Source organism: Ostrinia nubilalis, chromosome Z, assembly GCF_963855985.1.
Source record: "Ostrinia nubilalis chromosome Z, ilOstNubi1.1, whole genome shotgun sequence".
NCBI classification, from domain to species: Eukaryota; Metazoa; Arthropoda; class Insecta; order Lepidoptera; family Crambidae; genus Ostrinia; species Ostrinia nubilalis.
In genome coordinates, this window is record NC_087119.1 from 20679039 (window position 1) to 20739986 (window position 60948).

The window sequence follows — 60948 nt, forward strand, 5'->3', positions numbered from 1 at the left end:
ACCAGAGGGTATGTAATTAAAATCCGGGCTAGAGAACATATTTACTGTAGTAAATGGAAAGTACGTTTATAAACGATTAGAAAGTACTGTAGTATAATTAAACGATGGCCTAACCCCATAATGACTATCGCTAGTTTAATGGAAATTCTGATTTTCGACTCCATCGATAGTATGAAATGAAAACGGTGGAAATGAATTGATCAATATAATCGATAAATTACACATCAAAAACTAAAGACATTGATTGTATCGTCTACACAATCGATAGTATCGACAGTTATTTTTCAGGACTTCGATAATAGCTTTACTATCGAAACAAATACACTATACCTAGTCAGTGCCCTGTAGTTAGATAGTATTATTATAGTCATACTATCGATCGGCAGCACTAGTACATGGAGGCTGTATTTCATGAGTCCGCAAACTTAATCGGATCGTCTGGCTATCGGGCAGGTGGCCCGCCCCACGCTTCGCTTGTCTGTGCGTCTCTACTTCGATAATGGATACAACATTCACTGTTCTGCTAAATCTCAACGAAAGAGCAAAAATATAAGTTCTTAGTTTACACTCTAGTGGTATTAAAGTGCCAGTCGTCTGTTAATTTTTTATCATAAAGTCTAAAACTAATTTTATAGTCCCAAAAAATAAGATTTATCCTTAAAAACATCCCTGAAACACGCAGTAACACTGCCAATGAACTTCACAGAAACAAAATGGGATTTATCAATGTCAGCGTTCAATACCCTTGAATATAGCCTTTCAAAAAAAAGTGGGAGTATCAGCTCCAATACTTTAAATAGTCTGACGGGACGTACCTATCAGAGAGACTTTACTGCCATTCGAAAACAAAATTAACGCCCAAACGCGATGTCCAATTATTTATTTTTTTAAGACATTTTGGACACGGATTTTTTATGATATTAACAATTTAATCGAATAATGTTTAAAAATATTCTAGATATCGCTTCAATTGAAATATGAATAAATAGTTTATCTGAGCACTTGCCAATAATTGGTCTCGCAGCGCGAGTAGGACAAAAAGATTATGAGACATCTAAAGAGCAAAGCTTTAGTTCTTTTTATTCGTTTTTTATTTTTCTATTTTAATGTTTGACGATTTGTAAGCAAATAGTCCATGCAAATAAAGGAATTTTGACTCTGACTTTAATCTTGTTATTTAGACTGTTAAATAAATAAAAAGCTTATACAGGGTGTCCCAAAAAGTAGTCTCCGAAGCCCAGAGGTAGAGCATCACTAGGGGTCCCCAAATCACCACGACTTTTGATAGTTTTCGAGTTATGATTTTTTTACAGCATACAGGATTTTAGTTTACATTCGTGTTATAGATGTAAATACTTCTGAATCAGCTAGGCCTAGTATTCATTTAAAAAAAATCAGGCATTTAACTTGACTATTCGCGCCACAGTGACCAAAAAAGTACTTAAGCACAGTTTAAAACATAACTCTAAAACTATCAAAAATCGCGAAACATACATGGGGCTGATTTGGATAGCCCTAGTGATGCTCTACCTCTGGGCTTCGGCTTGACACTACTTTTTGGGACACCCTGCATAATATGGATCGTGCTACAAGTACTATTAAAGGGTCTCTTAAAAATGCAGAATATTAATGGAGTAAATTACAAGGTACACACAACACATTATATCTACAACTTAAAACGCAACACCTTTTTAACTTTCAATGCGGTGATATTATAAAGCGATTTAAAAAGTATTTAATTCCACATTCTTCCATTTTTTTCAAAATCTAAATCACATTTAGAAAGAAAGAAAGAAAGAAAGAAAGAAAGAAAGAAACATTTATTGCCATGGACATCACAAAAGACAAAAGAGGTAAAATAAAATAAAAAAGCAAATGAGACAGAGGTGACATAAAACATACAATGAATGAGCAAGTAAACTAAGCAGTGCCACCCTGTCGCACAGCGATGCCCATCGCAATGGGACCCCACTCAGCATATGCCGTGGCCCCCGGTGAGGGAAGCCACGACGCTGGTTTTCAGTATGCCCCATGCCGAGTGAGAGTCACGGACACTAACCTATACTGCATAAAATATACGTACATAAATAATAATAATAATAATTTTAAGTGTAAATACAGACGTAGTAGAAAATAATAATATACGATATAGACGAAGTAGAAAAGATGTGATAAAATATTTATAAATAAAAAGATAATATTTAAAAAACAAAACTGTGTGTGTGTACATAATAATAATAATAAATTGTAATGTATTAAAGTTTTTGTTCATTTACGATTGTGAAGTCAAAGTCGAGACAACGTCTAAGTTTAATATCAATTGATTATAAATTTTATAATACTTGAGTAAAATAACAAGAGTCAAGCACGTTAATATTGCTTTGTAGAATTCGCAGCTTAATTACAACTGTAATACCTCAACCTTATTATTATGAAAATCAAGTTTGATTTTAGGTTGAGGTATTTTCGTAATAAGGTGACAATGACAACCTCGAGACAACCTTAGAGAGTTATGCACGACGCAAAAGATTATACAACAGTATGTCGGTTAGGTTTCTAGTTATAATAGCTAACTGAACTATATTTACTTAATTATCAGTTCATAATCTTTGCGAATTGTCCTTCGGAATAAAATATACTCGGAATACTGATATTTTGTATTGTTGAGACCTTGAATTAGACACGTCATAACTACATAATTAAACAAGTGCGTGTCGTGCCACGCGCAGTTTAGGGTTCAGTAGTTGTCTGTCGTTACCACAATATATTTCAGAAGCAAGTCACTTTTCATATTTTATTCTAATATTTTTTATGAGGTATGAAATTTTATAATAAGTACATGAGTTAAACGACTATTACTCTTAAACTAACTAATATATCTTAACCATTATAGTTTTCCTTAAAAGTTCATAAAAAGCACTATTATCGTGAATTTTTCCAGATTTTTCAAGCCAGTAGTTTGGTTTTTAGAGGGGGGGACGCCCTACTCGAACAAAAATTGGCACTTTAAACTTAAATGTTTTGCAAACGGATCCCTAAATCTAAATATAGTCTTAGAAACCCCTAAGTCATTTTAAAAGACCTATCCAACGATACCCCACACGATGGGGTAGAAGATGAAAAAAAATCACTTTACATGTAGGGTCCGTAGTCCTGACAAGGAACCCTTAGGCTGGGTTGCACCATCTTACTTTGACTGTAACAAACGTCAGAAATCTGTCAAACTCCATACAAAAATCACCGGTTATCGTTATAGGTACGGTCAAAGTTTGATGGTGCAACTGAGCCTTATAGATTCGTCATGTCTGTCTGTCCGTCTGTCCATCCGAGGTTTTGCGTAGAAACTGTTGGCACTAGAGAGCTGTAATTTTGCGGAGGTATGTGTATATTAATCACGCCGACAAAACGGTAGAATAAAATTTTGAAAAAATATGTTTTCAGGGTAGCTCTCCTACATGTAAAGTGGGGATATTTTTTTTTCATCTTTTACCCCATTGTGTGGGGTATCGTTGGATAGTTCTTTTTAAATGGCTTAGGGGTTTTTAAGACTATTTTTAGATTTAGGGATCGGTTTGCAAAATATTTAAGTTTAAAGTGCCAATTTTTGTTCGAGGAGGGCGTCGTCGTCCTCCTCTAAAAACTAAACTGTTTGCTTAAAAAATCTGGAAAAATTCACAATAATAGTGTTTTTACTTTCCAGGAAAACTATAACGGTTAAGATAGAACAGTTAGTTTGATACCCGTTTTCACCATCAATCCCTCATTTTTAAGTGACCCCTATGGTAACAAAATTCCTGTTATTTGTTACTGTGGGAGTCACTTAAAAATTGAGGATTGATGGTGAAAACGGGCATAAGAGTAATAGTAGTTTAAGTCATGTATTATAAATTTTCATACCTAATAAAAAATCCTTAGAACAAAATATTAAAAGTGACTTTAGATTAAGTAATTGCTTGCTTCTGAAACATATTGTGTTAACACGGACTACTACGGAACCCTACACTGCGCGTGGCACGACACGCACTTGGCCAATTTTTTATGCATAAAAAGGCAGGTATTTGACCGCAGTCGCACCTGGTGTTAAAAGAGATGCAGTCTAGGATGGTACATAAGTGTAGAGTTAGAATTTAGAAGATTGGCTCTACATGAGAACTAACTTTTTCACGGTGCGAACCTTACCTATGCCTGATTTCAACATTAATCCCTAATTTTTAAGTTACCCCTTTGAAAACAAAATTCCTGTTATGTTTTACTATAGGGCCACTTAAAAATTAGGGATTGATGGTGAAAACGGGCATTAAAGTCTCGTTATTTAAGAGTTGTTCCTTATTCATTAAAAAAATCTTCTATTGTAAACACAACGAAAGTCACGAACGATATAACTTACCAAATTCTTATTTAAAACCCCTTTTTTACTAACGTCTTTCTTTATGGAGGAAAACTTAACTCTATTTTTAGATGATTTCAAAAAGTTTATTTCGGGAAGTCCCCTTTGTAGTAACTTACTACAAAAAATACGTCTTGTAAAAGCATTATTACTACTAGTGACTACTTATGAACCTATGTGCCTGATAAGACGGAAATGTTATGAACGGGTTCCGAGTGTGCTGTTTCCTTATAAACTTATCAGAATATTGAATCAGTTAATGAATATTCAATATTCATTATTTCTGTTTCACTCTTTAGAGTGATATTTATATCCAGAGTCTATTTTGAAATGTTGTCATGTAAACACTAGTTTATTTCCGTGGATGCCAAGTTAAAGGATTTTGAAATAATATGAAAACGTCGAGATACCTCTACGTATGTAATTTCGCTTAAACGAACCTTTACGTCAATAACAATGTTATAATAACCCACTATGTATTTAAAATTAAGAAGTTCCCATGAACATTAGTTATTTAAATACCAAAAAATAACATATTCAATACACTTGAAAATCAGTACACAATTTTACAAGATTCACGTCCTCAGAAAGTAACTTTAAGGTTGAAGTTTGCGTGGAAATTCCGATATATTGAAGCCGGAAACATGACGTGTCAAAGTTACGAGTACATTCCTGTGAGAGTAAATAGGTGCAATATATGGAGAGCTTTCAAATTCAAATTGAGGTGCAATGTGATTCTAAACTTCATAAGTTCGAAAGTGAAATATCGCTTCCTCAGAGTCGATCTTCGATATTTTATCTTTCTGCAAGCGATGGTCCAATGTAAAGAATATTCGTATCAATCCTTTTACTTATTCTTGAAATATGCATGCTTGTTTTTAGCCCTAGGGGACACAATTGAGTATGAACTCTGAAACACTTTAGTACACTCGTAGATTCAATCCTGTTATTTTTTATTGTTACTCAAGTATAGAATAGTGAAACGTACGTACGACACATTAACACAAATAGCCACCCACACACGGTATTTAAAAATTAAAACGATAATAGCAATAATAGTCTCCATGGAATTGCTAGTATTTTTAAAATGTATTTCTTCATACAGTCTGGCTGGATCGATTCGATTATTGTGCTCAGTTGCGGTGTTGCTCAAGTCAATCAAAAACGTCTTCGTTGGTATTGAATTTTTTATCTTTTTATAGTAGCAGAATGACTAGCAAGTCAGAAATGTGAGTGCTACGGTACCCATTCGTATTCCAGACAAATAATGAACTATATAAAGCCACACAAAATAATCAACCTAGATTCTCTACTCCGAATAGACTTTATTTAAGCTGGAGTATATTTTCGTCAGCAGTCGTCGACGCCTTTTGGAAAACTTAAACTAAAAGTTAGTTGGAAGAGAGACGTAAATAGATGCCGAGGTTCAATGCCTGAATTGTTTGTGCTTTTCATTCTTTTCGATAATACTGAGTGTTAGGAAACTTTTAAAGTCAGTCTGTGTAGCTGCTTTTATTAATAGCACTCAGTTAACAAGTTACTTTTTTGTGTAAAGGGTAGATTTTAGAGCACCAACATTTTATGTATTTCTGAGAATTTTTTTCTCAGTTTTCACCTATCATTAACAATACCACTGTATCTTATTAACTAATTTTGGGTCACAAGTGGGTCCTGCTGAGTTTGATACTAAGAAGAAAAAATATTTCACTCAATCGCATGTCTGATTAAAGAGCAGTTGATTGTGTTATGCAGATAGCGCCGTACCATCAGAGATTACAGTAGTTAATTGAATGTAGACAGAAATAAAGTCTACCATCAGGTCTGTTACTATACACGATAAAGCGGGGAAGAGCAAATACACTCCAGCCAGGCAGAAAACGATCTTTTCTAAATTGACTCGGGTGAAGCCCGGGGCAACGCGCTTGTATGGTCCCTTGTAATACGACTTTGGACTGCCTTGCCATGAGAACGCTTAAATTATTTAGCATAGAGCAGTGTCTGCTGGTGTATTACTAAATAATCTATACTAATATTATAAAGCTGAAGAGTTTGTTTGTTTGTTTACTTGAACGCGCTAATCTCAGGAACCACTGGTTCGATTTGAAAAATTCTTTCAGTATTAGAAAGCCCATTTATCGAGGAAGGCTTTAGGCTATATACTCGTACCATCACGCTACGATCAATAGGAGCAGAGCAACAATGAAAAATGTTATGAAAATGGGTTTTCATGCGTACGAAGTCGCGGGCACAGCTAGTGTTTTAAATAACACTATTTTTCCTTCGTCATAAGTTAAAGAAAAACATATATGATGCAGAACCTGTCAATTCAAATCATATCGCTTTTACATAAATATCTATGATAGATACCTACTCGTAAGTAGGAAGGCGCTGGTAGCGTATGATCAGCAGTGGACGTCGCGTCGTATAGCTGAAATGATGATGATGATGATTACACAGGGTGGAAACGATAAGTGGTCTCACTCGATTATTTCTAAACTACGAGTATAACAAGATATCGAAAAATTGGTAACTCATCTAGAAAGTGCTTTATGGGATCTATCAAACGGTATCAATAATGGATTACACAATAAACTGGATTTATCCGAAAATTTAATGTTTTCAGCTTCCATATATTTGGTACAGCCACATAATATTAAAAACTACACAAGGTATCGTAAAACTGGTTACTAATCCTAAAAGTGCTTCACGAGCTCTATCCAATGGTATCAATTTACAGTTACAGAATAAAGGTTACAGAATAAACCGGATCTATCAAGAAATTCAATGTTTCCAATTTCCATCTTCCCTAAATTTAGTACTATCACAGTCATGACACTCATTTCTTGATTCACTTTCAGGGTCAGTTACGAGTTTTTCGATATCTTAGTTTAGAAATAATCGAGTGAGAGCACTTATCGTTTCCACCTTGTAAACATACATACCTAAAGTACATTTTAAAAGGTTACAACCGTTATCTTTAGTCTTAAGAATAGCCGAAGCTTTTAAATTATTTGTCCAAAAGCTATCGCTAAAGTTAATACCTGAAAAAATGTAAGGTCAATTCTAAGGTGTTAAAGAATTCCACAAGTGCCAAATATAGGGATTGCAAATAAAGGAAGGCGTAGAGAATAGTATAATTTTATAGCTTTACCCGTCGCTTGTAAAGATTTGGCGAATGAAAGGCTTTCGTACTATTATCCTCCTGCAACTTGCCCGCAATGGGGGCTTGAAACAAATAAAATCCATAGTAATAATATTTTTGTCCGCGTAATTAGAACGACCAAACTGTGCCTTTGTTTACGGCCACGGTAAATGGGTTGGTAACAAATTGATACGTCCCTTGGGTGGCGATTTTCGTGGGACAAAGAGGCAATAACACCAGTTATTTTGGACGCAGAATTAAACGCCCCCGCAAATGTGTTGCCGTGACCGAAAACTGGAAACTGAAAACCGTTCAAATTTAATCCCTCGGTTAGTGATGGGAAATAATCCCACTAGCTATGAAGTAGGTAGGCATAACAGACCTGTAATTAAGTGTTGTTGACTGTTTTTATACCTATTACATAATCTATAATATTATTATAATAGAAGATGTTATAATTGCCCACCACTCTTGAATACCTACCTATTGTTGAGAGTCAACTCAAGGTTTAAGATTGCCTTGGACAATTCTGGCAATATCTTAGTATGCACACGAGCTTAAATCGAGCATGTACAATTAAAAATAACCATAAAACAATAAATTATATAAAAATCCACTTAGTATGTAGGTAATTCTCGAATCCATATAAGTAATAAATTGACAAATATTATGTGTGTAATCTGTATTTGGAATGTTCATTCATTAGTTATTAATTACTGTCCACTTTATGAGCCAGCGAACCTCTATAATAGCGAGTTAATTCAAATAAATGGATTAACAACATACGTTGCCCGCCATTAGGTACCACTCCGCAAAACGTGCAAGTTTTCTCTCTCATCAACTCTACTCAGGCGTGAATTCACATACAATTTAACACATATAGTGCACCGTCCGTAGAGTAGCCGAGCTAGTCACAGGGTGCCCTGAATCGGAATGCATACTACTAGAGCTACCTTTAGCGCATACATCTCATGGCTACCTAACGTTTGGCACACATATCTGCAATGTACTCGAGTCTGACATGCCACCTAGCCAACAGATTGTGCAGTCACTCGCACGTTTTACGAGCTGTTAACTTGAAAATTACACAAACAGGCCTATCGTTTTTATACTTAACTAGCGGTCGCCCGCGATTTCGTACGCGTGGATCCCGTTTTACCCCCTTAGGGGTGGAGTTTCGTAAAATCCTTTCTTAGGATTCAAACATCTACCTGCATGCCAAATTTCAGCCCGATCCGTCCATTGGTTTGGGCTGTGCATTGATAGATCACTATGTCAGTCAGTCAGTCAGTCAGTCACCTTTGAGTTATATATATTTAGAAGTTGTCACTACTGGCAATTGACATGACCCCACTCCACAGTGGCGCCATCCTCACAGCTTCAGCGCTCACTAGTTTGCGCCTCTGTCTTCGCCACTAGTAAGTGACAGTGACCGTACACATACTTAGCTCGAGACATTTCAAAAACAATATGTTTTTAATTCGCCATACACGTTTCATGATTCCGAACCAAAATCAACCGTCATTCAGAAAATACCATTGTTAACAATCGAATAAAAGCATATCTCGCAATCCCAATTTTCAGTTTGTAACACGCAATCAAAATAAAGTAAGCATGCCACAAAAGTGTTTAAATATACGTGGAGCAATTGCCCAAATAGCTTTATTTCAGAGAGAGCGAGTTTGTGAAATAGTTCGCAGATGTAAGGAAATTAAAAACACATTTTTTTAAATGACAACACGAAAATTAATATTGTATTTGAAAACCTCAGAATACAGAACAAACCAGAAGGAGTGTTCGATAACATTTCTACGCGGCAACTTGTGTCCAAAATACTTCCCCTCCCGCGCCCCTCTACCCCCTTTAGTGTTACTAGCGCCGTGTGACACCCCCATTTTTGGGGTAAAATTATGTAATTTTTTAAAGAGATGTTAAACAAGTAAAAAATAAGTAAGTGAAATAAGTACACACGGCCAGTGTTAACTATCCATTTCCGTTTTTGCTCTCGCTCTTATCAAATGGTGATTCTTTGCGATAGAACGAGACGACATGACTGGCCATAGGCATAGATAGTACCTACCTACCTATGAATTTAATTTTTACTCCGAAGTAACTAAGTGTAAGATGATTATTTATTTCTATTAAATAGTGTAATATATGTACTATATTTTATGTAGGTATAATATGTTATTTAAAAGTCAATTACAAAAGTCGAATATAAATTTTAGAATGCCAAGTAAAACAAAAAAGAAACTTAAGGTTCTTTATTATGTAAACATATCGACAACAAAACATTTGTTTACGGCGCAGTAGTGCTTTTAGTTTAACTTTTCTTGGAGTGAAAAACAGAATCCAAATCAAAAACATCACCAATACTTAAATTTGATTGCGAGGCAACTCTGGCTGTGTATCCTGAAAAAAAATCAGAGTAAGTATGTAAGCAATAATTAATTACTTAAAATTATTATTAAATATACAAATATTGCTGCTGCTGATCTGTTGATACCAATGCCTTACTTTTGAATAAATGGGAAAGTATGAAATTCACGATAGTAATTTATTATCTCCTCATTATTAGGGAGTAATATTATAAATTAATTCAATATATTGAAATCAAATCAAAATCAAAAATATTTATTCAGTTTAGACCACAAGTGGCACTTATAATTTAATTAATCAGGTTGTCATGTCATGGATGAAATTACACTAAAAACTAATTAAAACAAAAAGGATGGGGAAAATATTCCATTATTCTGTGGTAACGCTAACAAAATTAACGCGTGAATTTTTTATAAGTAGACAAATGTAATTCAATATAAAAAAGTAGGGTAAAATATTCCGTTGACCTGTGGCAACACTTACAAAATACAACCGTGATTTTTTTTGAAAATTATTATTTAATTAAAATGAATTGGAAATGTGCTACTTACGGATAAAACATGATCCCATGCACTTTCTTCGTAATTCCAGTAGCATTCTTACATGTTGGAACGGCACAAGACGGCATAATTTAATTATAAAGTGTCAATCTGACGGATATGTAAACAATGCGCGCGCCGGCCATTGACTGATTGCTTTAAAGTCAAAGTAGTGCGATTTGGAGTACTTTATATGAATACACATTTACGCCCGTTGACGGTTTCTGGTTTGTTCCGTATTCTGAGTTGAAAACATGGAAACGAAGACTTTTGTACAGAGAGTTGTGTAAATGGTTGCATTTTTGAACTTTTTAGAGGCTTTTAAGAAATAAACAAACGTAAAGTACATATCTACCACATAGCAAAGTACCTCAGATCACATTTTCTATGATCTGAGCAAAGTATTATAAAAAAGAATAAATATGTTACTTCGTTCAGTTTGTAGCTACGAGGTTTTTTAGAAACGGTTCATCCAAATCCTAAAATTATATGTAATAACATTTACAATAAGGATATTAGTTACTATGCACGTACAAATTGAAAACCTTTTTTTAAACCGTTCATTTGTTTATGGCTATGATGTTTATTTTTTAAAGCTTCAAAAGCACTAAAATGTTTTAGTTGGCGCTATGTTATTGAAACTGATGCGGATTGGGTAAAGTTCTGATGAATACCTGTCATAAGTTGCCGCTCGATCAATCTACAATTTTTATAGTTGTTTACAGGCATATGATGGGCATATGTTTCACACACAGCGTGTCACAAGCAAATATGTGTCACGCTATAGGTACTGCTATATTATTCCTTAAAAGAGTTGTGCGTAAAAAAATTTGCTACCTGTTAAAATTAATTTTAAATTTTAATTAACAATACAAGCACTACGTAAGTTTAGGGCTCTACATATTTATTCTGTGTCTATAAACAAAACAGTTTTAAAAAGCGTTTCAAGTAAGGACCTCAATTATTGCCACCTCTCGTTGCCACTGCAACTCGCGTGTTGCCATGATTTTCAGCTTGACGGTAAATAAAAACATAACTAGTGAAGTTTAAGTTGGTTCCACAGGAATTTTAAACTGCCATTGGATCAGCAACGAAATCGGAAGAAAATAGGAAGAACTTCGAATTGAAACTAAGGATTAACTAACTTCTTTCTAATGCATTGCGTATCACCGTACTGTTAAGTACATTCGTCATAAGTCGCCAGTCTTGAACCTACTATGCTTTTCATGAAGTAGGTAAGTAAAATTAATACTTTATTGACTTTGTCAAGAGAACCAGTGACGAGTATCAACGCTACATTGTCGAGGTTGATTGACACCAACTGACCCCATTATAAGATTGACCAAATCCAAACCAAATCTCAACCCTCGACCTCCATGTCCATTCAGCACAGAACACATTGATGTTATAATAGTACACATAATATAATGCGGCTACTTTTGTATTGAAATAACTCAATTGCTTTATAGTTTATGACGATTAAAATTCTAAGAGGTATAGACCCGAGAACCCTCGGGCTCACAATGACTTTGCTTTCAATTATTTAGTAGTTGTTTAGTAAATGTTCTCGCTATGCCTGGTATAGTTAATATTAGTGGGCAAAAGTGTAAAAGGAAGAATGAAGAAGGTACCGTTACACTCAAATACTTAGTTAATTAATAGTGAGAATCCTTAAAGCGGGAGTTAACGCGATAATGCTAAGACAAAGGCTGGATGTGTGACTGGAGCTAAGTATTTGCCTTTTTTTTACCTGAACTGAACGTTTATTAAAATACAGCAGTGCGAAAACAATACCAATAAGTAAGAAAAAGAAATAAGTCTCTTATTTCAATTGCTTCGATAGCGCGATAGCGGAGGAATGAATTCCAATATTTCCAATGACTCCAGATTCCAGACGCGAATTTATCAAACCTTGAAAGTATAAATAAAGAACTATTAATAATTCTATGAAGCTTTTTATTTAATGCAGTCTTCACCAAACCTGCCTGCCGACATGAGTCGTCGAATTTCGACATCATGTTGTCAAGTCATAGAATGTACAAGACGTCGACATGTTGTTTCTTTTGAAATAAAGCCGCTGACATCAAGTCGCCGGGCTGTCGGCGGGCTTCGAGAAGAATAAGGATTTCATTCCCTAGTAGCGATACCTGTGAGAACCTTAACATAAACTCACCGCATTGCATCGGTGACAACGTGGATACCGAGCCTTCCATATTTTGCGGGGGGATCGGCCAGGCACTGAATAATAAAAGCGCCGAGTATACATCAAATCACTCCCGATTTCTTGCAGTTCCTGGAAGAGAAAATCATAAATTACTGGACGCCATGTATTTAATTACGTCACTGTTTCATGATAGGATGACCGGATTATGAAAGGGCCTAGCTAGTGACGGGACAATTTTATAGACATCTACGAGCAATTTGGGGTCCATTGATCCACGGATTACCAGCGTCGTGGCATTATCTACTGAGATGCTATGACACCATGCTGAGTGGATAACTTTTCAGTGTCATTGTAATTACCTACTCGTTAAATATTTTTAAGTATTGTTATAAGTGTTTTGTCGATGATACTGAATAAACATGTTTTCTTTCTTCCTTCTTTCTTTCTCATTTGCGAGACTGTGTTACTCTCTCTAAGTACAATTTTGATAAACACATATTAAAATACTTTTCAGTTCATTTGTTAAGTAAAAGTAAACTTGAAATGTTAAAGTTTACGCTGTCAGGTTGTTTTTTTATCAATATTAATTATTTATACTATAAAAAGAGCGAATGAAGCTCTTCAACTACTTAGCAAAAGATTGCTGATCTTGTTCGCCAAGTCTACAGCTGAACTTCCGACGCGGTTTTTAATCAAGGCCGTGCATAAAGCCGTGAAATTGGAGCAAACTGATGCCCTAGCTGGACTGGATGAGTTTCAGGATTATAAATATTTGGGATCCATCTTCGAACGTATCAAAATCATTTTAATTGTTAGTTTCGTAAGTGTAGTTTTAGTTCTAGCCCATTAATTTGACCCTTGCATAAATAAAAAACTTACATGTTATGGAACTTTAAAAATCTTTATTTCTTGTTATGGTTTTTTAAAGATCGTTGTACTACACAACAATCAGACTGCTTCTCTTCTCGGAGACGTCTAACAGCATTTGTTAGGCAACATCAAAGCTATATGGGATACAAAGCGTATTGGAGGACAATGCAATAGCGTCTTGACTGGGGCAACTCGCATTCGTGAGTGGTGTAATGAATCCACTTAACTATGGCAACCAACATGCTAGTAACTGTTAACATCACGAGGATTTTCGAGCGATTGGACTAGCTCCTGCAGGAATTGCATCGTGGTTCAAGGCGTTTAGAGCCAATATAACATGTAGTGTCAACACCGGTTAGCACCTCCAGTTTAGCTTCAATATAACTGACTGTCAGTTACATCAAAGCGACTGATGTTTACGTTAGTTAGTAGAATGTTTTTGCAGCAACTAAATAAACTTTGTTTCTGTTTGTAATTGACAAAATATATTATAAATACGTGTAAAACAGCCCATATTTTTTTAATGTTTGTCGTGTCCATTTACTTATTCCGGATATATCTCTCAACGTGAAATCGTGAACTCCGTCAGTTTATAATATAACTCATCCGAAAAATATAAACTGATTTTCACGGTTTCATAATATGTAATTGATGTCGTTTATTCGGTAAAAGTATTTACTAAATAGTATTTAAGTAATATTCGTACATACTTTACCTACTTTCCTACTGTTCAAAAATATATTTTCTTAACTTGTCATACCAAAGCTCCGTGAATAGAACACAGTTATCGCCGAGAACAATCTTACACCCGTATTCACAAACATTACTTTGAGGCCTCATAGTGCGCGTGGATGCACAGGGTCCCAAAAACCTATTCATAGACGATACTTCAGTGGTGACAAGCACTATGCGTCCCTTAGAATGAACGCAAAGCTAAGGTAGCCAGGGAGCTGTATTACGCAACGCATAGTGTCATTTACGTCAAAATTTTTAGGTTATTCTCGTTTTTGAGGTTTGTTTGCTTTATTTATGGTTGTATTCGATTAATATTATCTTACAATGGATTACAGTAGTGAAGAAGTATTTGATAATTATATCAATGAGCAAAGTAGAATAAGTACCAGAAAAGTGATACGGGATTCCCAAAATCCCTTTGATTATTACAATTCAGACGAATTTAGTTTAGGTTTTCCAATGATGGGGTACTTTTCATACTTTTACCACTGATAAAAGAAGACCTGAGGAAATTAACTGCGAGGAGGCCTTCCAGTGCCACCTACATAATGTATCAGTTGCTAGTGGCAAATAAAACATAAAATTTTTAATAAAGTTTTATTTTCATCAATCTTCAATGTCTAATTTAATTTTATGTATTTGTAAATCATAAAGCTTTTTTACATGTTCTAACAAATTGTTTTCTCTTTCTATCAATATTTTTTCTCTTTGTAGCCCCAACTCGTGCAAAGCCTGGTCTTGTTGTATATTATTCAATGTGGTGCGTTTGATTCTTGTTTCTGTCTTAATCTTCATTATTGCTACTACTAATCTTAATTTCTTGATACCTACCTGAAAAGCAAATTATGAATTTAATTCCTTTGAGTATATTCTGCTTAGTTATTCCTCATAAATCTACGTACTATATATTTTAAAAACATTACTTACTAGTGGGTGTTGAGAACGTTTGATTGATTCCTGAGAAAGTTCTTTCATTCTTTGGGTCTTTAAATTATTCCAGCAGCTTTTCAGTTGATGTGTGAGCCTTTGTGAAACATAAAATATGGTTGAGAATTGTAAGCCACTGTTAGAGTTTCCCAGGCCTGCTTCGTCAACTCGATATTTTAGAGAGGATAGTAATATGCTTGTCTTCAATAATAGGCCTTTCTCTTATTAAGCTACAATCAGCAGCTCTCTTTCGGAAGAAGAAAACGGCAGCTTTTTTATCTGAAAAATAATGATTGAAACATGATTTTCACTATTATTATTAATCGAAATATTCATACTAACCTGATAGTTGTAGTTTTAACCATATTTATTTATATTATTTAAATCACAAATCCACAAAATAACGACACCTATAAACCGTTGCACCGTTTGAAGGACAGGAATGTCATGTCAGTTAGCGGAGTGAAGTGCGTAACATAAGCGAACCAATCACAGAGCACTATTCGTCACTCTGATTTTGCATAGTCAAGGGTCGTTTAAGTATTGTTTATGAATAGAAAGGCTTGTCACATGGAACGCATTGAGAAATGTCTCATTTCGCATAGCGTTGCTGCTTCACATAGGTAAGTATCGTTTGTGAATACGGGTGTTATTCACACAACCTGCAGGTAAAATTCTATTTTAAACAAGGTTTGATAATAATCATCGTCCTCGTTTTACTAGATAATATTATTCCTTACGTAGGTAGCTAGCTACCTATATCTAATCCCATGATTATAAGACCCTGAATTTTGAGCGAATTATTAATTTCAACTTTTCAGCGTCATCTCTAATATTTTAACCATCAGAAGAAGGTGAATGAATGATTCAGTTACGTTCTCCCCTCATTTTTATTTCATCAAGGCCCTGGCCTCATTTTGAGTCTCATTCTCGTTTACATTTTTGTGAAATAGTATTGGATACCTCAATTACCTTGTCTTGTGCGTTTGGTACCCAGTTTAGCACTCTATCAAAATTCTTATCCAACTTATGGCCCCTTATTTGCAGAATTATAGCAGGTTATTTCCATCGCAGATCTTGAGGTTTAATGAACCTGAAAGTTCCAATATTTGAATGAAGAAATAATTATTTAACAAGAACGAACCTTTAATACCTACTGCTTTTCATAATAACTGTGCAGACGACTATAATCTACCGACTATCGATGGAATTTTTGATCAGTACCACGGTTCTGCGTTCATGATTTATTCGCTTATTATCAATACCATGGTAGGTTCTGCTCCGTTAATATTCTGGCTATGGATAACATTGTTGAGAGCATTCACGTTAAGATGATAGTGATTTCTAAGTTAAGCAACGTTTGACCAATTACACTGCACAACAAAATCGAACTTTTTTTTTGTTGCATGAGATTTTTCTCTTGTTGTTTACTAATTTAGGCTCGCTTATTTTAAATCTACCCTCAGATTTTTTCCAGCAGCTCTAGTTTAGGAGATACAGGTACCCTCTTAAAATGTACTCTCCATTTGACTGCTGATATCGCTATCGTCAACGTCTTACTAGTTTCTGTTTCTTTTTTTGCAATGACTTCGTCTAGAAGGACCTGTGTAAACAATCCAAATAGATTTGTCACATTTGTGGCAGATATTACATTCAAAAAATTCCGTTTAAATGTGTCAGACTTCGTGAAAAAGGCCTATTTGGAGTACTTTCAACGGCTGTTGGAAACAAATAACAAGCCCTGGATACCGAATATAGTGTGTAAAACGTGTGTGGAGTCTTTACGATTATGGAAAAATAACAAGAGGGATCCCTTGAACCTTATTAGTCCTATGATTTGGCGTGAACCGTCAAACCACCACGACGACTTTTATTTCTGCGTTGTAAACATAACAGGAATTAATCGCTAAAATCATTCTAAGTGGGTTTATTCTAATGTGCCGTCAGTTACTAGACCTGTCCTGCGTTCAACTGATACACTAAAACCCCAACCAAGAACACCTCAGGTACTGTACTACAGTACGTCCGCACAAAAATGTTCAACGAATGGATCGTTTCGAAAATTGAGTGCTGAGAATTTAAAAACTGAAATTTTAGATGGACCACAACTTAGAAAATTAATAAACGATGTAAAATTTACTGAAAGTATGACAAACGCTGAAAAAATGCATGGAATGAGTTTGTTTGGTTCGTAAAAAACTTTTTGGGAAATAAGTAGTCCGTCAATTTTCCTGACCACGTCAATCAGTTAGTACTATACTTTCAGCAACTTAAATACGACATGAGCATTAAGATGTATTTCCTTCATAGCCACCTTGATCGAATTCCTGAAAATCTTGGAGATTTAAGCGAGGAGCAGTGAGAACGCTTTCATCAGGATATTTGCGCCATAGAGGAGCGGTACCAGGGCTATTGGAGTGAAAGTATGATAGCTGAATACTGTTGGATTATCCAGAACAGTAGTAACACTCGAACTCATTCAATAAAGTCACATAAAAGAAAGTTTTGTACTAATTAGATAGTTAAATAAATAGTTATATGACAGAAAACCATGTTTTTTTTGATAAAAATAGCTACCCTTCACGTCTGAAAAAGTAGAGCTGCTAGCGAAAATCTAAGTACAGATTTGGAATCAGGGTAGAAAATGCAGCTAGATCCATAAAAAACATTCCATGCAACAAAAATGCTGTTGTGCAGTGTTATATGTATAGGTCACAGTAAAATTAGAAAGCCGTGTTCACATTGACCAGTTGAAAGCGAAATAGTAGTGTAAGGCGTAAGTCATCATCATCATCATCATCATCATTTCAGCCATAGGACGTCAACTACTGAACATAGGCCTCCCCCAGTGCTTTCCATGTTGATCGATTGGTAGCGGCCTGCGTCAAGCGCTTCCCTGCTACCTTTATGATGTCGTCGGTCCACCTTGTGGGTGGCGTAAGTTTACATTACTATTTCGCTATTTTCTTAACACGAATGAACTATACTTAGTGTTATTTTATCGATCGACAACACGACTAACTAACGTTAAGATTTTAATAAAATCCGGTTCTTTATTCTTGCATTTGGAACTAGGGTAGCTAGCACTTCAATGACCCGCTAATGTTCCTTCTAAAATAGGAAGAAATACATCTTCATCTCAAAAATATTCATCTACTTGGAATCCTCGATGCCCGATCGTAATTTTAGAACATAAAAAGTATGAATATTAACTAATATCGCCAATTTTTTGAATACTTATTACGCGATCGCTTCCCTCACAATTAAAATTTCCTCATTTTATTTAACGAGGGTGGCTAGCCCTTCATCTGGGGGCTGAATTGCTGCTACCATATTACAACTTAATGCAGTTGAAATAGGGTTCAAAACGAGTTTTTTGTATAATTATCGGTTTAAAGGCTTAGTGCTTGTGACACATCGGGGGAATGCATAGGGGATGTCCTCAACCAACAGTCTAGATCCGTCAGTGCATCTGTTCTCAGCCCTGTGTGATTTTTTTTGTTGTAATGTTATTATTAAATTATTTAAACCTAAGTTTAGTTGTTTCTGCTTTTGTTTCAAAGCACTTATGGTGCCCAATTTAGTCCCACGAAATAGGACCAACCGGACTATTTAATGAGTAATTAAATGTTTAGCATACTTCCTAGGACACGATTGTAATGACTTGTAGAGAATACTAACAATCTTAAGCATAATATCTTAAGATATGAATTTTAAGAAGTTTCAGTTTAACAAGAGAAGTCGTTCTCGCAGTTGTTTTAAAAAATACGTATCTAAGACTTTAATTTACGCAGTTACTTGGCTGTTTCACTACGGACTTGCCAATCCAACAGAATAAAGGGTGTCTTAAGTAGGCTTTGTTAATTTACTGGCCAGAATTAGTTTGGTTAGTTAGGGTATTGTGTTTCCTTGATATTTGATATTGGAAGGTTACATCATAAATAAACGTTGTCATCTTCAGTTTGAGTGTAAAGGACTAGACCCGCGCCCGTTTAGCCCCGAGCAAGAAAGATTAATATGTGGGCGGTACCAGGGTGTTATCCCACACAGGGTTTCACTCCTAATAGGCGCGTAAACTACCTGAACCAAGCCATTCGTTAATATATCAATCCCGAACGCTCAACTACTTGGGAACGAAAGATTTGAAAATCTACGGCACAAAAGGATTTTCTTTGTCGTGGAAGGAGCTCACTACTGCACAACCATAAAACTGTCACGATTGTTGGTAGGTTGGATCACAGTCATGAAAATTTTGCTAATATCACAAATAAAATAATTAAAAACTTTTTTGCCGCCATAAACTTTAAATTACACCAAAAAATAAGCAATAATTCAGGGTGACGCATAGCGCAATCGCTTATGAGGATCGCATCAATTTCCAGCCAAGGAAAAACAACAGGGTGTTCGCCGCAGTGTCGCACGCACCCGTGGAAAACACGCGCAAAAACAAGGTCACTCGCGGCACCCGCGCGGTTTGAAATTGTTGTTAACTTTTTTTTGGCGGTGAACTATGGGGAAAGTTGTGTTGGCGAGCTCCTGGAAGGTGTGGGAGTGTACTCACCTGATGTTCAAGGCACTTCCATGAGCTAACAGGTGGTCCTTGCAACAAGTCGCGCGGTCGCGCCACAGGTCGCACGCGGCGTGCGTCGCTCGCGGCGGTCAGGCGGAGACACGCGGGCGGCGCGCGCGGGACGCAAGCGCGCCCCACCGCCGCCGCACCCCCCATCGATTTTCGATGTACCTACCTCTCTGCCGCCTTAGGCGCGGTGTTTACTAATGCAGAGAACAGCCAGCCCCCGGTTCCCCTTCATAATACTTTTCCCTAATTTGAGCGAAAGTGTCCCGGCGTCGGTAACGCGCACCGCGTGGCGCGACCCGAGCGCCTGTGGCTCGCCTATGCGCGCTACGCAAGATCGGTGCGGCGCAACACCGGCCGGCGCGCTCCGCAAACACTTCGGAAACTAACTTTTAATAGTTAACCACGTGGATGCTAATAAATTAAAAATAAACAAGTGTTTGAATAACAACTCTAATTTAACTTTCACATAATTTGAACTTTAATAATGTAGTTTGCGGGAAATTGTAGCCATTTAAAGTTTTACAAACTAAAGAATCAACTTATTTCTGTATTTTACGTAAAAATAAAATAATTTAAGGCATTTTTTCTTTCAATACCGGAACAACCAGTTCCGAGAATCTTTAAGAAGAAAATATAAATCGTTTCAGCCAAATGACGTCCACTGCTGGACAAAGGCCTCCCCCAAGGTTTTCCACAAGGTGGACCGACGATCTGGTAAAGGTCGCGGGAAGAGCCTGGATGCGGGCAGGGCAGGAAAATATAAATAATAATAATAAATACACTTTATTGCACACCAAACAAATAAAATAACAGAAAGAAAAGGAACACACAAGGTACAATTAGGCGGTCTTATCGCTATGAAGCGATCTCTTCCAGACAACCTATGGTGAGGACAGTTACTTGAAACAAATATGAAGGGGAAGGCGGTGGCGACACTAAAGAAATATAGGCATAATAGCAAAACATATTTTAATGTTAAGTAGGTATATTTTGTGTTCCACATTCATAAATAAATAGCTTCTGCCCTTGAATTCACCAGAAATTCAAGCTTTAATTTTTGGCATTATTAAGAAATTAATTAATAATAAAATCACTCATTAAATTCGATTAATTAAATGCAAAATAATACTCATAACTTTTTAAAATTAAAATACAATGAATAAGTTACTTGTTAACACGCGAAAAACTTTCGTAGCATAGTTCCGTAGCCACAGTCGTAGTCGTAGCGCTGCAAAATGGAGATCAACAATGGCTTATAATATATGGAACTACCAGGTAACAACTATTTTTTATTCAATATAAAATGTTGAAGTAAAAGTTTTTAAGGGCGTTAAATGAAAATAGTCCCAACAGAATGTCGATTTCAATTAAATATCATGACTGTTTGCTAAGTAACTTGGTATAACTAATTATGATATGAAAGAAGTCTTCTGTTTTTTGATTTACTTATAAAAATAACCCGGCTAAAAGCGAGTCAGTTATTTCAATATACTCATTCACCTCACCCTATTCTTTTTTCACTTTCTTATTATAATCATTTGAAAACATCGTCTTCACTTTTTAACGCGTCCCTGAAAAAAGGATCCACACAGACAGACAGTGAAGTGATCCTGTAAGAATTCCTTTTTCTTTTGCGTCATTGAAATCTATACAGGATAAGTTCAACTAGACCTGCTATAGCAAATTCCCATTTAGGGTCGGGTCGTTTGCGTTTGGGAGATGTATTTTTTATACTTCACTGAGGTTTTCCCAAAAACATTCGCCATAGCAAGTTCCCATGTACCTAAGGAGGTATACGACCTCCAAATGCATCTAGTTTCAGTCGCCCTGTATAAAAAGTATTTCTATGCCAATCATTTCCTTAGTATTTGAGGTAAGGAACAATAAATATCTACCCGCAAAATGATGCACAATGCACATCACGAACAGTGACAAATTCCTAAAAGTTTGCAGGCGATCCAGCCAATTTCGCGGCCTACCGCGCTCTTTCACAATAGAGACGTCGTTCCAGATAGTTTCCATGCATGGAGAATATTTCGTTTACCTATGCCAGTTATCGAAAAATACGAGAATAGAACTGACTCAAAGAGAATAAAAATTGGTGAGTTAATAGTCTTGATGAATCTATCTATTAATTATAATTAAACATCATAAAGCTGAAGAATTTGTTTGCTTGAACGCACTATCTCAGGAACTTACTGGTCCGGTTTGGAAAATTATTTTTGTGTTAGATAGTCCATTTATCAAGGAAGGCTTTTAACATTAAACACAGGGGTAAAGAGGTCAAGAAAAATCTTGCAAATATGGGAAATGTTATTCAAACTATGTATTTACACGCGTACGAAGTCGCGGTCACAGCTGGAGTAAATTATAATAGAAATGCCCTTGTTTCGGTTTGAACTTTGAACGGTCTGCAACAGTTTTCGTCAAGCCTATTGTTGGCAACTCCTTGAGGTAAATCCTCCGGGGCAGGACTTTACTACCTTACTATAATTGACTTGTTTCCATTTAAGGAAACATAGATTTTAGTAAAGAAATCATATCAAACATCGTTCGGAACACGGCGAATTTTTTGTTTTATTCCAAGCTGCTGCAAGTTTCCTAACTGCAAAGGAACTTTCGATAATTCTTATACCTACTTTGACACACCGCTCCGCGCGCTGCCTCGCTCTGCTTCCCGGTTTATACCTATGAATTTTTAAACTAGTTCTCAACTTCCTGTCCACTGAAGACGAACGGAGATTTTATGCAATCAATGCATCACCATCATCATCATTTCAGCCATAGGACGTCCACTGCTGAACCTAGGCCTCCCACAATGATTTCCACAATGGTCGGTTGGTGGCGGCCTACATCCAGAGCCTTCCTGCTAGTTTTATGAGGTCGTCGGTCCAATCAATGCTATCAGTGGATTTTAATTATGCTGACCTCTCCGCCACCTCGCTCCGTCCCTGAGGACCAGCAGCCTTAGGTGGACCTCAATTATTATGACGTCATCCAAAATAGAACATTTATTTTGGTTTATTGTAAATCTTAACCCTTTAAATTCGAATTCCTAGTTTTTTAAAATACCAAAAATATTTGTTTTACGGTTTTCAATCATGTCCGATACTAAATGCTAAGCTAAATGCCGACTCTTTTGAGAAAAATAAAAACTACTTACCTATCACCTATCAATATTTTTTCTCTATGTTTTTTGTCATTCTTGTCAAAGTAATAACTTGTTTAAATAATTCGTGTTTTATCTATTCCAATAACTTTTAACCAGCTTTACACCATGGTCGTGGCCCAGAAAAATCCAACTCCCTTTGGGAGCAGCGTGAAGAGGTTCGGCAGGATCACAGTGCACCCTGCACTGGACCCGAGCGGCCTGTACACCACGAGACCACCAGCGTGTGACCCCTGCCTCTACCATCCGCAGCCTATCCACAAAATCTTCGAAGTTAACAGAAACTCTAAGACCGACAAAGATCCATGGCGGTACAAAAAGGAATTGGAAGACTGGGCAAAAAATTTAGGTTACAGAAATCAATCCATTCTAGACAAACGACGGTGGCAACAATCACTACTAGGTCCAGCGTGGCACGACGTACCTGAAATGCCGAAATACGAAGCCGCATGCAAGAATGTTGGTTTTGGCAGGACACCCCGATACAAACCATCGAAGAATAGAATACCTGGTCCAGGCACCTATTACAAGGCTGTTCCGTTCAAAGCACCCTACGGTCCCCACTCCACCCGACCATCATTCGAGCGTGAGGAGCCCTGTCGGTTCAAAGACACTTGCCCCAGATGGTCACTAGCTCCAGACCGTTACAGAATCGTGGACAAAGAAAGCATAGAGCAGAAATCTAATAAAATCGTTTCTCTTAGGGGACCATACGATCTTTTCACAGGCAAACGAGACGGTTCCTCCATAAAGAATCATTTTAATAGGTCCATGAGAGTTTCTGCTGCTACTTGGCCCATAGCATTACGAGGTTCCTTGGAAAAGTATAAGAAAAGTCATTTCGGTACGATGAATAAAACGAATCGAAGCAAGCCCTATCGAGGGCGGAATGCTTTAGTCGATTTGTCTATGTGTTTAAGGAGGCCGGAGGAGCCTGGGCCAGCTCACTTGAACATCGACAAACCGAAGGTATTTAAGCAAAATAAGTGTGGATTTAATAGCTCATATGACAAGCCTCCAGGGTACAAACGGGTGATTGTATGGCCCGGCGTTGGGAGATACAGCGTCAAGGACGTGAGCTGTGGCCTGCCCGGGCAGGGTCACTGCCATGTGTTCCTGAGTAAACAGGGCAGAACCATCGGCTCAATTTTGCCAGAACCCATGAATTCCTTTTGACTGGTTCCTTTTCTTGTGTATTAATTACCTCAACTACATATTTTCCTTCCTTTAATTATGGTCTAATTTATCATTTATGAGCCAACAAGTACTTTCTTATCTACAGCTCGTTCCTTTGAGAAAGGTAAAACAATGCAATTTCCAACGGAGCGAGCCAATTTTGCTTATTCTGCGAGTTATCTTTAGACAGCTTTTTCTCTTCAAACAGTCAGCTTGCTTTTCATTTCTTCCAGTTGAATAAAATTCTCAATTTAAACTTTGAATAAGTTAATATATCCGGTAAAAAACTTCTATTCCTTTAAATTAGGGTTGCCATACGTCCCCGTACGCCGGGACATGTCCCCGTTTGAAGCATGGTGTCCTGGCGTCCCGGCCGATAAGCAATTTGTCCCCGTTTAAAAATCATAGTTATTTAATAGAGGGCTGGACTTGGTAAACAGTAATATACCTACGTAGAAATAAACGCGACTAACTAGCTAGGCTAATGAGGCTAATCGTACGTTGATAGAACGACGTAAGCGCTGACACTTAGTCTTGTCCGTTCACGTTTCACGAATTTACATCAACAGTGTCAACACATTTCGGGATCGCGAACTCTCGACGTTGACAGAGCAAGAGCGCATATTTAAAAAATAACAATGCCATGCATAGTTGAGAATGTTATATTTATTTTGTTGTTGATTATATTTTGTGTTTATTAAAAAAATAACATTGTGATAATTTTATGTTTGTTGATTACATACCCCCTTACTAATAATGGTTGTATAGTGGCGGTATAGCTATACAATGTTTTGTCCTTATCTGTCAAATTCAAATGTCACAATGACAGATAAGGTCAAAACATTGTATAGCTATACCACCGCTATACAACCATTATTAGTAAGACTAAGGGGGAACGTGTGCTAATTAAAAAATGTTGACAGATACTTAATACTTTGGTTAATGTTGATTAATACCTATTGTTGTAATAAAAGCTCCTTTTTTCTACCTTTAATAGTTTTTCTTTAAATGTCCCCGTCTGAGTCCCCACACTTATGGCAACCCTACTTTAAATAGATGGATACTGGGTATCTACTACCTACTCTTACTTTTACCAATCCACCAAGTAGGTATGTAATCTTATCGCTAGCTCTATTTGATTGCTTAGAATACCTTATTAATGCCTACCTACCATAATTATTATTTTCCATCATCACATCACGTCAAAAGACAGAAAATGTTTAAAGCCTCGACATGAGTGTGGCGCGCGTTGAGCTGCCTTTCAGGACATTAAGTAGGTAGGATATGCAGCAAAAAAAGCTTTATTCTTCTCTTCGTTTTTTGATTTAATTACAAGTCAAATTAAAATACTTAAAGTCGTTTTATTTGCATACTACATAAATTATTAGGTTATAAATTACTCGACTGGGCAATACTGCCTCCTCCCTGACATGACAAACACAGACTTACCTACAAGTACCTAACATTCAGATTCTATACAGAGGGTGGCCAAAACAGTGAGATCTAAAAGAAAAATTTAGATTCCTTACATCAAGGTGTATCCAATTTACCCCCATGTATGTTCTAAGATTTTGCTTAGTTTAGGGATAGAGTTAATTTTGTGATATTTTAAAATTTTATGATCTTGGCTTTAACATTCTTTGTCTTTTTTTTTATGTGCGTTCCCTTCGAGAGGCCACTGTGGTAAACGAAGGTTTCGTATACATAAAGATTTAGCAGAACCTCTAAAACAAATGTAGCCAGAATGATAAATTTGTAGGTGTTGTAAGTTGGACGCTACAACTCGCCGAATGTGGTCCCTCAGATGAACTATGTCAAATGCTAAATTACTGAATCTGACCAAATAAGATGATTTTGATGAATGGTAATATTTAGGAGGTAAATCGTAGGGCTACATACGAAAATAAGACCTCTGGATAGTTACTGCAAATAAAGAAAATCGAATCAGACGATGGGCCCTCAGTTCTCCAGTGCACAAAATTTACTTTAATGCTACAAATTGGAACTTGAGACTAAGTTTCTTTGGTAAGGTTTTAATTTTAGCAGAAATAGCCACAATGCTACCCTGAGAGTACAGGGTTTATATATTCTACTAGTACAGAATAAAAGCTCTAGTAAAGTGAGCCCTCGGGCCACACGTTTCAGAAAAAAGTCCCTTCTGACCCACCGCACTACCAAACCACACTACCAGTAGTGTCGTGGGGAATATTTTTTCCCTTCTACACTACCAAGCCAGTAGTGTCGTGGGTAATTTTTAAGGGCCATAAATCTTCATTCCCATCGACACTACTACCATAACTAAATGTAAAATTTGTAAAATTTTTTGTAATAAATTATGTTTATATGCAACACTAACCTCTGTGCAATTTTGCAGTTTGACGGAATTTACTGAAAATAAAATATATCCTAAAAGGGCTTATGTGCATGTTACGGTAAATGTACAAGTAAAGCACTTTCAAATGATACCAAACACGGCACATTTATCTTAACTTTATTTTTTTACTCTGTATGGTTTGTCCGCTAGAGGGCGCCACATTAGATTTTGTGAAACCCCATTATAGCCTATAACCAGCGGACAATTAAGACGCTTCTAATGATATGTCATTTGTCGAATTCTGATAAGTAGTTTAGAAGTTACGAGGGAACAGATGAACATACATACATACTTATCCTGTCAAAATCATAACCCTCCTTTTGCTTTGCCGCAGTCGGGTAAAAATAATTTTTGTTTTTCTTTCACGCAAAGTTATATGGGTATAAAGCTACAGATACACATGCTCGAAAGTAGCACACTACTAAGCATGCTTGACAGCATGCTAATATTGAGTATGCTATCGTACTGGGTACACATGCTAGGTATTGGCATGCTAGTTTTGAGTATGCCGTTGTATTAGCATGCTCAAAGCAAACATCCCAGTCACACTTGCTACAGAAATCTTGTTGGTAGTACAAGCGCTGCCTTGAAATGAATAATCAATTAGCTATTCGTACTGAACTCAATAAAATTGTGTTTTTGCTCGCGGTGAAATGTACTAAAAAATTGTTGCTGAAAAACACCAAAAAAACAAGAAATAGAACGATTTGGGTTCGTGATTGGATAGCAAGAAGAGCCAATCTTGGAGCGAGCACTCGTTTGTTGGCAGAAATGCGAGACGAAGATACCGAGGGCTATAAAAACCATTTACGCATGTTGCCTCATCAATTTGATACGTTACTTTCAAAAGTTGAAGCCTCTATACAAAAGCGGGACACACATCTGCGAGATGCTATTCCTGCTAGAGTTAAATTAGAAATCACTTTGAGATTTCTAGCTGTTGGAGATTCTTTGCACACATTAGAGGCACTTCACCGAGTGGCAAGATCTACTATATCTCAATTTATACCCGAAGTTTGTGCTGCGATAAACTGACTAAACTCACTGCTTGCTACTAACAAGCATGCTACAAAGCAAACACGTTCAGACATGCTTTAAACGCAGCCCCCACTACCCCGCTCCTCAGGTAGCGTGCTCAAAAATCAACAGTTGGTCGATTTACTAGCAAACTACTAACTAGCATGCTATTTTCCAGCAAGGCCCAATACACACGTGCTACTTAATAGCATTTGCTCAAAAATAGCATGCTTTCGTGCTACTTTCGAGCATGTGTATCTGTAGCTTAAGGCCGGGTAGCAGAGAAAATGGCGAAAATGAGGTTTTCATTTTTCATTTTTGAGGTACTAAACAGTAAAATTAAAGGCTAAGATTTTTATTGGGCATAGTTGAGGATATTTTCTAGGGCTATTAACGGATGGAAACACGATTTGATGAAGTTGACTCGATAGAATAAATTCCCAAAGTTACCTCTATTCGTTTTCTATTTATGGTTTTATTTTTAAAATAAGCGATTTGAGATTCTAAATCTTTTACTTAACTAAAGTTGAGAAATAATTTGAGGGCTTTTAACGGATGAAATTTTTATATTGCGTCTTATTTAGTTACTATGTTTAAAAATGTGGAAAAAATCGTCCATGACGGCTTGGACAATCTCAATCAGTCGCGCGGTGGCGCTTACGGAGGACGGACGCGTGTCAGTTTTTTGGCCGTGACAGTTCGCGATTTGTCAATATTTTTGACAATGATGACTTTGATGAGTCACAGTATAATAATATCAGTGTTACTGGAGAAAGCTTAAATTTTTGATAATTAAAAATTATCAATTTTGTCTACCTATTAAAATTTAAATCGTTCGCATCCTTTTAAACGAAGACTCTACTCATGATACATAGTACATTCCTCAAATATGAGACAAAACCAATGAGTTAAAATTACATTTTAATAGTACCTACATACAATCGTCTTACACTCTTTAGAAGAGCACACTGACACAAATAAATAATAAAAAATACTATCTAAGGTCTGTAGCTAAAGGTCTAAGCTGTAAGATAGAAGAATCTTCTAGCCAAAAAGATGGCAGATGCAGCAGATGTCAACGGATTTAAAACTGAAGTTCATATGACTCCTTGTAGACTTGAGTCTCTAGAGCGTCCCTTCCTCCACCATGCGTAAGAATTTTCACAAAAATACTGTCTAAGGTCTGTAGCTAAAGGTCTACGCTGCAAGATGGAAGAATCTTCTAACCAAAAAGATGGCAGATGCAGCAGATGTCAACGGATTTAAAACTGGAGTTGATGTGACTCCTTGTAGACTTGAGTGTCTAGAGCGTCCCTTCCTCCACCATGCGTAAGAATTTTCACAAAAATACTGTCTAAGGTCTGTAGCTAAAGGTCTACGCTGCAAGATGGAAGAATCTTCTAACCAAAAAGATGGCAGATGCAGCAGATATCAACGGATTTAAAACTGGAGTTGATGTGACTCCTTGTAGACTTGAGTGTCTAGAGCGTCCCTTCCTCCACCATGCGTAAGAATTTTCGCAAAAATACTGTCTAAGGTCTGTAGCTAAAGGTCTAAGCCGTAAGATAGAAGAATCTTATAGCCAAAAACATGGCAGATGCAGCAGATATCAACGGATTTAAAACTGGACTGGCACCACCTTGCAATGTCATCCTCTCATTGTTATCTGTAATGTAAATTATTTTTAAAATGTATTTAAAAAATAAAATGTTCGTTTTATTATTTCAATAATCTGACCTCTCAACTCAACTACACTACACAAACACCTTTGTTCGCAACTGTACTGACGAAACCTCGATATTATACAAAAAGACTGAACAAAATTGATGCGTGTACTGATTAATGTAATTAACCACATGCAAAGCTTTGTGAATTGCAACAACTATAATTTATTATCCAAGCTCTAAATAATCGCTACTACGAGTAACATAACTGATCATAAAATGTTTTTCCAATCGCTCAAGCTCCCGAGGATCTACCGATAGGTCGGGTGACGTAATCTTGAAATTATTTTAGCCAGCGCGGAACCTCCGGAAGGTCGGGTGACGCCACGCCTCTTTGAACCGTGTTTACTTTGGCAGTTATATTCTATATTTATTATTCGATTCTAAAATATATTCCCAAAAATTTTGAAAGTTGTTTTAATTTGTATCACTTGGATATGATTTGTATTAGAAAGTGCTGTGAGTGTGACGCTTGAACGGAAGGAAGTCAACCTAACCTAACCAACTGCGTATTTCTAAACTGCGTATTTCTATACTGTGTAGCCGCAAGAGCTCTTTGGCGCGCTGTCTTCGGCGAAGTATTGCGCGCGCAGATTTTGACAGCGCGAAATACCTACTTTAGCAGAAATACCAAGCCTTAAGCCCTTTTAGGTAATATTTTATTTTCAGTAAATTCCGTCAAACTGCAAAGAAGAACGGTCACGCCCCATACAAAAAAAACCCAGACCCGACAGAAACGAGACATACCTCAGTTTTTTTGTCATGTCTTAATTAGTTAAATTATATATTTTTTATATTCGAAATCTATGTATAACACCAAAATATTACCCTTTGTTTTTGTTTAGGCGTTATACAAAAACTAATACAAAATGCCTATTTATCACCAAAATTGGTAAATGTATGTACCTAAATGTCTATTACAGTTGCTATGGAATGTATCTAGGTGACCTGGAGATACAACCGGATTATACAGGGTGGTTATACATATGGAACGATAAGTGATCTCACTCGATTATTTCTAAACTATACAAGATATCGAAAAACTAGTTACTGATTCTGAAAGTGCTTCACGAGCTCTTTCAAATGGTACCAATAATAGGGTACAGATTATGGAAGCTGGTAACATTGAATTTTTGGATTTTGTAACTTATTATTTTTTCCACCCTGTATAATCCGGCTGTATCTCCAGGTCACCTAGATACATTCCATAGCAGCTGTAATAGACATTTAGGTACATACATTTACCAATTTTGGTGATAAATAGGCATTTTGTATTAGTTTTTGTATAACGCCTAAACAAAAACAAAGGGTAATATTTTTGTGTTATACATAGATTTCGAATATAAAAAATATATAATTTAACTAATTAAGACATGACAAAAAAACTGAGGTATGTCTCGTTTCTGTCGGGCCTGGGTCACAGATGACCGTTCTTCTTTGTACCGAGAGGTTAGGGTTGCATATAAACATAATTTATTGCAAAACAATCCAAAATTTTACAAATTTTACATTTAGTTATGGTAGTAGTGTCGATGGGAATGAAGATGTATGTTACCCACGACACTACTGGCTTGGTAGTGCAGAAGGGAAAAAATATTCCCCACGACACTACTGGTAGTGTGGTTTGGTAGTGCGGTGGGTCAGAAGGGCTTCCACCCACTTCGCACGTTCCCAATAGCAAAAATCTGAACCAGCGATCCGGTATTGACGGTGGCGCCTCTGTCAATGCCCGAGAAGGGCCTGAAGAAGCACGGCTACCGCCGTGGACGGCAAGGGCAAGTGGGGGCGGCGACGACTCGCAGTCCGAGCAGCTGGAGGCCGGCTCAGTGTCCGTCAGCCAGGAGTCCGCCACGGATGGGAAAGTAGTGTTGACCTTGTATGTTGGTGACAATGCAATTTTTATGTATGATAGGGATTAAGTTCAAAATAAAACTACAGATATGTTTTTAATGGCTGTTTTTAATTGAGGAACAAATCTAAAGGCATTCATAATAAATCAATAATTTTATTTTATCATATTATTTCTTTCAATGTTTCAATAGTATCAAGAAGTATCAGTATTTTAGTTTTGCTCCCCAATCTTCTTTTATTCCTTTATTGTAAGTTCCATTGATATAGAGATAAATACAATTATGATAAGTTTTACATTAAGATGACTATGTTCAGTGCCCATTTGGATGCGTCGTTATTACTTGAATATTAAAAAAATAAATCAATATATTAAAAATCCAAATGCGACTATACATTACGGTTACAGCAGACTAACAAGTCTTGATCTACTATAGCCACTTACAGTTTAGTGGTAAGAAAATAATATTTGGAAATTTAAAGAAGCTTGCAAAAAAAGATTTAAAAAAGATTGGTATTTATAACCATCGGAGTTTTAAGATTTCATTGTACACTACATTTTCACTAAAAATATAGTTTTTTTACTGTAATGTAAAAATACTAATTCGCTTTACAACTAACCCAATCTGGCATAAAAGGCATTCAAAGTTAATGAAATCTTATAATGTTACTTGTGTTAACAATTAAAAAAATAAATTAACAATAGTAATTGTGATTTTGTGTCTTAAAAAATACGCAATACAAAAAGTTGAGACCATTTTTTCCAGAAATAACAAGATTACGCATTAAACTATAAAACACCATGGAAACTATTCGTGCAAAAATTAGTATGTAATGCCTTTTATCATACGCATTGACGAGATTGAATTAGGTGACTATTTATTGAATTTTAATCCGAAATTATGGTTGTGTTTAAAATGAAACTAGTTCCAGCTAGTCTTGAATAGTCACTGATTGGTTAACTGGCTCGAGTTGAGACTTCCAAAATGACAACATTTTACTTGTAAGATGCAGTAGCAAAAAATTATACATCTTTCCATAGAGGCAATAACTTATGGCAAGTATCTTGAATTTTTCAGTGGAACATAATATTTTTTGGAAATCTCGGTCAGAATTCAAATGATGAACAAATGAATCTATTAGTATAATAGGTAATAACTAATATAAATATGTACAATACAAAATCGTAATAAGCAAAAGATCGTAGCAGTCATTTAACAGATGTGTATAAATACTCTTTTTTTTATTAAATTACGTTTGACTTAGTTAAAAAATCCAATATACAAAAGATACCGTCGTCATGTCTGATACAATATTTTGCTGAACATTTATTGATACTAGAAGAGATACATCTAAACTTATAGTAAAACATTAAAAACTAAGATCTCGGCTACGAATTCATCTCGCCCCGTGGATGTGGGCATGAATAATAAACGAGTAGTACTGGGATATATTTGATGGGGTGGTTGGTGACGGGGCATATAAGCGAGATGTCACCGTTCTCGATCGCTAAGGTGTATCGCTAACGGCCGTGGCGCCTGTCGCCTCTCGCGGACGCAGAACCAATAGTACGTGTCTTTGGCGATATCTGAGAGGAGTCACGCGACAGCCTCCGCTCGAGCTGCAGGCTCCGGCCATCATTACGGAGCTAGACTAAAGTAAAGGCGGATCATCATCCGGCGAACTAATCCACATTCAAAACTATTAACTCTAATATGTTTAAAATATATGTATGTATGTTAGTATTGTTACAACTGGCAGCACTAATTATTACAGTATAATCTATGACATGTATTCAAAAATGTTCTTACTACAGACCAGCTTCTAATATTATGTGACTATATGCCGACATCGGAATGATGTGTGTATAAGAAATGTTCGACGTGTATATTAGCCACTCGAAAGATTTTGTATTCAATACGTATGAAAGATAGATACCTATTAAACACTACTACAGTATACACATATAACACTAAGTTTACATCGATTAAAATATTCCGTTTTCTATGGATACAAGATATTAATATGGATAGTACACTAATAAGTAAATATGAGTCGTATTTATTGAGGCTTCTATGAAAATCGTATTTTCAACTTCATGTATCACTTTCGATAATCGAAAATAGGTACGTTCGTCTTTTTAAGATGAAGCCCCGCTGTTATGTCTCAATTGTGCCATCTGTCATTATTTAAGATAGAAGTTATAATAAATAATAATCAGGAGGAGAAAAATACAATGTCTGCATGTAGGTATTAACCCAAGATGTGTAGTAGTTTAGTAGATAAATCCCTTCAGATTTTTAAACACCACATCGTGATTGATGTGACCAGGTATGTAGTTCATTTTGTACCACAATTATTTAGTAAAAAGTAAAATAAGAAATATATAATATACATATTCGCAATGGAAGCACAATATTTATTTCAACGTGTCCAAGAGATTTAATAATGATGACAATATAGCACTATTTGTAAGCATTCTAATTACCCTGTTACTAAAAGTATAATTTTCTGTCATACAGAATTTTAGGCTTTCGGGAATATCATTAACGACTTATTACTCAAAAATAAAAAATAACACATTTTATCCCAAAAATAAACTAATATAGGAGCTTCTTAAAAGCCTCTTTGTCAGTGCCATGCAGTATAATGAGAAGCATACTACAAGTCAGATACCGTGGTGTGTTACAGTGTATTAACTACCATATTTACCGCCAGAATGACTTTAAATCGAGTCAGTAATTTGAAACTTGAAAGATACATTTAGAATTGGCAATTTTCCAACGCCAACTACCTTACAGAACCACCGACATTTAGGATAATGCTACACGCACTTTTAGGTGAACAGAAAAGGAAAAAACCTCACTGACCTAGTATGAAGGAAACCATAATCTGTCAATCCATTTTGGACGTATTATGCATACATATTGCCGTCATAAATATAATATACCGCGATAAGATTCCTATTCAAATGCCTAATTACTGACCTGAAACAAAAGAACAATTTAGAGACCTAAATAACAAATATTATTATGCTTTATTTTGCAATTTCTATGAAACCTCAAAATAAACAATACGAGATTTTATTTCTTTCACTGGTGTGAATAACAATTTCATTTCTTTTTCAACCTACATGCATTTATCATATCAAATTGATATTATACAGGGTGCTAGGTGGAAGGTTAGACAAACTTCCCGGGTGTTATAGGTAAGGTTATTTTAAGAATACAAGTTCGCCCACTTATCAGTAAGTTTTTTTTAATTTCTATTTTTTATTTTATTTATTTTTTCCGAAATTTTACCTAAAAACTGCTTCAATTTTTTTTCTCGCGTGTTTTTAACCGGTTTTTATATTTGATAATATCGAATATGTCTTTAGTCAAATCAATAAAAAAAATCAGAAAATGGAATAATACTGATACAAAAATTATCCATACAAAGTTGATTTTGATTTTTTTTTAAACTCTTTTCTTCATAATGTGGTTATTATTTTTAATTTGATTTTGAAATAAAGCACACAAAAATAGTTATGAAAAGGACTGTAGTAGCTATGTATTCACTTTATCTGTCTAGATTACTAATTCAGTATAAAGGTATGTGCGATATCTTAATGATCAAAAATACTAGTATGGTGGTGCTATTAATTCAATATTTTTATTTATTAATAATTCTATATACCTGTATTCCTAGCCCGACAACTAGAGCATGTATAAAATAGGTTTGTATTCAGTGGTGAATGCCTAGCCTTACATAATAAACGTCAATATTTTTATTTTTACTGTGAATATATTTTATACCGTAATCATTTTTTATTACAGGTGGGTATCAACTATCCTCAAATTTTCAACTCATGATCATAAGAAAATAAATTTCAAAATGTTTGTACAGTCAGTCCTGAAGCGTCTTAAAAAAGTTAAATCATTAGGGATCAAGAGTTCTCGATAGAAAATTCATTTATTTTATAAAAGGAATATTTTTTTATTTTTCCTTTGTTCCCACTTGTTCCATTAAGTATTAGTTCTAAGGTAGAACTATTGAGTTAATGTGTTGGAAGACAATACATAGAGTGACCCCGGTTTCTGAATTGAGATTTTTACCTTGAGCATGCTCATTTTCTACTTAAGTATGAAATGAATATTAAATTCAAGCCCATTCACATGTCAATCTTGTATGCCTATTTTTGCAAGATACACCATAAAAAAAATGCTCCTGAATCAATATGTAGGTACAACCGATATTTCTATTTATTTTAATCGGCAGACTGGTAGGATAAAAAGATTATGAGACATGTGAAGGCTTCATATGAGCAAAACTTTAAAGGTTTTTTATTAGTCTTTTATTTTTACTATAAATTCATTATTTTTAATAGTCCATGCAAATAAAGGAATTTTGACTTTGGCTTGACTTTGCTTTGACAATAAAGGGACTGTTTTTATTTTCTACTGTCCGCCAACACATAAATCATAGCACTAATTCCTCATTCTTTACAATTATTTTTGAGCAATTACTACATTACTAGTAGAGTAATGGAAGTGTGTCATCAAAAAAATTAAAAAAATATATATTGCGACGGACGTCCTAAGAAAATGGTAAGATAGGTTAATGTTAATTTGTGTCTGGTTCACTCGGCATTCGAGACAACAGGTATTGAGCAATGGTAAGTCGCAATACGCCTGTGTCAATGACTATTGCCACTGCAAACAGTAACTTTCAATCTAAAATAGTTATTTTATCATCTAAGTATTGTAAGCCAAATCTTACTTTGCTTGTCAGGATTTAAGTAGACCGATTTATCGATAAAAACAATGCACGCCGAAAAAATGCGTAAGAACCTAATATCAGTAAATGGTTATTTTGCATGATGTGCAATAAATAAAATAAATAAAAGGACATACATACGTCACATTTGTCACACAAATATTATCTTTAGGTGATACATATTATAAAGTGTGTTTGTTTCATTGTCTGTATAGTTAATCTCGGGAAGTACTGGTCAGAATTGAAAAAATATTTTTATGTTGGATTAGATCATTATTTTATCGATGAGGCAGGCTATATTATTACATGATATTATTCATCCCTACACATCATAATTATACAAAAATTTCACTCTTACACTTACTTAGATGTGAAAAAAAGAACAGTGGCCATATAATTTTAAATGTAATTATGATGAAAAATCATCATAGAGCTCTTCAAATTAGAAATAATCGGAAAAGCGGAATACCTAAGAAAGGTAGGTAAGAAATAATTTTGTCGAATAAGAAATCAAGATTGATAATTTAAAAAGAAACGAAGAAGCGGAACATTCAGTGTGACAGATTGGAATACATACTTAAGGACACAAAAATTTTACTTAGCAGTTCGATTTCTTTCAAGTTATTTAAAATTTAGTTTGAGATGTAACTCTTAACGCAAAAAAAAATGCGTTAAGATTTGCATCTTGCCCCTGGCCTGCTGACCAAAATAATTACGAGTAAGTCCCAATCATAAGTTAATTAACCTAGTTATAGATCGTTTCATCCACGAGGACGCGTCCCGCCACTTTTTGTTCGGAGGAAGTGCGGGGTGCAGGGAGTTTGATCCGATCAATCCGAGCGCCATTGTTGGCATTGGCAGCGTTGCAATTGGACAGTCGCACACACTATAATGATGACGCTCGGGTTGGTCGGATCAGTACCTCTAGTAGGAAAAACTTTCGAGTTCGTTTCGTTGCGTATTCAAAGTGTCATCGAAAAATTTTGTATGAAAAATTAAACAGCGCCCCCTATATTATAGCCGCCCTAGGGGGCGCTGTTTAATTTTTCATACAAAATTTTTCGATGACACTTTGAATACGCAACGAAACGAACTCGAAAGTTTTTCGTACTAGAGGTACAGGCTCCCCGCACCCCGCGCTTCCCTCGATCGGGGAGTGGTGGGGCGCGTCATCGTGGATGAAACGATCTATATCTTTGTAATTGTATTGAATTGTATTCTATAGTTGTGCCTTTAAATAAATAAAGTTAATATACCTAGCGGTATAAGAACAACAAAGAACTGAGCGAGCGTTATGTCACTAGCGGCAATACTGTGTGATAAAAAGAGATGCGTGATGGTTTTTTTTTTCAACTATTTGACAGTTCGTTAGCACTTATTGGCAAACTGAAAATTTGAACTCTTGAGATATTTTCAGATTTTACGTGATTGAAACCGTGGATGTTTATGAGAAATAGTACTTCAGAAACGTGGTGACTGGTTCAGGATTGATTTATTCTACAAAATAGTGAAATAATCATGACAACTGACACACAAATAACATACAGTGTCATCCAAATTCGGTATCGTTTGACAGCTCGTGGTTGTTGATCTATCCGAAGGAATATTAACTTTATGGTCCCAATAGATCAAGTATTGTCCAACAAAAACGAACCGTCCCATCAGTGTCATTGACAGGGGGGCGCCACCGTCAATACCGGATCGCTGGTTCAGATTTTTGCCAAGTTCCTTTATTTTTGAAAAGAAAGAGAACTGGAGTGGCGCCTCCCTGTCAATGAGTTTGGGACAGTTCAGTGTAGTTTATCTATAAAAACATGGCCACAATTTTTTCTAACTTAAAAACTTTTATAAAAAACATCTTACATACGGTGACATATAAGGTACCTAAATAAGAGTTTAGTCTGCAACTGTGGACATATTAAACCTACCAACTATTTGCAACAGCCCCTTTGATAAAAGTTCCTTCTCCTGTTTTTTTTTTAATACTCGATTTAATAATACACCCCTTAATTAATATGCCCACGTGTCGAGGCGCAACAAACCTTATAATTTTGTTGCGTGCACTATCACCTTTCAATTCGATTAATCAATATCTATCACGCATAATTTTGCATTTTATATATCTTTAGTTTTCCAGTCTTAACTTGATTCCAAAAACATAAAAATAAAGTTACAAATGTATTTCGTTTGTCAGGCTGCTCTGGCAACTATTAAAGATTTACTAACTTGACAAACAGAATATTGGTTTATTATTCCCATAGTACTTAAATAGCGGCACTAGTCCAAGCATCCAACATTACTCAGAGTATGTATCTTACGATGTTACTTAATTCAGAACCAGTAAAAATAAGAATATGTCGTATAGTATGTTTAAATTTATAATTATTAGATACCTATTTCCTAAAGGCAATATGATAAGTCAATAATAGTTAGCAAAACCACTGACTCCTATAAAGGCATCATAGTTCTATTCCTTTAATCAAGACTAATTGTTGATTTACTACTAGTATGGTATCTTAATACTCAGGAGATGAATGACATATTTCCAGTTTGCACATAAGGGAAAGTAATCGGAATTAAAATTATGCAGTAGTTAAAGGATAGTATAATATAATACATAAAAATAAAGTACACACTAAAAACACCTAATTATGGGCACAGTTTCTGAATTGAGATGCATAGCTTGAACGTGCTGCAGAGTCCAGCTACTTAAGTAAGAAATTTAAGCACGCTTAAGCTAAGCATCTCAATTCAGAAAACGAGCCATTGTCTATTCGCGTTAAGGAAATGGTGACATCTGTACAAAGAGGTATTCATACAGGAGTTAAAATCAAACCATTAACTTTATTGTAAACATTTTTATTACACAATATTAAGAGAATTGAATGTTAAATGCATTGTTGTCACTAATATAAATCAATAGAGTTTATAGAATGTAATAATTTTGTTGGATAGACTTGCTTCAACCACACCAACGCGTGCAGATCGCGCCGTGATCGCGACGGCGATGGCGATCTACACGCGTTGGTGTGGTTGAAGCATTATTTGATCTACAAAATGTCATAATCATACATGTAACCTTAATAATATTGATATTTATGTGTACTATGTGTTCCTATATTTGTATACTAAAGTCCATTAATTAAATAATAAACTACAAACATTAAAATAAGATCGACCATGCTTTCCATTCAACTACACGGAAATCCGAACTGACTGACTTCCATCAACTGGTCAATGTGAACACGGCTTTCTAATCTAACTACGATCTGATTGGTTGCTAAGCTGTGTGACAGACAACGATGCGTCACCATTTTCTTAACGCGAACGCACTACCCATAATAGAAGATCAACTCGTCGTTTTACTTAACAGAATAGTTGAATTATAATAGTATATTGTAATAATAACCATTAAAAAGATCACATAAAATTTTCATAGTTAGCGTGATTCGTTAATCACTAAAAGAATGTAGACAGATGGTGCGTCGTGTTTGAATTATTTTATACATCTATAAAAATATTGGCTACATCAAAACCACCGGCTTGGTAGAAGTTGTGGGTTTATGGCTTGTTTTCCGAGAGGTCACTTACAGGATTTGTTTGGTACGGCCAACCCACGCGGCGGCGGAATGGGTTTCATCGTGGTGAGTTTCTGCGGAACGCCTTGCGCATGCGGCGCGCGCCGGCGGCGCTGGGGGCTCGGCCCATAGCGAACTGCACCTGCGGGGCCCCGCCCGGGGCGCCGAAGCTGTACACGCCCGCTGGCTGCGCTTGCTGCGCCGTCTGAAGAACAACACATTTTCATTGTGTACAACATATCTATACACCAACACGCTCAGCGCTATAAAATCGCCTGCCATATTTCCAAACATGCGCATGCGAACCGCAAGCTATATTTAGCTGGCATCTTAAGAATTAAATAACTAATTAAGATTAATAAAAAGGTTATTATGAACTTCAATTTGATACTGTACTAACGATCGTATTCACAAACGATGCCTGAAGTGAAGCAGCAAACCGAACGCACAGCGTTGAATAGAGCTGTGATTGGTTCGTGTGTCACCCTGTGCGTCCATGCACACTGTGAGACGTCATAGTAATGTTTGTGAATACGGACGTTAGTCTTTTAGTTTTTAAAATCTGTGAAATAAAACACTGGAGGATGATGATGTATATTACTTAAACCATATGAAACCTTTCATCAAAAAATATACAATCAGATTGAACTTAACTGATTATGTGATAAAACTGATAAGTAACATTTTGGTCTGTGATATTAACCTGAGAATCGTTGCAGTGAGACAATATTTCATTTATTCTCCTATTGTGTTATATTATGAAATATTTGAAAAAAGCGAAGCTGGGCGATGTGAAAGAATGAGCGAAGAGAGTACAGCAGAACGAGTGACAGATGGCTTAAGAGAGTTATTGACTGTCTATTTGAAAGAGAGTTATCAAATGATCATGACTGTCTTTTCAGAAAAAGATATACAGTGTGAGTCACGTTAAAGTGTACATATGAAAATAGATGAAACTAGACCTATTTTTATCGACAAAAAAGAGGTCAAAAAATTTTTGAGATTTTTTTTTAATTTTTTATCGATTTTTTTTTCTTCCAATTACTTATTGTAAAGAAAACGTAATAACTTTTAAACTAAGCGGTATATCCTGATAAAATAAAAACAGTAATAATGCTAAATAACAGGCGATACCTAAAAAATACATAAAATACACAAAAAAGGCCAACATATATTAAAAAATAATACTTTTTGAAAAAAATCTGCTTTTAAATTCGTGTTTTTTTGGTTATTTGATAAATTTCTCCAAAAAATGCCCCTATAACCGGTGGTTTTTATTACTTTGTATTATTCTCTATCGTATTATCTTTGTAAAACCAAAAATCGCATGTCTCTATCCCTATTACAACATTTGCTATGAGCGTTTGAACAAATGCCTGCCACAACATTATTCTCCGCTGCAGGTAGAGAAAATTTTAATTTTAACTAAAATGCTTATTTTACTTCGAAATCTTTTGTTTTTATTTGAAATTTAACTTGTCTTTATCTAAATTACAAATCTAGAGCCATTTTCAGTTTCGTTGTTAACGAAGCGTTGAATAGCGCGCCCGGAGAGGCTTAGTTCAAACGATCATTGCAAATGTTGTGATAGGGATAGAGACATGCAATTTTTGGTTTTACGAAGGTAATATGATAGAGAATAATACAAAGTAGTAAAAGCCACCGGTTATAGGGGCATTTTTTGGAAAAATTTATCAAATAACCAAAAAAACACGAATTTAAAAGCAGATTTTTTTCAAAAAGTATCATTTTTTATTATTTGTTGGCCTTTTTTGTGTATTTTATGTATTTTTTTAGTATCGCCTGTTATTTAGCATTATTACTGTTTTTATTTTATCAAGATATACCGCTTAGTTTAATTACGTTTTCTTTACAATAAGTAATTGGAAAAAAAAAATCGATAAAAAATTAAAAAAAAATTAAAAAAAAAAATTGACCTCTTTTTTGTCGATAAAAATAGGTCTAGTTTCATCTATTTTCATATGTACACTTTAACGTGACTCACACTGTATAGATCGATATAACAATCTTTAGGAACTACTTCATTAATTTTGAGTCTCCTAGACCCAGCGGTTTGGGTTGTGCACTGATACGTCAGTCGGTTTTCTTTTATTGGCATTTAAAACCAGAACTGTAACACATTATTTCGAATTCGCATTGAATATATTGTAATAGAAGACAATGGCTATAAGATAAATTAATACAATTAATTACAATCGGCTGGTGCTATTTTTACCGTGTTTTATTAAAAACGTGAAAATCTTTACTGATACCACTGTAAGTAAACTAATAAGTTACTATAGTCTATCCAATATAGCTTGATTAGAATGAGAGCTGCCATCAAAAGTAACGACATAACTTTGTAGTAGCGATCAATGAGAGCTAAATATTGGCGGACAAGAAATAATTCACGTCTGACCTACAAACAATATTTTCGACGACAGTGCTTCCAATAAAAATGTTAATTTCGTGTAAATGCAGCGTTAAATTACACCAATAAGTAGTAATTCGAAATTATAAAAATCAAGCTAGAGTATTAACGACGTCTCTACAAGGTTATCTCGAGTTACAAAAATGTTAGTGATGGGACATATCGACAAATGTCATATTAAATTAAAACTAATTTTTTAACATGTTTAACTAAAGTTTTTTCTAACTAATTTTTTAACATATTTAAGTCAAGTTATACGTTTTTCTAAATGTTCACTATTAAAAACCAAAAACATTTCATTCTTAAATAATCAAACGGAATTTAATCACCGGTAATTTTTTGGGTATTCATAGCACCGTTGCTCTAGAAGAGATGCCCACCGTCCTCTAGCGAGAGGAAAAAACCACTGAAGAACACTGATGATAATGACTACGACTTAGGTTGTACACCCTTGACATGAATTTTAAATTTGACTGTTTTTAAATTTAAATTTTAATTGTCATTTTTATGAATAAAGATATGAAGAAAAATTGGGTGCATTTTTTTATATCATTTTTTGGAAAACATATCGATACATCTATGTGAACCGTACGAAACATACCCAGCACTAGTCACATTCGTTTGACAGCTGTCATTCTAATCAAGCTATTTTGGATAGAGTATAATAATTTGTTATCAGTGAAAAAATTTTTTACTCATTCTCTCTGGATCCTGTGCTGCATGCAATATGATATGTTAGATGCAAGTTGATTGATAGATTACGATAATGAAAGGTGAAATACAGTGCCCGGCTACACACCGGCATATTTAGGGAACCGGAAAAAAATCATCAATATTCATCATTTTTTAGGTAAAACATTGCTAGATATGGCATATCTAAACCATTTGGAAATACCCATGATGCAGTGGCAGGCGAAATCCCCAGACATGAATCCTATAGACATATAGCATGTCTTGAACTTTCTTAAAAGATGTGTTAAATCTAGAATACCACCCCCCAACAATCTGAATAAATTGTGAATTCCGTTACTAGAGGAATGGCAGGGATTGTCCCAAAATACTCTGAATAACATGTGCAGCATGCTCAGATGAATGGAAACCATCATCAGAGAAAAAGGGGGAAATACCCGTCATTAATTAATTCATTTGGTTAGTGTTAAACTACCCTAATTTTTAATCAGACCACAATTTATAATTGTTGTTGAAAACTGAAGAATTTAAATTTCGTTTTGATGGATTTTATTAAATAAAAATGACTATTTTTATAAAATCTATGTTATTTTATTTTCCTCTTTATTTTGTTTGCATAGATAAGTAATAATATTATCTTTTATCGTATTTTTTTCCGTTCCTCTAAATATGCCGGTGTGTGTATAATGCAGGTTGCAAAGCAAGAGCTAAGTTGGTTTAGCTAAGCTCGCGTAGATGTCGCAGTTTTCCATAGTGATTAAAAATGAAAAATCTTTATTCAATTTAGACAAAAATACGCACTTGGCTGTTTGTATAGTTTGCAGTTAATATTGAACATAAACCTTTGGAAAGTGACAACTGCTAATTTCGGCTTCGTATACCGTTCTGAATTAATATGTATTTAAAGCCGGTGACTGGACATATGGCGTCTAAAGACAGCTGTTCGCGCAGAGACCGAGACAAGTCACTGGAGACAGCAGCCGGTGCTTGACAGTTCACTGACAATAAGCATTATTTCGCAAGCGAGAGCGAGACTTGTCTCGGTCGCGACGCGAACCCCCGCCTTTTAAAATGAAAATGTAAAATTTTAAGCAATGCTTTATATTAAATGAATAAATAAATTAAATTTGAAATACAACTAATATTAATATTTGCATAAAAATAGTAAAAATAATCTCTACAACGCACTTATTACTTAACAAGTATGTAAAGGCTAATATGATATATTTATATTTGTGCCTCACCTGCCCAAACCCAAACACCCCTGTGCTGGGCTGCGGCGCGCCGAAGTTGAAGGCCGGCGCCGGCGCAGGGTTGAGGGGCACTATAGGCGGATTCGTGGTCCCGAACGTAGGCGCCGCCCCTACACCGGGGCTCCCGAAGAGGTTCATCGAGGGCGCGGCGTTGTTGGCCGGCTGCTGAGCGCCGAACATGGTCTGCGCGGGCGGGCTTCGCACCGGGTTCGAGAACATGGACGGCTGAGCGCTCGTATTCTGATTCATGCCAAACATATTCTGAGCGGGCGCCGCGCTGCTGCCGAACGCCGGCGGGCCGTTGTTCTGAGCGGCTGCGGTGCTCCCGAACGGTGCAACCGGGTTATTTTGAGCGGGAGCTGTGGTACTTCCGAACCCTGACAGCGGATTGTTCTGAGAGGCCGTTGCGTTGGTGTTACTGCCAAATGTTGGTACAGGATTATTCTGAGATGGTGCCGTGTTATTGCCGAACGCCGTCACCTGATTATTCTGAGATGCCGCGGTACTGCCAAATGCCGGCACTTGATTATTCTGAGAGGGTGCTGTGTTACTGCCGAACGCTGTCACTTGATTATTCTGAGTGGGAGCTGCGGTACCTCCGAATGTCACCACTTGATTGGAAGAATTAAATGGCGTCGACGACCCAAAGCTAAACGCCGGAGGTTTCTGCAATGAATTAGTCGAAGCATTCGACACGAACATATTGGTTGAGCTATTGTTGTTAGCTGACCACAGATTTTCTTTCTGTACGGGTACTCCGAACAAAGTCCCGGGTGCTGGCAACTCACTCCTTGAAGATAACGGGTTCGTCGCCAACTCAGTGACTGATCCAACTTTTCCAGCGGTTGGAGTATTTCCCGTGGTCAACGGATTCGTAGCAGGTAGCCCGTTCCCTCCCAAAGCACCTCCGGTAATACTAAACTTGTTTGTGTTAGAGTTTTGAGGTGCTGCACTGAATGCATTGCTGTTAAATTGGGGAGGGTTCATTGAAAATGTAAAGTTGAACTTGGGTTTGTCAGATTGTAGTGCTGCACTCGGGGCGGCGTTGGATCCGAAGCTGAATACAGGTCCAGTGGCAGCCAGAGATTGCGGAGCCGCGGTCGTAATAGTCTCAGTCTTTTGGAACATTGACACCGTTGAAGTGGTTGCATTGGGATTCATGAACATTGGAGGTGCAGCATTCTGCTCGAGCTTCTGGAACACTGGCATCGCCGACGTCGTCGGTTTGCTCTGTATTGTGCTGGAGAATGAGGGAGGAGTGGAAGTAGGAGCCGCAAACATATTTTGAGGCGGTTTCAGACCTATATCTGTAAATTTGAATGGAGCTACTGCATCAGGGGTCGAAGCTCCAGGTATTGGCGATAGAGAGTTGACAGTATTGGGCTTGTTCTCTGAAATGGCATTGCTACCTAATGTGTTCAAAGTTGTTGCAGGACTAGTATTGTCTAGATTCACTGGAGTGCTGGATAATGCCGGTGCAAATAATCCAGTAATTTTTTTGGGAGACTTGTTTTTGGGAGGTGTAAATTTGAAATCAACCTTAGGTAGACTAGGTACTTCTTGGGGTTTCTCTTTCTCGTCGTTTACTTTCTCTTGGACAGATTCCACAAGTTTTTTCGGTGAACCGAACACAGGAATTACATCTGGATCTTTTAGTGTCTGAGTTTTTGGCATTGCAAATGTTAAACCCAATTTAGGAGCCTCATTAGCTTTGTTTTCTTTGGCAACTTCTGTTTGTTCTTCCGGTTTTTTGGCAAATGTTCCAAATGTGAATCGATTTGCTGAGCTCTTGTAAACATTGTTATTTGTCTCGGATTCTTCCGGTTTAGCTAGACCGTCACCAAATTTAATTTCAGGGAGTTTAGTAGAACTGGCCTTAGTATCTTGTGCTTTCGGGTCAATTCCAAATTTAAATGATGTAGCCGTTACCGAACCGAAGTTGAACGCCTTATGGTTATCTAAAACTTTGACGGTGCCAGGTTTACTTTCATCGCAGCAAACACATTTGGATGTGGAATTATCATTTCTCACTAAACAACTGGGGCATTCCCATTTGTCTGATTGTGTTTTTGCAATATTCTTCAAGGAATTGTCTGTTCTAAACAGTGTAGACCCGAAATTGTTGGTGAGCGGTTCAGGTGCTGTCTTTGGCTTGGCCCCAGGTCGGGCGCCACCACACGCAGCGCATTTTTTATCGCCACTCTTATTCTTAATCCAACAGTCCTCACATTTCCACTCGCTATCACCGTTGCCCGAGGCAACACTTGGCCCACTAGACTTTTTGGGATTCTTTCCACCGCAGCACACGCACTTATCCGCTTTCTCATCATTACTAACCCAACAATCTGCACAATTCCAATTTGAGGATGCTGCAGTCGGGAAATTCATTTTGATGCTACTACTAAACTTGATCTTGTCACAATTGACACATTTCTCCGAATTGAACTGCCTATCAGCCAGCTTGCAAATGGCGCATTTTAGTGGCTGCGCCGTCTCGTTAGGTTTTTCCGTCTCCTTTGGTTTAGTGGCCTCTTTTGGTGTCTGCTTCGTTCCACAGCAAACACAGTTGTTAACCTCTGGCTTATTGCACACCCAACAGTCTGGACATTTCCAATCAGCCGATTTGCGAATCGGTAGTTTTTCGGTCACCTTAGGCAGACCTATAACATAAGAAGGATTGTGATCTTTCTTGTCATTATCAGACTTAGGCTTATCTACACCACGCTCAGGACTGCCAAACTTAAATTTAGGAGGAGTACTAGAAATTATCGTAGTCGCTCTTGATATTCTGACAGGGCTTGAGAATTTGTATACATTATTATTAGAAACGTTAGGCTTACTTGAGTCCATTTCATCACTATTGGCAGCAGCTGGAGTTTTATCTGTTTTATTGGCTGTTCCTACAATTGTAAATTTGGGGGTAGGCATTGATGTAGGAGCAGGTTTGGGCACTGGAATATCGAAATGGAATTTAGGCAAGTTGTCTTTATCAATTTGTAAAACTCCTGTGGGTAAAGAAACAGGAGTGATAGTTTGTTCCTCCATATCACTCTCTCCTCTTTTGGCTCTTGTCAACCTATTTTTCACTTTAGTTGTCATTTTGGAAGGTTCTGTGACAGCTCGTTCTCTGAAACACAAGATATCACCAGTATTTTAGTTAAAATATTCAAAGCAACAGAACTTCATCTTCAAATCGCTACACTTACTTATGTGTGATGACAGACGCATAGGGCTGACCGATGTAATCCGATGTGCTGCTGTGCGATGCAATGATTTGCCTTGCCGCGTTTGTTGTATCCATTAGACGTGATCTTTGTTTCAATCGCAAAATAGTTGCGATATTTGGCGCATGAAGTTCCTGGGTTTTGTACGCTGTTTAAAAAAATATTATTTAAAGTGAACTGTTAAAGTAATTAAGACACACACAATACACAATGATGATTTTACTTACATATAACTTTGTTTGAATATGGCGAGCCACTTATAGTTGAGCTATTTGATGTGTCGTTCTTAGAACTGCTGTTATTTACTATCTGAGAAAGTCTCCTAGCTTCCATCAGTGGCGAGGAGTAATTCTCCAGTAGGTCCAGAATACGTCGTGCGGAATGACTAATAGCAGTATTATCGCTGCTACTGGATTCATTTACTAAAGCCACCTTTTTGTGCTTGATGTTTGGTTGATTGATGTACACAGATGTAGAAGCACCTCCATACATTGTCTGTCCTGGATAGAACGGAGACCCAAGCAAGGCGGGCTTGAAACAAGGGGCCTTTGTATCAACCCTGGTGTTATTAGCTGTTGTCTCCACTAAAAGCAAAAAGAATATTGTAATGACAATGAAATTCTTAACAACATTTCAAATTTAATCAGATGGTTGATATACTCACAAGCTCGCATAGAGGCTTCCTTGTTATTTGCATTAAATAATGACTTCCTCTTGTTACCTAGTCCAACAGACGGCCCAGCACTAATGACTGAAGTTCGTGATTTGTTCAATAAAGTGCTCTCCCTTTCATTTCTTTCGATAACAGATTCTTCATTTGGAGCCCTTATAGGAGTAGAGGAGACATAATTAGCTTCCTTTCTAAAGGTGCTCCTAGTAGGTGCTGACTGCACAGTTGAATATGGAGGGTGATCTACAGTGTCAATACCCGCAGGAATACAATTAGGCTGCAACAACAAAAGTCATCAGTCAATTAATGTACCATTAAGATGAAAAATATCTTCACACATTTTTACTAAAAACACATTCATCACTATAGCACATCTTGAAGGAAGGAACAAAATATGTAGGTATGTATGTAATGCATTGATGCATGTTAGTGAAGCAGCTGTAATTTTTTTCGAATAGCGTAAAGTGTTGTGCATGAACTCGGGTTACATCATCTAACTTTAATACACATAAAATATTGTCAATGTATCAAAGCGGTGTGCAGACGCGATAGCTGCTCTAAAATATTCACACGAGACCCAGTTACTGAGTAAAATATTATGTACAGAATAACTAAGTACTTACATCACTCGGGCCAAAATTATTGTAGTTGCCCGCTGTACTAAATTTCATGCGTTTGGGAGGTGGTTCTGTTGTGATGGGGCTTTCTGGAGCCTCATCTTCAGTGGAGGAGTCAGTAGCATCTGCAGCTGCAGTGGATCCATTGGCATTGGATGAGCTGGGGCTACTGAACCACTTCGTGATTGTTGCGGGTAACAACCCCGACACTCTTGATGTTACATTCCTCACAAATGACTGAAAAATTAACATAAAAATGAACAGGAACAATGCAGGTAGGGAAAATTCGCACAGCATTCCATAAATCTTCTTTTTCATCTTCTTTGAATACAATACTTTATTTAAATGACAAGAGTTAATTTCATCTAAGGCCCAATTTCCACCAAGACAGAGTAGAGCGAAGCGGAGCCGAGAAGTTTTTTGTGTTTTTTCTCCACTCCGCTCTGCACAACTCCAAATTACAAGTAGGTACATAGTTTGACGTACACTTCTCCGCTTTATCTTATATGGCTCATGCTCAACCATGCATAAGCCAATGACATATCATACTATAAAAACATCTTAGGCATAAGCATGAACAAATAATTCATAAATTGTTCACATTAAGGTATGGTAAAAATCAAAACGAGCCCCTAATTTGCTTATAGAATACGATTAGGTACTATACGATCATCACGAAAGTAATTTGTACTCATGGCTCTGAATAAAATAAAATAAGACAAAACTTTGCCTTACTTGTATCATTGTATCTGCATAAAATATGTTATCCATGAAATGTCAAACTTACTTCAATATTAATTTTCAATTTCATTTGGGACAATATTATTTGATCCTCTAAAAACTAATTGATCTTTTTTGTATGTGCACTTTTAAAAATAAATGATGTATTTTATTTTATTTTATCTTTATATTAATTATTGGGTCTATATTAGTTGATCTACGGATAAATTATGAATGATCTTCATTTAAGGTAACATAATATTTATGTTTAACATACTCTTTTAATATTTGGTAAACAAAAATAATATTTGATCCTCTTTTTTAGTTATTGATCTTTAATTTTGTTAATTTGATGATTTTTATATCAGATTTGCCTTTTAATATTGATCACCTAATAAATACATTTCGATCTATGTATAACTTAACTTTAAAATATATTTGATCTAACTAAAAATGTTACTGGTTAATATTTTTAATTAAAAAATATCTTTTAATTTACGCGGTACTTTGTGGTTGAGTGACAATCGTCCGTCATTGGTTACTGAGTTGGCCAAGGGCTTAGCGGCCAATAAGCAAGCAGAATGGTACATTGCCATGTTTGTTTAAATTACAAGCTTTGCATAGTTTGGGACTAGAGGCGCTATGTAAAATAATTTTTTACTTCTGACATCATTGAACCCGACATCATATTTTTTGCCTCTTTGTTTTTTTTTTCAAATCGCAAGGTTGATTTTCTCTTAGTATACCGATCTCGACCGTGATCAGTGACCATAAAGTCATCTATCAACGGGTCGATTAGACACGATAAAAGCACTAAACGATATTTGTTTACTTTTAGTGCGACATCGGGTCGTAAGGACCTGATAAGTTTTTTTTTTTCCAAATATTTACTGTGTTTGACGAAACAATTGCAAAACAATATTTCTCTTTCGTACTATTGAAAAGACCGAATATATCCATCCCGCACCAACGCATCCAGCACCTAAGGTCAATTCGACCCGATAACGCAGTGTGAACGTGTTAAGTATGCTTTTTTAATAAAAAATAAATCTTTGAACATCAAGTGCCTTAAATAGTTTCCATCCTTTGACTACAACTTAATAAAAATAAGTACCATAACATAATTATTTTGAAGATTATTTGATATAGACAAAAAATAATTTATACAAATCGAATTATTTAAAAAAGTATCACAATATTGAATATTTGGTGCTCATTTCTTTTATTTTTGAGCCAACAAGTAACGATCAGATATAATTTTTACATCTCAATTTTTTTTGCGTAGTTCAAAAGAGATTAAAATATCGATCGATTTCATTTATTTTATGTCTCAAAGAAAGAGGATCAATCATTAAAATAGATGACCATTTAGATTTTTTTATTTGCCGTTTTTGCTAATTTAAAAAGATCATTTAAATACATGCCATTTAATTTTCATGTTTGGTATTGTTACTTATAGTTATTTTAATTATGTATAAAAATGTAGGCAATCTGTGTAACAACAAATAAAACAATAAAGTCTAATTTTAGTATGTTACTTCTATGATTGGAAAGATTTAGGCTGGGTTGAACCCATGAAGCTAAAGATAAAAATGGAGGGCAAACTTGGAACAAAAACTTGAGTCAAATACCTACTTATATCTATCTCGCTCTCTGTGGCCCTACCTCTCTTTTTAGTGTGAACTGTAGTATTGCTATCTTCTTATTTAAATCTCCTTGTAAATTCTTCGAAATAGCCAATTCACTAACCAAATCAGAAGTTAAACAAATAAATAATTAATATTTGAAACTAAGATTACCTAGTTAAATAAAAAATCACAAAATTGTCGGCCATTTAGGCTTAATGTGTTGGCGAATCAGGGAATTACAATCCCAATTCCTGGGGAATCGGTACCATGTGGCAACATTGGCCCAATCCGGCCCATCATAGCGGTTGTTTACTATTTTGTTTATTAGGCAGTTAATTTCGTTTGAGATTGTTTACAGGAAATATTTATTGTTTTATCACAAGAAATGGTGCAAAATTTTGTAGTGCGTGGTTGCGGTAGTACGTGGTGTCCTGGAAGTGACATAAGATTCCACGCGTAGGTGTTTATTTCGTGATTTCCGACATTGGATCATTGTAAACATTTTTCACATTTTTTACAGTAATTTCTTCCTAAAACGATTTACCAGTATTTACACTTATCATTTTTAATGATACCTATGTCAAGAAATAAAGGTTTTACATTGAGTTTCATTGAATTTGAGCAAATTTATATTTTTTGTTTATTTAGAAAGAGAAAGTCTGCCCACAGAGAGCGAGATAGTGATACATAGTTTGTGCTTCAAGTAGGTATTCGGAGTGTGGCCTCCATTTTTATCTGTAGCTTCATGGTTGAACCATCTTACTTTGACTTAAATGTCAAAAATCTGTCAAACTATACAAAAAACACCGGTTATCGTTATAATTACTGTTAAAGTTAGGTGGTGCAACGCTGGTGCAACGCAGCCTTGACTAATTAAGACTTAAAAAACATTATATTTCACTGAATGGGATTCAAATATAAACCAAAACTAAAAAGCTGGTGAAGTTATTTTTTCAGTCCATCAAGAAATGGCTGAGAAATTAATTATTTAAATTACCTACATATTTTCGCATGGAACTCAAACATAGGCGATGCCGTGACGACACGCCACCTGTTCAAGTTTCAACCAAAATGCCTACCACCCCTGGCGCATTGTCGAGAATGACATTGTCAAAGTGTTCTTCTTCTTTTTGTATATTGGCCAGCCCCCCTAGACAAAACGCACTTTTTGATCGAATCGAAAATCGAAACCGTCAAAACTCCATACAAAAAAACCGGCCAAGTGCGAGTCGGACTCGCGCACCGAGGGTTCCGTACCATTGATTTATGAAATTAAAATTATTATTTTTTATTTAAGTTATTAGTATGAAAGATTACGCGGTAATAAGCGGTTTACGAATACCTACTTGAAGCACAACCTTTGTATCACTATCTCGCTCTCTGTGGGCAGACTCTCTCTTTCTAAATAAACAAAAAATATAAATTTGCTCAAAGTCAATGAAACTCAATGTAAAATCTTTATTTCTTGACATAGGTATCATTAAATGTTAAGTGTAAATACTGGTAAAACGTTTTAGGAAGAAATTACTGTGAAAAATGTTTACAAATGATCCAATGTCGGAAATCACGAAATAAACACTTACGCGTGGAATCTTAAGTCATTTCCAGGACACCACGTACTACCGCAACCACGCACTACAAAATTTTGCACCATTTCTTGTGATAAAACAATGATTTTGTCTTGTAAAAAATCTCAAACGAAATTAACTGCCTAATAAACAAAATAGTAAACAACCGCCATGATGGGTCGGATTGAGCCGATGTTGCCACATGGTACAGATTTCCCAGGAATTGGGATTGTAATTCCCTGATTCGCCAACACATTAAGCATAAACGGCCGACAATTTTGTGATTTTTAATTTAATTAGGTAATCGTAGTTCAAATATTTAATTATTTATTTGTTTAACTTCTGATTTGGTTAGTGAATTGGCTATTTCGAAGAATTTACTAGGAGATTTCAATAAGGAGATAGCAATAGTACAGTCCACACTAAAAAGAGAGGTCGGCCCACAGAGAGCGAGATAGAGATAAGTAGGTATTTGACTCAAGTTGTTGTTCCAAGTTTGGCCTCCATTTTTATCTTTAGCTTCATGTTTTCGACCACTTTTCGACTGGTTTGCGATTATAATTTGCACTTTGTCTAGACTCACAGGTCTTGGATATGTCAAAAATAGGTTAAAAATTTTACTAAGAAAGAATCTTTAGTGACTCTGGCTGAAAAATTAAAAGCTACTAGATTTATAAAAATTGAATCTGTCAACAGCACTGGACCAGGGGTGATTCACTGTTTGTACTCCGAATGAGTAGCGAGAAGTCACCTTCAAATGGCGGGAAATGTTTGTTATGCGCATATTTTGGGACCCTGTAACTTATTTATTTGTAGAGATATTTTCATGATTCTTTCACAAATATTATTGGTTTTACTTATATTTTCAAATTTTATTAATATAAAAAATTGGAAACTTCTCCATTGACGTAGCTCTACTCTAGGTACTATAACGATAATGTAATTGATGTGTAATAGTAAAACTATCAATAGTATTGCCTCTACCAAAATTTTTGCTTAAAATGCCCTATAAATACTATCGATAATTCTAAAATTGGGACAGCGATAGCGTGTTATATGTATGTGCGATACAGCTACGGATCAAGATCGTTTAGTTGACGCAGCGTTGAAACTGTGTGCCGTACATGAAGAAAAATGCAACAAGCGCACTCACTACGCGACGTCGAGCAATTAATAAAACCTGAAATTCGAACGCCAACTTTTTGGTACAACGCTCTTAACTTAATGATAATGAAATAATGATAATGTGTTATGAGAAAAATATAGAAATGAAAGGTGTATTTTGTGCAGTGTAGTGTTTTTAATGTTAAGGACCTAGTAGGTATATGTTTTATTTCTGTTTGGTGAACATAAAGCTTTATTTATGTATTTATAGTAGGTACATTGTTGATTTAGGGTGGATTCGACCAAACAAGAGTAAATATTAATCTCAGAATAAATCGTCAGTTATTCGACATTTTGACATATTTCCCATACTGAAACTGTCAATGTACTAGTTTAACCCAGGAATTATTCTCGGATAAAAGTTTGGTCGAACCGAGCCTTAACGGACAAAACAAATAAACCAATGATAGCTGGACTACGTTTTCAAGACTGTATTTGTAATTAAACTTTTAAAACCCACCTGCCAAACACTCAAACAATTAGAAAAAAAAACAATAACATTATTGAAAAAACAGGTTCCTATTCCAGTTACAGACCAAGAGCAATACTAAATTACTGTAGTTTAGCTCCGCATAGCTGACTCTGTTTTCCACAGTTGTGTGCAGACTGCAAACTATGCAAATGCTATATAGAACTGGTCAGTTAAGCAAGATAAATAACGCAGCATAGATTGGTGTTGTTACTTATAGTTATTTTAATAATTATGTATAAAATTGTAGGCAATCTGTGTAACAACAAATAACAACAAGCAAGATTAATACCGCAGCATAGATTGGTAGATAAAATATAAATAGTCAATGTTTTCATGTATTGTCAACAAATAAATTTAAAAAAAATTTGCAAGTGATACATTACTTCAATCACAAACAAGTTTGTGGTGCCAGTTGGTTTAATTCAATTTGAAAGAGATTTAGCAACCTCAAGCTTTATAACGCTTTAATGCAGCGTTTAGTTAAGGAAAGTCTGCCTTTTTAATGTACCCACAAATGACCAATATATTCATGTTTGAGTGACTGCTTTGTGTAAAAAATACTAAAATGTAAATTATAAGCTGAAGGCAGATGATAAGTGAGGAGTATGGATTTCACCCCCATGTATGTTCTACGATTTTTCGTAGTTTAGAAGTTATTTTTGTGATTTTTTTAAATTTTATGACCTAGGTTTAAACTTTTTATCGTTTTTTTGCATTGACTTTTCGATATCGATAGGTCTAGTCCTCACCTATCACCTGCCTTATAATCTATTCTGAGAACTCTACATTCAGGCTCGGGAGAAAGTGAATAGCATCAATCTGAATAAACTTATTGTCAAAGAATCGAGGCGACACATCATGAGATGTTCAGAGCAGGAACTGTCATTATTGCTAATTCAATCCAATCTGATAAAGGCTGTGGCTTATCGCAAGTTTTAAGTTTTCTTATAAATTAATGTAATTCTTTTAAAGAAATAAATGTATTAAACTATAAACCATCTAAGAGTTTTCACATAGGTATTAAATATAAATTCTGAAGGCATGAAAATAATAATAAATAAGTTCAGTATGTCCTGACTCTCGATAGTAGAGGGCAATATTTATAAATTTAAATCACTGCATTTTGCTTTGCTGAATTACATTATTCAAAAGATTAACAATGAGAGAGATTTTCATTTGGATAACAAAAATGGCCTACATGTCAAATCATGAAAATTTATGAACAAAATGGTTTCTGTTTACCAGTCTCTTGCTACATTATTGCAAAAGATAAATTAATGCAGCAGAATATGAGTTAATCTTGTACTGCACTGGCTGTACCTGAGGCTGTATGTAATGGAGGTGGATTTAGACATGCTAAACCCTAACCTCTTTATAATAAAAGAATACACCTAGGATGATCCCTGGATTAAAATGGCATTTCCATACAAAATCACAATTTAAGCCAGAGTTCAACTAGTAGAGCTTGCAACAGTGCTAAAACATCGGAAACTCGAAATTAAGGTACATAGTAGCAATCTCGTCAATAATGATTATTCTTATAGTGACCATGAAAGTTTAAAACAATATAGAGTTCAACTAGGGTGTAACTTTTATTATAGTTGTTGCAATGTAATGAAATGCATATTTTTCAAAAATTTTGATAGTGATTAGGGGGCGTCCATAAATTACGTGAGGCTTTTAGGGGGGGGAGGGTGTCAACGAAAACCTCACTAAATCTCACGTGGGGGAGAGGGGGGGTCTCGGAAAATATCACGTAATTTTTCCCGCAAGAAATAAAGTAAAATTGCCAGAAAACTGGGTTATTGAAGTAAAAAACAATTATTTGTTTTTGATGATAATGACAATTTATTCTAAACCGTCTAATCAAATTAAACTAAAAATGCCTACATCTGCATTGTGAACACTAAAGATGCAGAATAAATGTCGAAATTAAGAAAATTCGAAATTAAAAAAAAACGTCATCGGCATCGCTATTGCGTAAAAAATTGGCCAAGTGCGTGTCGTGCCACGCGCAGTGTAGGGTTCCGTAGTTGTCTGTCGTTACCACAATATATTTCAGAAGCAAGCAATTACTTCATCTAAAGTCACTTTTCATATTTTCTTCTAAGGAATTTTTACTGCTTAAGAAATTGTATAATACATGAGTCAAATGACTATTACTCTTAAACTAAGTAATGTATCTTAACCGTTATAGTTTTCCTTGAAAAAATTCATCCCCAATTTACATGCAGGAGAGCTACCCTAGATTTTTTTTATGAACATTTTATTTTACCGTTTTGTCGGCGTGATTAATATAAATACCTTCACAAAATTACAGCTCCCCAGTACCAATAGTTTCCAAGCGAAACCTCGGACAGACAGACAGACATGTCGAAACTATAAGGGTTCAGGACTACGGAACCCTAAAAAATGACATTACATACGTATGAAAATATTATGTATTTGTAGTTAAAGTAACCAATAGTCAAATTTGACAGATGTCAAATGACAAGTGGTTAAATAACAGATTTTTTTTTATAACAATGTTTATCTTGACTTTTAGTACATTTTTTAACTACATATTAGTTTACATTTTATTAATATTTAACCATTAGTAGCAAAATTTAACAATTAGTTATTTTAACTATGAATCAAAAAACTGGTCCTAGGTTGAAGCAATTGCTTGTCTTACTAAACGACGGGAAGCTATGGAACCCTGCACTGCGCGTGGCACGACATTGGGTTACTGATTTTTTCACACAGATATAGAAATTCTATATCTGTGTTTTTTCATATAAATCTAATAGACTCGAAGCATAGACATTGCAAAATAGGCATTTTATTAAATATCACGTGAGATTAGGGGGGTGGGGGAGGGGGTCAGGCAAAATCTCACCAAATCTCACCAAGGGGGGCGGGGGGGTTGAAAAATGGCCAAAATTGTCTCACGTAATTTATGGACGCCCCCTACACTATTGCAGTGTGTGATATTTGCCATAGAAGCAGACATCCATGTTTTATGAATTCAATTGTTAGATATTACTATTATGATGTATTACATTGGGGAAATAACTAGTACATAGTTGCTTATGCTTAGTTTTGAAGAAATATTAGATTGTCTGATTTTATAAAATCTAAAAAGTTAACATGAAGTCAAATTTTTTTTCAGACAGAAATAGCACATAAATATTACAAGGAAATAAAAAGTGAACTTAGCAGTGCCACCCTGTTGCAACAGCGATGCCCATCGTAATGGGACTACACTCAGCATATGCCGTGGCCCACGGTGGGGAAGGCCACGACGCTGGTTTTCAGTGGGCCCCAAAGCAAATTAAGCACTCAACTCAAAATGTACTATTTGCAGTGGATGCATTTTCCACACATTTGAGTCCTCATTTTGCAAAGTGCTCATTCTGACTTGACACAATTTAAAAGTTAGGTTTCTGGTTCTTTCAGCTTTTATACACAAAATTCTTTATTAGGTTTTTTTTAGGACTGTAAATGAGGATCACAAAAAAGTTTGTGAGATGTGATGTGAAGCATTTTTAAACTATATTTTGTGACCCAGATAAATGCATATACAGGGTGTTAGGTAAATGGGTATATGAGCCGACACTAGCCCATGTTAACATGGGCATATAAATGGTATAGTGAAGTCAGAAAATTGATATCTTCATTTCATTCATACAAATCGGATTTTATAAAATTTATTTTGTATGAAAACAAAAAAAATTAAAATGATGATATCGAATTTCTGACTTCACCATACCATTTATATGCCCATGTTAACATGGGCTAGTGTCGGCTCATATACCCATTTACCTAACACCCTGTATAATAAATCAATGTTTTATACTAAGAAATAAGGTAGCCATATACATAGCCATTTCAAAAAAATATATACCATGGAAAATATGCATGCATGGAAGAAATACATCTTCATCTGCTAATGCTAAGTTGTATTTCCATGTCTTATCCAATCCAATCTAACAAAGACACAAAATGGAAATAATACTATATTTTTGGTATCATGAGGCAATATTATAAAATGGCAGACAAACTAAAACAACCTGATTGCACATTAAATATGCAAAAGCAAAATAGATAGGTACAGATAAAGAACAGTAGCTTACAGTGCATCTGTTGCCAAAAAAATTTTTGCTGTTGATTTAAATACTAGCACAGAATAATAATAAGTACTACGTACAGAAGTTTTACTTCGCGAAGGTATTTAAAAAAATGTATGCTCAATGTCATTAACAATATGTTGTAATTTAGCCTGTCTCAAGAGTCAAGCATCATTTTGTTGACAAACGTCAGTGATCGGCACTGCGCCGAAGCTATAGGGCTGACTTCGGTAAAATGATGTGACGTGAGGTGCCAAACTGCGGAAAATGGCGGAGGAAATACATGATTTAGCATGAATTATCATGAATAATATTAACTACTTATTTACCTCTCAGTGTCTTGAGGCAACTTAAAAAAGTACATTCTGTGTTTTTATTATTATTTAGGCAGTTAAATACTGCACAGTATTTAGTACACCATTTTCTTTATTTTCTTCCATCATACACGTGCGTGAGTCAATGTTCGCTCGTATGTGAGGCCTTGTCGAATAGCATCCTGTAGGTGGGCCATCGTGCGTGTTTTGTTTTCGATGTAAACTCGCGGAGATGAACAGGCCTGATACTAGTTACAAATACATATACAAGTACAGTTTTTTTATCACTCTAATTTATGAGATTTAGGTTTTATTATTAAAAATATTAATCAAGCACTGGGGTTCAAAAAACTTTTATCCAGAACTCTTCTTTTATGTATGGACATAACGAACTAGCATATAAGGCACCAGCGATAGTCAGACATCATATTCCTAGCCCAGATACCCTGCTAAAGCTGCTGATATGACACGTAAGACGTATTATGAAAAAAATATATACTGAAAAACCTATGTTATTATAGTTCTTGCAACTCTCGAAGGCAAGTTAGTTTTACTTGTGTGATGTGTATGTGTACATGCACATAACAATAGTGTAATGTCTATCAAAACTTTTGAAAAACGAACAATAGCGAGCCACCACACATGTAAAGCTCACTCGCCTACATGAATTGCAACAACTATAACAATATAATGAAATTCATATAAATGATGACATTTTTTGTTTGATTTGCAAAGAAATTCGAGCTGCACAAAAATTCTTGAGGGTAGATTTGTAAAAAGCAAGACTTAGGTGAACAATATCAGGCTTCATTTTGTAAAATAGTGTAAAATGTTCTCATTTTGATATTTTATCTATATCAAGGACTTAGTAGCAGGTTAAATACGTTATTTTTTTAGGAACATTCTACAATATCATGGACTTTGACAAGACAATCGCACACTGTAGCCGATTTTCATAAATCTATATCATTCGCATAGCCAAGATTTTTATCAGATAAAACTGAATTTATTATTATTATTCTGTCTAATGGCTTCAATGGTGCATATTTGAAGCATGCATCGCTGCGTGAGGTCCAGTTGCTAAAAAATTAACGACAATTTATGATATTTGTCGCCGAGAGCGGGAATAAAATGACAACTTACATTGTTAGTTTCGTTGGACGATGAACGCGAACGCTTTTCCTTGTTTTTTGAAAACACAGTACTCATCTTGCATCAATTTTTGGCAAAATAAATTAAATACATGCGGTGACGCTACTGCAAATTGAAATTTTGGCTAAATTTATTCACAACTGGCAAAAACGTGACAAACATGGCGTCTGGCCTAATGTCATGTCAGATAGAATCGCTTGGATCTTTTCGTGGGATTTTTTTATTCTCAACGTCGAAGTAATAACAGTAGTTAAATTAAACAGGGGAATTTTACAATGAAAATTAACTTATTAAATAGTACATGCTCCTGATATTAATTACAATAGAAAAACGATTAATTTCACGTTACCGCTAGATAAGCGGTGTTGCTACACTGAAAAACTATTAATTTTTTGATTTTTTTGAACTTAAATAGGTATAGACAAAATTCATAGAGTAGTCCTCCTCTATAACACTAACGGTTACTAATATTTATAACAACGTTATTTGTTAACCCTTCATTATCATGACGTAAATTCCTCAAAAGAGAACAGGCGAAAATCGTGACATGAATGAAATACCTAAGCCTGGTCCGTGAGCACGTAGAATTTTGTCCAATGACCCCAAGCTACCCATCCTTATCGCTCGCGCGTAATTATGTTGCTGTCGCGCTCGCACACTTACTGCAGGCGCGCGTCGCACAGTCGCAACAGCAATTTATAATTACGCGCGAGAGATAAGGATGGGTAGCTTGGGGTCATTGGACAAAATTCTACGTGCTCACGGACCAGAGCCCCGATTACGGTAACTTTTATCGTTTCCAATCCAGACGTGCTTCATCGATTCTGCGATACGATTGGTCAAAACAGCTGACGTACGCTGTTGAACGACCAATCGTATTGCAGAATCGAGAAGCGTGTCTGGATTGGAGACGTTAAAAATTACCGTAATCGGGGCTCAGGCTTTAGTACCGTGCTTTAGTAATTATTATTCCGAATGAAGTTGTTGAAGAAGAAGAAGGATTAGAAGTTTTTAGCTAAAGACATGATGGGCATCTAGAATGCAAGTTATCGTCCCAAAATGTTAATTTAATCCATAATCAAATGCGGGGAAATCCAGGGTGGAATTTTGTAATGCCATTGTTTTGGAGGGAAAGTACTTTTAATATTGTAGATATAATTTTTTTCTCAAAGAAAACATTCCTTTATTTTTGAAAAGAAATAGAACTGCATTCAAAGATTTCCTACAATTTTATTGCCACACCCGGGAATCGAACCAACTAAAATATGTCAAAATTGTATTGTATTGTAATAAGTGTAAATTACAACCTGTATTTTTATTGCATCAATCGTTAGGAAAACAGAAACATTGTAATAGTATGGTAAATCTTTGAACGCAGTTCTCTTTCTTTTAAAAAATAAAGGAATGATTTCTTTCAGTAAAATTTTCTATCTAGAGTATTAAGAGTACTTTCCCTCCAGGTAGCATTACAAAATTCCACCCTGTACACCCGGCGTCTGGAAAGGTATAACATCTTTTGGCGATCGTAGTTGTTTTGCTATTTGGCATAACGGAGAATAATATTAAAGTC

At 35.8% G+C, this 60948-nt stretch overlaps 1 protein-coding gene and 1 long non-coding RNA gene across 3 annotated transcripts; both read right to left on the minus strand.

Moving 5' to 3' along the window:
* Window positions 1-9778: 9778 nt before the first annotated feature.
* LOC135086611 (uncharacterized) lies at window positions 9779-10697 on the minus strand. Its single transcript, XR_010260545.1, has 2 exons — window positions 10460-10697; window positions 9779-9941 (listed from the first exon to the last, which is right to left on the minus strand). It is a non-coding gene; the product is annotated as an uncharacterized LOC135086611 (long non-coding RNA).
* Window positions 10698-31123: 20426 nt separating this feature from the next.
* On the minus strand, window positions 31124-59741 carry LOC135086543 (nuclear pore complex protein Nup153). Of its 2 annotated transcripts, XM_063981277.1 has the most exons (8): window positions 59370-59741; window positions 48258-48488; window positions 47629-47911; window positions 47192-47548; window positions 46947-47112; window positions 46581-46867; window positions 43732-46400; window positions 31124-39571 (listed from the first exon to the last, which is right to left on the minus strand). In XM_063981277.1, the coding sequence occupies exons 1-8, from the start codon at window positions 59433-59435 to the stop codon at window positions 39425-39427; spliced, it is 4206 nt and encodes a 1401-aa protein (XP_063837347.1). In that variant the 5' UTR covers window positions 59436-59741; the 3' UTR covers window positions 31124-39424. The 2 variants fall into 2 exon arrangements, with proteins under 2 accessions (XP_063837347.1, XP_063837345.1); XM_063981275.1 differs by having other exon boundaries at window positions 43732-46867.
* Window positions 59742-60948: the final 1207 nt, after the last annotated feature.

Coding starts and splice junctions, on each gene's coding strand:
- LOC135086543 (XM_063981275.1), bottom strand. CDS start 59,435: ATGAGTACTGTGTTTTCAAAAAACAAGGAAAAGCGTTCGCGTTCATCG. Junction 47,113..47,191: donor ATATTCAAACAAAGTTATAT/GTAAGTAAAATC, acceptor TTTTTTAAACAG/CGTACAAAACCCAGGAACTT. Junction 39,572..43,731: donor GGGTGTTTGGGTTTGGGCAG/GTGAGGCACAAA, acceptor GTTGTTCTTCAG/ACGGCGCAGCAAGCGCAGCC.